We start from the raw sequence: 70,327 nt of genomic DNA on the forward strand, positions 1-70,327 counted from the left end.
AAAATATGCTGTGAACAGCATTCCACTTCACATCTTCATGATTTAGCAGAGATTTCCTAAGATTTGAGACAGTCTCATATCTCTAACACCAGCCTCTTCATCACTTCAAATACGTACACCTAGTTTAGAGAAGTTTTTAGTTGTGTCACTAAAATTCTAAAAGTAAGTAAATAAATAATCCTGTTAGCCTTCAAAATCAAAGAAGATCTTTCAGCGACTAAGTTCTTCATTCTCATAAAATTTCTAGCAAGCCTAGAAGAAATTATGGACATCATAAGTGAAAAATCATAAGATTTGTTCTTCTTTTTTCACCACAGCTGCAGGGAATAACAGGGCAACAGAGAACTCCCCCCAGGTTGTGAGAAGCCCAAGTCACCCTTGATCATCCCACTCCCTTTCTTTTTTCTAGATATTCCTCATAAAGCAATTCAAATGGGCCCAACGGTTCAACAAAAGACCCCTGGGAATGAGGGCCTGAAAGGCGGCTTGAGAGTTGTTAACCTCATATAAACATGAGTAAACAGATCAAATAACAGCTTGAAATATTTAGGTTTACCCTCCTTGAATCATCTGGAAGTGCGAGTCACTTATCTTCCAGTTACCTGCCATCTCCTAGGCACAAAGGTGTCTGTGTCAAACATTCCCCAGTAGAGCAATCCTCCTTTCAATATATCTTGGTGTAGTAAAAAAAAAAAAAAAAAAAAAGCTTGTGTTCCCAGAAGGTTTTTTTTTTTTTTTGAACCACATATGTAATAAAGACAAATCTGTGTTCTTTTCCAATTTTTTATGTCTACTTAATATTCCACTAGAAGAGGAAACTTTTATCATTGAAATCTTAATTAAATGATGCAAAATAGAGATTATAAAATGTGTGCTCATTTTAACCTTCTCATTAATGTTGCTATTAAAGTTTGGGAGGAATTCAAGCATTTAATTTTAGCTATGACTTAGAGGCTGGCAGTCATTTAAGACTCAGCATCTGCTCAATGACACTTAATGAAAAACAGAAGCACCTCCCTTTTGCAATGAATTCAAACAATTTAAAATTATTTCCAGTAATAAGCCTGAAACCCATTATGAAAACTGTGGGTTTTGTGCCCTGGAATTTACAACATTAACAATTCCTTGGAACCAAGAACTTTGGCTGTATCAGCAGACAGGGAAGGAGGTGTCCACAATTCTATTGCATCCAACAAGCCATCCACGTGGGCCCGATCCCTCCAGCCCAACTCAGCAGCTACACTGGTAGGTGTGGGTGGGTTTTCTCCTGTATTTGGCCACACTCCTTCCTGGCATTTAAGTTCAAATTTTATTTCAACATCCAGATGCTACTTTCCCACATCCCTGACTCATAAAAAAAGCATGAATGATAAAAGTACTAGCTAATATTTATGTGTTTTGTTTTGTTTTCTTCCAGTTTACGGGCTCCCTTTGTGTAAACTGTCTTGTTGCATGACATGCAAAAGACATGCAACCAAGTTCTGTGAATCTATTATATCTTCTCGTTTTTCAGTATTTCACAGTGATCTTTCAAAAGACTATGAATAAGTAATAAAGCTATTTGACAGGTAATGAAAGTGGGGCTTAAAGCAATTTCATTACTTTCTGAAGGTCATACAGGAAAATGATACTAGGTCTTATTACATATGTGAGAGAATTGAGACTATTACCAAAATTCTCTGTTAATTTCATGTTTGAGCTGCTGAGTTGTTTAGGTTTGGTTCACGTCAGTTCTTTCTCCGCTTAAGTGGCAAGGCTCTGGGTGTTTCTACCCTTGGTAGCTTCTGTACCCCGGGATAACAACCTGGAAGAGGGGGGCTGGAGGAAATCTATGAGATGCTATTTGCTGTGGTGGTCCAGTCAAATCTCTGCCAGTTGATAAGGCAGACATCAACATCCATCACCATGGGAAGGAGCAAGAGAACCCAGGTGACTCAGGGAGCAGAAGACTGAGGAATGGAAGTCACACTGCTGAGTTTCAAGGCTATCCCAATATCTCTGGTGGAGGATGGAGGCAAAACTCTGGAAAGATGATCATTAGATAGTTGTAGTCAAAGTAGTGAGATTGGTAAGGACCCCTGGAATCATGAAAAGCTTAAGGCACGCAGTTCAGTGTACGATGCCATGTCCCCCTAGATCTTCTCACCAGATAAGAATGCCTCTGTTTTGCTGCTTCCTCTGACTGCCAAATCTTCTGTCCATCCTCACACACTGCACACCAGGACAGGTGACACCGGTAGCAGCAGTGGGGTTCATGGGTTGTGTCAACAGAAATAAAGGGGCTGTATGTCGTACAGGTTTCACTCACACTGACTATGCCATTCATCAGTCCTTATTAACTCAACTTGAATGCAATTTAAAATATAATTAATAGTAAAAGCCAGCATTTTTCTTACCAGGATCTACACTGAGCACTTGCTATGCATTCTCATGTATGCCTCACTCTTTTCCTATTAGACTCGATCCCTTCTTGAAGCTTAAGAGCGCAGTAAACATTGGGGTGGAGCTAACTTCTGCACCAATCTTTCTGATGCCAGATTATAGAACTGTTTACTGTATTATACTGTCTTTATTGAAACAAATTGGCATATCTAAAAGTTAAAATAAATGAGAGTGTAATAGAAAAGAAAGAAATGCATGAGGATATGTTATCCACACTCTTTTGTAAAGGCAAATTCCATTCCCTTGTGAAATATGCAGATTATGCTTCCTGCTGCTCACAGAAATTGTCACAATAAATGACATCAATAAAACATTTTCTACACTACATGCATGTACAGTCGGCCATTGGCTGAATGTGGCATCTAGCTGATTCCACTGCTCCAGATGATCTGTAGGAGGTGAAAAGTCTTTAGAATTTTCCCCTGACTTGATCTCCCTTGGGAAATGGGTATTTGCCTTCCCACTGCAAATTACAATCTCCTAATGCTGCTTGATTTAGTACCAAGAATCAAAATCAGTAACACATAAAGAAAGAATGAAAGATACAGGTAGAAGTTTCTTGGTGGAAATTATAACATATATTATTATCAACATTCCAGAGCTGGGAAGTGATGCTTTTTCGAAGACTATTTATGGGTAAGTCATCCTTGATGAGGATGACTTGAAGTCAGAGAGCATCAAAAGGACTTGTTGCCTTAAAATCAAAGACAATTTATTGAATTCCATGGACAGTATAATCTATGGGGTCACAAAGAGTTGGACACAACTGACAAACTTTCACTTTCTCTGTCTCTAATTTGACCACTATCATTGGGTAGCTAGGGGTTTCTAGATTGGCAGTTATAGCCCATTTAATCAAATGGAAAATTTGGAAGTAAAACATAGACAAGTGGCTAAACTTGTTTGGATTGTTCTATTATAAATCACGAAATGCTAAAGTCTTTAAAACCCGAACTTTGAAGCACCTGATGCCAAAATACTGCAGGCAGCCTTAATAAGAAAGCTATAAAGTTACTAGTTGTTTTTTAAAGTTAATGTTTGCTGACTATTTTGTGACAATTGCAATGTCTATTTCAAAATACTTTACTCAATACACTTACTGGAAGACACTTCTAAAAACTGTAGATCTATATCCTGGAGGAAGGCATGGCAACACACTCCAGTATTCTTGCCTAGAAAATCCCATGGACAGAGGAGCCTGGCAGATTATATAGTCCACAGGGATGCAAAGAGTCAGACAGGACTGAAGTGACTTAGCATGCAGGCATGCACATAGTTCTGCATGTTTAAGAACAAGTCATGAAAACAGTGAAAAAGTACTGAGAGTCTCAATATGAAAACACCTTGAAACCTAGACATTTATCTTTCTCTAGAGTGAGGAGTACCTGGAGAGATTTTAAAAACAAAGCAAAATTTCCCTTCTACATGAAAGTCTTGACTATAACTCCTCTCCTTCCCTTAAAATAATAGAAATAATATTGGTTCTTTTTCTTCTTGCATCTCTATAGATCCATATTAGCCCCCCCACCCAAAATGAAGAGCACTTTATACTTTAAAATTTGCCTAAGTTACAAATTGACTTTTCATATGCAAATTCTATACAAGGAAATGGCTGAGAAGACTGATGGTCAGGAAAAAGGCAGGTAATTCAGTTAAGTCTGAATGTTTATCTCCCATACACACACACATATATACACACACACAAGCACATATACACATTCTCATGCACTGTCTAAGCACTCCTGACTTGTCCATCTCACTATAGAATCAACATATTTTGATGAGATCAAGATAAAAGTTTTCTCTTTTAGAAGAGATGAAACTAATACCAACTACACTACAAGGCATACTTAGAATACGCTAGGACAGAGAAAATTAGGAACAGTTTTGCAATTGAGTCATGTATGTGGAGTTGAGCTATTCTGGTAGATTCTTGTTCAATGATTTAAGGTTTAATTCACAATTTTTATGTTGTAAAACACAAAAGAAATCAGTGAGTAGTCCAAGCACCAATGTTAATTAGATGGAGCCCATTGACTGCCCTTTCCTTTCTCTCACTGTATATTCTACACAAAATCTGGATTCTTTCCTAAAGCAACTCCATTATGTAGGGGAAAGCTTTCTTAAGTTTGTTCCTTTCCATTCCTAAGTTTTTGTTTCTCTTTCTAAAAATGAATAAGAGCATATTTCCCTAGTTTGGAGTAATCCAACTTCTTGCTGCTGCTGCTGCTGCGTCGCTTCAGTCGTGTCCGACTCTGTGCGACCCCATAGACGGCAGCCCACCAGGCTCCCCCGTCCCTGGGATTTTCCAGGCAAGAACACTGGAGTGGGTTGCCATTTCTATCTCCAGTGCATGAAAGTGAAAAGTAGAAGTGAAATTGCTCAGTCATGTCCGACTCTTAGCGACCCCATGGACTGCAGCCTACCAGGCTCCTCCATCCACGGGATTTTCCAGGCAAGAGTACTGGAGTGGGGTGCCATTGCCTTCTCCAAATCTAACCTCATAGCAGAATGTTATTTTTATAAATTATTCATAGCTATCATTTAAAAAAAAATCTCCCCCAAATCCATATCTTAAATATCTTTTAAGGCTATCCATTACAGGGCAAAAGTTAGTGAGACCAGTTCTCTTACATCTGACATGTTCTAAGTACAAAATGATAGAGCCAGTCAGTCATCAAATGTGTAGAATGACATATTCATTAGAATATGGGGCAACATGAGAGTGAGAAGAATAGAGGAAAATATTTTTTAAAGAAAGGAAGAAAAATTCCAAAATTTTAATAGCAACTGCCTCTAAATGTAGGATTTTGAGTTATATTTTCTTCTTTCTCATAACTTTCTACACTTACTAAGCTTTATGATACTTAGGGTGAGTGCAGAAGAGTTATGATTCAAACTTCCAAAGTCAAAAAGGAAGAGGCTCAGATGTTTTCAGTTGAAAGTCATAAGATAAGTTGCTAGCAGACATTGTGTATTTGACATTTCTGTTGGTGTAGGCAGCTTCCATGGAGAATGACAGGCAGTTTTGTCAACATCCATAAAATAATAACTGAATTAAAATACTTGCTAGTGTTTAAACACTAAGATTTCAGAGAAAGTAAAAAATAAAATGTAAGGGCCTTCCCAATATCCCTCCTGTAGTTGATTGTCTGAAAACCTGGACACAGTTTTTAAACTAAAGTAATTGATTCCGTCAGACCAAAGTGTTTCAGTTTCTCAGGGTTTACAAAAATCCCTAAAATAGGTACTATTAATCTAGTTTGTAAAGCACATAGACTGAAGCTTTACACATTTGCATAAATTAAACCTACCATCATTGATCCAGGGGTGACCTTTGTCACTTAGCAGTTATTTTCTGATTCTCTGGACACAAAGGGAGGAGACAGTGTGTTTGAATGGGTCCTTGAGTCTTACATTTTGTGATCCACCAGACGGGTCTTCAGTGCACAATGAGTCATCAGTCCTGGGCTGTATCCTCTGTTTTATGCAGATGGTGACAGAGTAGTCTTGTGGGATTTCACCCTTCATTTTGTCTGCATGCTGTGTAAATTAGGTGCTTTCATGAAGTAAGAAAAATAACTTCCTGACTACATTACAACACAAATATTTTCCCCTGAACTTAAAGTAGTTGAGTCAAAAAGGTGGTTTGTAGCCTGGGTGGTCAGAATACAAAAACATACACAAGAAAGATGAAATTTATTCTGGAAAATATAATTTCCTAATCTGGAAAAGCCCTCAGAAATGTTAAATTATTATGATATGTTGTAAAAATGTTAAATTGTATTCTGCTTGTTCTTTGTCCTTTTTTGCCTTATGGTTATTAAAAATAAATTAGTTCCTTTAAAAACTTTTGAAGATTTTGTTACTTAGAGTTAGGCTTTTGGAACTTACAAAGGTTAGTGTATATGAATATAGGTGAAGGTATTTTCATGACATATTATAGCAAAGTAGAGGATTTTCCTTCAGTAACAACAAAATCTTTAAATTCCTCTTCTCCACACCCATGATGCATCCTGGTATTCTTGTGGAGAAGCTTGGGTTTTCACATCTGATTGAAACAGTAAATACAGAGTGCAGATGCAGATCTCAGACAGAACCTCTTTGCAATTAATCAGTTATTCATCAAGTATTTATGGAGTGATGACCAGGTACCATGCACTGCCCCAGGGTCTGTGAGTACAAAGTTTATTTTCTAGAGGCAAGAGACCCACTAAACAAACATATATTTAAAACATTTAAGACTGCATTGAATGTTCCAAAGATAAGAAAACAGGTAGTATAAGAGAGTATAACTAGAGGGAGAGCCAAGATCAAGAGGAAAAGCTATGTAGGGAGGAAACCTCCACCCTCTTAAGGTCCCTAGTTGGATCTGCAACTTAAACTGATGGGGTCTCAGGAGAAAAGCATTCACATTTATTTTATATGACAAAGGAGCCTGCTGAAGGAAATAGAGACCTGAACACACAGACTTGAGTATTTCGTGCTGTTTGACAAGGAGCAGGCACCAGTGGAAAAATACAATAGGTTTGAGAGTGATGCTGAAAGCTCAGTTTCTCTGTACCCCAGTGTCAAATCAAATCTCAGAGATAGAGTTTTGGGTGAAGTAGTAAAGGACTTACTGGTGGCTCAGATGGTAAAGAATCTGCCTGCAATGAGGGAGACCTGGATTCAGTCCCTGGGTTGGGAAGATCCCCTGGAGAAGGGAATGGCTCCCCACTCCAGTATTCTTGCCTAGGAGAATTCCATGGACAGAGGAGCTTGGCAGTCAACAGTCCACAGAGTCACCAAGAGCTGGACACAACTGAGCAACTTTCACTTTCACTTAGAAAAAGATCGCTTTTTCTAAAGGGGGGGACACACTGGGTTTGTGCCCTCAAAACCATGTGTCCCCACTTGGAGAAGATAGTGACAAGTTTTATAGTAAAAGAGGGCATGATCAGCTCGTGGGCATTCATTCTTCTGAGGGATGGATGGTGAGTAAGTAGGAGTCAACATCATCAACCTTCAGGTTTAACTGGGCTGGGATCTACATGCTTGTGGTCCACATGCCATAACTTCTCTCACCTGGAAGGCGATTTAAGTTCTGCAAAATAGTTTAAGATACTGTTGTATGTATCCTTTGATGGGGAAAAACAACCTTGCCCCAAGTCTGCTCTTGCTGTTCTTTTCTCACATCCTCTTCCATCTCTAATTAACAGCTGCGTGAACCTGCCTATTGGAACTTGGGGAAGGGTGAATGAAGGCAGTTTCCTATAGTCAAAGAAATGGAGGACACAGAAAGTCCTTTTGCCCAGGAGCCTCACAGGGCTTCCACAGTATTTGTCATGTGAGCTCAGTATAATAAACTGGGGGAATTGTCAAGGTCTGTTTTTCAGGATTCTTCCTGATGTTCCTTTGTCTTAGGAGATAAACATGTTCCTTTTCTCCAGATACAGGGAAGACACTTCTTGGATGAGGGTATTATAACCTGTTTCATCGGAGATGGAAAGAGCGAAAGTTGCAGTGAACTTTTTCTTCTATCATCTTTTCAAATTCTTTCAAATTAAAATAGTCCACATGCCAGGTGCCATATTTTGGGGTATTGTGTCCAGAACTCTATCACTAGCCTTGTGAAGATGTGAGGAAGAGAATTCCAAGAAGGGGAAACAACAGGTGAAAGGACCCTGTAGCAGGAGAATGTGTGGATTTTATAACAAACCCAGTAATGAAGAAGAGGAATAGGAAGTAAGGATGGACAAAAGGACACAGGATGTCAAAAGACCTGTTAGATTTTCTTCTGAGAAAAATTTATGCAAATGCCTCTCACCATTTATGACTTTGCTTTTGAGACTCAAAGTGATCTTTGTTCAAGAGGAGGCTCTTTTTAAAAAACATATTCTAGGCTGTCACTTTGGCCATTGATGAAAGAGAAATGAGAGATGGGGAAGTCATCCTTTCATATACCTGACTGAACTTGAATTTTATTCTAACAAGAATAGCCTGTTTGTGGCCTATCAAACATACATTGTACTTCTGCTTTAATTATTAGAGAAAAGGGCATATTGACCAGAAGTAAAGAATGTCTATGTTTAAAAACAAAGGTTAAATGTTTCCCTTCCTGGGACATCAGTGCTAGTTATCCATGATAAGGCTCCCTTTCCAGGTGTCAAGGTCATCCTGACTCCGTGTTTGGACTGATATGGCTTTGTTTGAAAATTTGAAGCCTGTCTTTCAGGTTATAGTCCTCAGTTTGACTTAAAAAAAACCAGAAACAAACAAACAACAACAACAAAAGACCTCTTTACTTTTCCTATTATAGAGTTTTAAAATTTATTTATTGAAGGATAATTGCTTTACAGAATTATTTTGCTCTATTCTGTCAAACCTCAACATGAATCAGCCACAGGTATACATACAGCCCCTACCTCTTGATCTTGCTCCCACCTCCCTCCCCATCCCACTCCTCTAGGTTGATGCAGAGCCCCTGTTTGAGTTTCCTGAGCCAGACAGCAAATTCCCCTTGGCTATCTATTTTACATATGGTAATATAAGTTTCCATGTTACTCTTTCCATACATCTCAGCCTCTCACTCCCCTCTCCCAATGTCCATAAGTCTATTCTCTATGTCTGTTTCTCCATTGTTGTCCTGTAACTAAATTCTTCAGTACCATTTTTTCTAGACTCCATACATATGTGTTAGAATACAGTATATATCTTGCTCTTTCTGACTCACTTCACTCTGTATAATAAAAACAAACTCAAATGCATTGCCTTTTATGGATGAGTAATATTCCACTGTGTATATATACCACACATCTTTATCCATTCATCTGTTGATGCACATCTAGGTTGCTTCCATGTTTTAACTATTGGAAATAGTGCTGCAGTGAACAATGGGATACATGGGTCTCTTTCAATTTTGGGTTCCTCAGTGTATATGCGTAGGATGGGATGGCTGGGTCAAATGGTGGTTTTATTCCTAGTTTTTCAAGGAATCACCATACCATCCTCCATAGTGGCTGTATCAATTTACATTCCCACAAACTGTGCAAGAGTGTTCCATTTTCTCCACAATCTTTCCAGGATTTATTCTTTGTAAACTTCTTGGTGAGGGCCATTCTGACTGGTGTGAGGTGATATCGCATTGTACTTTTGATTTGCATTTCTCTAATAATGAGCGATGTTGAGCATCTTTCATGCGTTTGTTAGCCAAATGCATGTCTTCTTTGGAGAAATGTCTGTTTAAGTCTTTTTCCCACTTTTTGATTGGGTTGTTTGTTTTTCTGGTGTTGAGTTGTATGAGCTGCTTGTATATTTTGGAAATCAGTCCTTCGTCAGTTGTTTCATATGCGATTATTTTCTTCCATTCTGAAGTTGTCTTTTCACCTTGCTTATAGTTTCCTTTGCTGTACAAAAGCTTATATGTTCAATCAGGTCTCACTTGTTTACTTTTGATTTTATTCCATTACTCTAGGAGGTGGGTCATAGAGGATCTTGCTTTGATTTATGTCATCGAGTGTTCTGCCTATATCTTCCTCTCAGAGTTTTATAGTTTCTGGTCTTACACTAAGGTCTTTAATCCATTTTGAGTTTACCTTTGTGTATGGTGTTAGGAAGTTTTCTAATTTCATTCTTTTACATGTAGCTGTCCAGTTTTCCCAGCACCATTTATTGAAGAGACTGTATTTTCTCCATTGTATATTCTGCCTCCTTTGTCAAAAATAAGGTCCCCATAGGTGCATGGGCTTATTTCTGGGCTTTCTACCTTGCTCCATTGCTCTCTATCTCTGTGTTTGTGCCAGCACCATTCTTCCTTGATGGCTGCAGCTCTGTAACATAACCTGAGGTCAGGAAGCTTGATTCCTCCAGCTCCAGTCTTCTTTCTCAAGACTGCTTTGGCTCTTTGGGGTCTTTTGTGTTTCCATATGAATTCTGAAACTTTTTGTTCTAGTTCTGTGAAAAATGCCATTGGTGATTTGATAGGGATTGCATTAAACCTGTAGATTGCATTTGGCAGTATAGTCATTTTCACAATATTGATTCTTCCTACCCAGGAACATGGAATATCTCTCCATCTGTTTATGTCATCTGTTGATTTCCTTCATTAGTGCCTTATAATTTTCTGTGAACAGTTCTTTTGTCTCCTTAGGTAAGCTTATTCCTAGATATTTATTACTTTTTGCTGCAGTGGTGAATGGGATTGATTCCTTAATTGCTCTTTCTGATTTTTCATTGTTTGTATATAGAAATGCAAATGGTTTCTGTGTATTGATTTGGTATCCTGCAACTTTGCTAAGTTCACTGATTAGCTCTAGTAATTTGATGATACTCTCTTTCGGGTTTTCTATGTACAGTATCATGTCATCTGCAAACAGTGAGAACTTTACTTCTTCTTTTCTGATCTGGATTCCTTTTATTTCTTTTTCTTCTCTGATTGCTGTAGCTAGGACTTCCAGAACTGTGTTGAATAATAGTGGTGAAAGTGGACACCCTTGTCTTGTTCCTGATCTTAGAGGAAATGCTTTCAGTTTTTCACCATTGAGAATAATGTTTGCTGTAGGCTTATCACATATGGCTTTTACTATGTTGAGGTAGGTTCCTTTTATGCCCATTTTTTTGAAGAGTTTTATCATAAATAGGTGCTGAACTTTGTCAAAGGCTTTTTCTGCATCTATTGAGATAATCGTGTGGTTTTTATCTTTCAATTTGTTAATGTGGTGTATCACATTGATTGATTTTCATATATTGAAGAATCCTTGCATCCCTAGAATAAACCCAACTTGATCATGATATATGAGCTTTTTGATGTGTTGCTGAATCCTGTTTGCTAAAATTTTGTTTAAGATTTTTGCATCTATGTTCATCAGTGATATTGGCCTGTAGTTTTCTTTCTTGTGTGTTGTCTTTGTCTGGCTTTGGTATCAGAGTGATGGTGGCCTTGTAGAATGAGTTTGAAAGTGTTCCTTCCTCTGCAATTTTTTGAAAGAATTTTAGAAGGATAGGCATTATCTCTTCTCTAAATGTTTGATAGAATTCTCCTGTGAAGCCATCTGGTCCTGGGCTTTTGTTTTGGGGGAGATTTTTTTTAAATCACAGCTTCAATTTCAGTGCTTGTAATTGGGTTGTTCATAATTTCTATTTCTTCCTGGTTCAGTCTTGCAAAACTGAACTTTTCTACAAATCTGTCTATTTCATCAGGTTATCAATTGTATTACCATATGGTTGTTTTTAAAATCCTTTGTATTTCTGCATTGTCTGTTGTAACCTCTCCTTTTTCACTTCTAGTTTTATTGATTTGATTCTTCTCTCTTTTTTTCTTGATGAGTCTGACTGTTTGTCAGTTTTATCTTCTCAAAGAACCAACTTTTAGTTTTATTAATCTTTCCTATTGCTTCTTTTTAATTTATTTCTGCTTAAGATTTCTTTCCTTCTACTAATTCCTGTTTTTTGCTTTGTTTGTTTTCTTCTTTTTTTCAACTTGCTTTAGGTGTGAAGTTAGGTTGTCTTTTCAGTGTTTTTCTTGTTTCTTGAAGTAAGATTGTATTGCTATAAACTTCCCTCTTAGAACTGGTTTTGCTGCATCCAATAGATTTTGAGTTGTCATGTTTTCATTGTCATTTATTTCTAGAATTTTTTTTTATTTCCCTTTTGATTTCTTCAGTAAACTGTTGTTATTTAGAAATGTGTTGTTTAATCTCCATATCTTTGTGTTTCTTACAGTTTTTTTTTTTCCTTTTTTCTTATAATTGATATCTAGTCTCATAGCATTGTGATCAGAGAAGATGCTTGATACAATTTCAATTTTCTTAAATTTACTGAGGCTTGATTTGTGACCCAAGATGTGGTCTATCCTGGAGAATGTTCCATGTGCACTTGAGAAGAAAGTGTATTCTTCTGCATTTGGATGGAATGTCCTAAAGATATCAATGAGATCCATTTCATCTAATATATCATTTAAGATGTATTTCCTTATTAATTTTCTGTTTTGATGATCTGTCCATTGGTGTGAGTACAGTGTTAAAGTCTCCTATTATTATTGTGTTACTGTCAAGTCCTCACTATTTGATACTCCCTAGGGTTAATTCTCTGGTAGTCTAGGGTCTTGGAGTCAGTGCTCCCACTCCAAAGGCTCAGGGTTTGATCTCTGGTCAGGAACAAAGATTCCACAAGTGGTTTGTTATGGCATTAAGGGAAAGTAAAACAAATATCCAAAAACAAGAAACCAGAGATGAAACCCAGACAAATGGCAGTTGCAAAATCAGTCAAATAATAATTAAAATCATGGAATATACACATATACATATACACCCATGAGCAAAGTAAAACAGTCCAACAAAAATAAAGTACAGTAGATTGATCTGGTGAACAAAGGAAATAAAAAATTATATTTACCAGTTAAGAACAAAACTAACTAAAGCACAAACTGGAAAACAAAACTAAAGCAAGGTGCCAAGTGGGGAATAAAGCAATGAAAACAAAACTAACAAATATGTTGAGAGGAAAGGAAAGAAAGAAAGAATAGATATGCAAAGTTAAATAGAGGTAGATGAAGAAGATTTATATACATTAAAGATTAACTGCAAGGAGGAAAAGAACAGTAGGAAAGGCAAATGAAGGAATAAATGTAGAAAAAATGTAATAGTTTTTAAAAAAGTAAAAATTAAAATTATACAAAAGAGAAAAGAGAATAAAATGGAAGAAGAAAGAAAAAAGGGGGGAAAAAAAGAAAACCCCATAGAACTGCAAAAGCCCAATGGAGAGGCAAAGGTTTTTAACAAAAATAAAACGTGTGGCTGAATATACACATATACATATACACCTATAAGCAAAATCAAAACAGTTCAACAAAAATTAAGTACAACAGATTGACCTGGTGAGCAAAGGAAACCAAAAATTATATCTACCATAACACAACTAATTAAAGCACAAAATGGAAAAGAAAACTAAAGCAAGGTGCCAGTTGGTGAATAGAGTAGTGAAAATAAACTAACAAATATGCTGAGAGGAAGGAAACAAAGAAAAGAAAGAATAGATATGCAAAGTTAGAGGTAGATAAAGAAGATTTATATATATTAAAGATTAACTTCAAGGGGAAAAGAACAGTAGGAAAAGCAAACAAAGGAATAAATGTAGAAAAAATAATAATAGATTTAAAAATTAAAAATTAAAATTAAAAGAAAAAAAAAAAAAAAAAAAGGAAAACTCCACAGAACTGCAAAACCCCAACGTAGATGCAGAGGTTTATGACAGCAATAAAAAATGTTACTGAGGAAAAAGAAAAAAAAGAAAAAAAGCTCAAAAGCTTAATTGTATTTCTTAGTGCCATAAAATCTACAAGGGGGTGGGGGGAAGGGGGGGAAAAAAAACTCCAAAAGAATCTACAGAACAAGTCAAAAAATAAGAATAATATGTTTTTCTTGAGTCACTGCTGTCAGAGTCCTTTCCCGCGCTGGGAATCACAGTCCACCTTACCTTCCTAGGATGCCCTCCAACACTGTACTGATCTCTGGACCTGCTGTGGGGGCTGCTCAGATTCTAATCTGGTCCTACTCCTGTGTGTTCTTGCCTCCAATGTCCACAGCTTATCAGAGCTAGTGCATTTTCTTTTGTGGGAGCTCTCAATGGCCTTTTATATATTCCATAGACACAGTCTGCTTAGTTGATCATGTGGATTTAATCTGCAGCTTGTACAGCTGGTGGGAAGGTTTTGGGTCTTCTTCCTTAGCCACACTGCCCCTGGGTTTCAATTGTGGTTTTATTTCCACCTCTACATGTGGGTTGTCCACTGGGGTTTAGCTCCTGAGGCTGCCCTGGAGGGCTTGGGTTTGCTCCTGTGAGGACCAGGTGTGGAAATGGTGCAGCTGCTTGAGTCTCAGGGTTTCTGGCAGCACCAGGTTCTCAGGGGGGTTGGCGGCTAGGGTAGCAGGAAATAGTGCTCCAAATATTGGCCAATACACTCCAGTATTCTTGCCTGGAGAACCCCCTCTCTGACAGAGAAGTCTGACAGGCCACAGTCTACAGGGTTGCAAAGAGTCAGACAGGACGGAAGTGACCCTGTACACATAAACATAGGACTTTTTATTTTATTTATTTATTTATTTATTTATTTATTTTTTGCTGGTGGCAGCTCTGGTCCAACGAGAGTTGAGCGTGAAGGTGGTGCAGCTGCTTGGCTTGCAGGGACCCTGGCGGTGCCAAGTGTTCAGGGACACAGACTGCCTCCATGGCAGGAGTTATGGCCCTATCAGAGTCTTTTTTCGAGCCTCTTGTAGCTGGCGATCAGAAGCCTCTTTGGCCAGTCTTTCTCCATAGCTCCTGCCCATTCAGGCACTTAGAGGGATCCCTTGCCTGGGGTCCTTCTCTGTTGTTCAGCACGTCAGGCACATAGAGGGGCCCCCCTGACTGGGGTCCTACTCTGTAGATCAGCACATCAGGCACTTAAAGGGGCACCCTGGGTGGGGTCCTACTCTGTAGTTCAGTGCATCAGGCATTTGATGGGCCAGCCTCTCTATTGTTCAGCTGCTGATGCTGGCCTGTGGAGAGAAAGAGGCTGTGGTCATGGCTCCACCCTCCATGTAAGACTCAGCAGTTTCGCCTTGCTTCCATGGCTTCCTGACTTTCCTCCACAGGCATTTCCCACCCCAATCTCCTCACTCACATTCCTCTGACCTATCTCTCCACAGTCAACAGCAGCCTTCACACTGGGATTGCTCAACAATCTCTAAGCTCCAGCTCCCAGCCACTGCCACTTCTAGGAAACTCAGGTTCCTGCCAGGCTTATATATGACTGTGGCAAGGACTGTCTGATTCTCACTTCATTTAGGATGCCACAGATCTGCTGTTTCAGCCTTAAATATTTTTTCCTCTGACTCAAACAATTGCCCCACTGTGGAGATCAGACCCCTGCTTCAGCTCCCTCAGTCACCAAGGGCAGGTCCAATCCTACTAACCCTCCTGTTTTTTCCCCTAGTTCCTTTGTCCTACCAAGTGTTGCATGGTTCTATATTCTTTTCCACTGGTTAGGTCCTCCTGTCTGCTCTCAGCTGGTTCTGCATGCACTTCTGTGTCTGAAGGTATATTCCTGATGTATCCATGGAGAGAGATGTATTCCACATCCACCTACTCCTCCACAATCTTATTCTCCCTTACAATGTCTAGATTTTTTATTCACTATATTTGCTGACACCACACTTACTCCCAACAAGTCCCAATATCCACTTGAAGTATTAGTCTATTTTTCAAGTGGTTTTTATTTTCTAGCATTATCTAGCTTAGCTTCTAAACTCTTTAGTGTGAAAAATTTAAACATAGAAGAAGAAAGAATAGTATATAACAGATCTTAGTTTTCAACAATGATCAACTATTTTTTAATGCAAGCAATGCATACTCTCTATAAACAAAACAAAACCCTCGATGATGAAAAGAGCACTTAAAATTGCCCTATACAGAGAGAACCAATGATAACTACACGATAATGTTACTTTTTTTTTTTTTTCACATGCATACATAAGATGGGGATTTTGTGTTTCTTGTCTTTTGTTGTCAAGGTGAGTCTATGCGGTACATGCTATTTTGGAAGCTTAGACAACATTTAGGGGACGGCAATGGCACCCCACTCCAGAACTCTTGTCTGGAAAATCCCATGGACAGAGGAGCCTGGTGGGCTGTAGTCCATGGGGTCACAAAGAGTCGGACACAACTGAGTGACTTCACTTTCACTTTTCACTTTCACGCATTGGAGAAGGAAATGGCAACCCACTCCAGGGTTCTTGCCTGGAGAATCCCAAGGATGGGGGAACCTGGTGGGCTGCCGTCTATGGGGTCGCACAGAGTCGGACACGACTGAAGCAACTTAGCAGCAGCAGCAGCAGCAGCATGACAGACTTAAACTGAAGAAAGTGGGAAAACCATCAGACCATCCAGGCATAACCTAAGTCAAATCCCTTATGATTATACAGTGGAAGTGACAAATAGATTCAAGGGATTAGATCTGATAGACAGAGTGCCTGAAGAACTGTGGATGGAGGTTCATGACATTGTACAGGAGGCAGTGATCAAGACCATTCCCAAGAAAAAGAAATGCAAAAAAGCAAAATGGTTGTCTTCTTTGTAAGAAGCCTGTACAAATAGCTGAGAAAAGAAGTGAAACTAAAGGCAAAGGAGAAAAGGAAAGATATACCCATCTGAAGGTAGAGTTCCAAAGAATAGCAATGAAAGATAAGAAAGCCTTCCTCAGTGATCAATGCAAAGAAATAGAGGAAAACAATAGAATGGGAGAAACTAGAGATATCTTGAAGAAAATTAGAGATATCAAGGGAAGAGTTCATGCAAAGATGGGCATAAAGGACAGAAATAAAGGACAGAAATGGTGTGGACCTAACAAAAGCAAAGATATTAAGAAGAAGTAGCAAAAATACACAGAAGAATTGTACAAAAATGTCTTCATAACTCAGATAACCACGATGGTGTGATCACTCAACTAGAGCCAGGCATCCTGGAATGTGAAGTCAAGTGGGCCTTAGGAAATATCACTATAAACAAAGCTAGTGGAGGTGATGGCATTCCAGTTGAGCTATTTCAAATCCTAAAAGATGAAGCTATGAAAGTGCTACACTCAATATGCCAGCAATATGGACAACTCATCAGTGACCGCAGGACTGGAAAAGGTCAGTTTTAATTCCAATCCCAAAGAAAGGCACTGCCGAAGAATGCTCAAACTACCACACAATTGCACTCATCTCAGATATTAGCAAAATAATGCTCAAAATTCTCCAAGCCAGGCTTCAACAGTATGTGAGTTGTTAACTTCCAGATGTTCAAGCTGGATTTAGAAAAGGCACAGGAACCAGAGATCAAATTGCTAACATCCACTGGATCATTGAAAGTGCAAGAGAGTTCCAGGAAAACATCTATTTCTGCTTTATTGACTATCCAAAGCCTTTGTGTGGATCACAACAAACTGTGGAAAATTCTGAAAGAGATGTGAATACCAGATCATCTGACCTACCTTCTGAGAAATCTGTATGCAGGTCAAGAAACAACAGTTAGAAATGGACATGGAACAACACACTGGTTCCAAATCAGGAGGAAAGGAGTATGTCAAGGCTGTGCATATTGTCATCCTGCTTATTTAACTTATATGCAGACCACATCACGCAAAATGCCAGGATGGATAAAACACAATCAAGATTGCCAGAAGAAATATCAGTAACCTCAAATATGTAGATAATACCACCCTTATGATAGAATGTGAAGAAGAACTAAAGAGCTTCTTTATGAAAGTGAAAGAGGAGTGAAAATGTTGGCTTAAAACTCAACATTCAGAAAACTAGGATCATGGCATCTGGTCCCATCACTGTATTGAAAATAGATGGGGAAACAAGGGAAACAGTGAGAGACTTTATTTTGGGGGGCTCCAAAATCACTATAGATGGTGACTTCAGCCATGAAATTAAAAGACACTAGCTCCTTGGAAGAAAAGTTATGACCGACCTAGACAACATATTAAAGAGCAGAGGCATTACTTTGCCAACAAAGGTCTGGTTAGTCTAAACTGGTTTTTCCAGTCCTCATGCATGCATGTGAGAGTTGGACTATAAAGAGCTGAAGAATTGATGCTTTTGAACTGTGGTGTTGGAGAAGACTCTGTAGACTCCCTTGGACTGCAAGGAGATTCAGCCAGTCCATGCTAAAGGAAATCAGTCCTGAATATTCATTGGAAGGACTGATGTTGAAGCTGAAATCCAATACTTTGGCCCCCTGATGAGGAGAACTGACTCATTGGAAAAGACCCTGATACTGGGAAAGATTGAAGGTGAGAGGGGAAGGGGATGACAGAGGACGAGCTGATTGGATGGTATCACTGATTCAATGGATGTGAGGTTGAGTAAGCTCCGAGAGTTGGTGGTAGAATGGGAAGCCTGGTGTGCTGCAGTCCATGGAGTCATAAAGAGTCAGACACAACTGAGAAACTGAACTGAACTGAACTGAACTGAACACCTAATGATTATCTGTGCCTCATTCCTTGCCTGTAGGTAACACTGAAAAAATTATTAAAAGAAATATGGTCTCCAAAATGGTGAAGGAGAAAGCCATCTCCTTAATAATTCTGCTTTGCAATTTTCCTTCCACCCTATTTCACTGACATCAATGCATTAGATTTTTTCAAAGAATGAGACTAAACAGGAATGAGAGAAACAGAGCAGAAATATAGCAGAAAATTTAAAGTGAGGAAGTTGGTCACATTTTTCAATTTTATTTTTAAGGTGAGATTTTTATGGAAAATAACATTGTTTTGCCCTCTGTTATAATCAGGAGGAACCACTGTTATGTTAAGCAGCCTTTTACCTCTCATGCTGAGATGTGATTAGATGCCTAGGAAACTATTTTGAAAATTTAAAATTGTTTCCATGAGATTGTAATTCTAGCTCTACAACGTCCTTAAATGCATTTAACTCTGTGTGGCTTTAGTGTTATATTTTACCAGGTGCAACCATGTTGTATGGTAATTAAATTTGTGAAACATATTTTCCTTAAAGTAAACAAATAGACTCCATTGAAATTCCTTAATATGCAAGTTCCCTCCCTTTGTCTTTCTCCCTCTCCTTCTTTCTCTTTTCCTGGTTAGGTTTGCCTTTTTACTTGGTACTTTTTTCTTTTCCTTTCAAAATGACTAGGTTACCATAAACACTTTACACACACACACACACACACACACACACACACACACACACCTGCAACACTCATCCAGTTGTGTCTGCTACTAATTGACTTCCTCCAAAAAAGACAAAGCATCAGTTAGAGGAGCCATCCCTCAGTTTGCAGTGGAGATCTGGCAAAACTGCTAAGACTGGTAGAAACAGCTGCCCTTACAACTCTGCAGACAATTAAGTAATTGGATCCATATGTGTTGGCTTACAAAATTTTTAAAAAGAAATTAATGTGAGACTTTGCTTTCAGAAAGCAAAGGGACAGAAGTAAAAAGACACACAGTTATCCCCCTAGTTCTTGATAAGTTAATATTACATCTTCTGCAGAGATTTGTGCTTATATTCCAAGGTAAGTAGTTGTCTTAAAGCAGTTCACAACAAAGTAATATTCTAACTTAAATTATTAAATGTCTCTGATCACATACAATCGTGCATATATGTTCTACTACTATAACCATTGTATTTCTGAAAAATAACATTTGACTGGGAGTTCATCAGTCAGAAATCTAATATGATTTGTTCATTTGAAGACAAAATATGAATAAAACTTAAGATTCAAATAAAGTTTTATTAAAAATATAAAATAGTTTTCACTGTAAATATTAAGGAAGGCCCCACAAAATTAAACACATAAAAGGATTGTTTTATTCCTGCAGCTGTGGCGAGATAGCTAGCAACTCAGAAGAGGGACTCTACTGTCTCACTGTCTGAGTTCAAACATTTTATTGTTTCAATCCTGACCTTTATTTCTCTCCCTAGTAACATCCTGCAAGACATCATTTCTCTTTCCCAGAGAATCCAGTCTGAGTTCTAGTTATGTATGCTTCAAAAACGGTTTCTCTATACCTAATTTATAAAACAGACATAAGTGGGTTGTTGTGAGGATTAAATTAGTTAATTCAAGGAAAATATTCTTACAATAATCTTTGGCACATAGAAGGTGGTAGAGAGAAGCTTAATGGGACAGACACATTAAACTCGTGTCTAGCAAGAACCATCATGGTGCATGTATGTTCTATCATTAACTTGCTTTAACCTTCTGAAAGCCTTTTAATGCCAGTTTTCTCATTTGTATGAAGGAAGAGGTTGAATTTCATTTCTAACATTCCAGTTTAGTTCAGTTGCTCAGTCATGTCTGACTCTTTGTGACCCCATGGACTGCAGCACACCAGGCTTCCCTGTCCATCACCAACTCCCAGAGCTTGCTCAAACTCATGTCCATTGAGTCAGTGATGCCATCCAACCATCTCATCCTCTGTCGTCCCCAATACCCAAATAATATTTATGTATCTAGGATCTTTATTGGACATCAATAGTATATAAACTAGTTTGAACATTTTTGTGTGTGATATGGGATCAACAAATCTGAAACAGTCACAATAATTGAGCAATCACAAACATTTCTAGTTCAGGTGCCAAGTTTGGGGAATGCAGAGGTAGCACCATAATAAATAATAATAAAATTCTCCTTCCAGCTAGGTCAAGAGACATGACAGACAACTGTAAACAGGATCATTGTCAAATAGCTTTTGTGGGTATTCACTGTAGAAAAGAGAGAGTTGAAAATTCTTCTTGATTAGATTTTGGGAAGAGAGTCAGACAAAATGCAGCAATGCTGGAGACCTCATCAACCACCCTGAGATAACATTAAATGGACTGGATTCTCTGGGAAAGAGAAATGAAATTTTGAACTCAGTTCAGTTCAGTTCAGTTGCTCAGTCGTGTCCAACTCATTGTGACCCCATGAACTGCAGCACGCCAGGCCTCCCTGCCCATCACCAACTCCTGGAGTCTACCCAAACTCATGTCCATCGAGTTAGTGATGCCATCCAGCCATCTCATCCTCTGTCATCCCCTTCTCCTCCTGCCCTCAATCCTTCCCATCATCAGGGTCTTTTCCAATGAGTCATTCCTTCGCATCAGGTGGCCAAAGTATTGGAGTTTCAGCTTCAGCATCAGTCCTTCCAATGAATATTCAGGACTGATCTCCTTTAGAATGGACTGGTTGGATCTCCTTGCAGTCCAAGGGACTCTCAAGAATCTTCTCCAACACCACAGTTCAAAAGCATCAATTCTTCTGCACTCAGCTTTCTTAACAGTCCAACTCTCACATCCATACATGACCATTGGAAAAACCGTAGCCTTGACTAGATGGACATTTGTTGGCAAAGTAATGTCTCTGCTTTTTAATATACTATCTAGGTTGGTCATAACTTTCCTTCCATGGAGTAAGCATCTTTTAATTTCATGGCTGCTATCACCTTCTGCAGTGATTTTGGAGTCCAAAAAAATAAAGTCTGACACTGCTTCCACTGTTTCCCCATCTATTTCCCATGAAGTGGTGGGACCAGATACCATGATCTTAGATTTCTGAATGTTGAGCTTTAAGCCAACTTTTTCACTCTCCTCTTTCACTTTCATCAAGAGGCTGTTTAGTTGCTCTTCACTTTCTGCCAGGAGGGTGGTATCATCTGCATACATGAGGTTATTGAAATTTCTCCAGGCAATCTTGATTCCAGCTTGTGCCCAGCGTTTCTCATGACATACTCCACATATAAGTTAAATAAGCAGGGTGACAATATACGACCTTGATGTACTCCTTTTCTTATTTGGAACCAGTATCTTCTTCCATATCCACTTCCAACTGCTGCTTCCTCACCTGCATACAGGTTTCTCAAGAGGCAGGTCAGGTGGTCTGGTATTCCCATCTCTTTCAGAATTTTCCACAGTTTATTGTGCTCCACGCAGTCAAAGGCTTTGGCATAGTCAATAAAGCAGAAAAGGATGTTTTTCTGGAGCTCTCTTGCTTTTTCAATGATCCAGCGGATGTTGGCAAGTTGATCTCCGGTTCCTCTGCCTTTTTGAAAACCAGCTTGAACATCTGGAAGTTCAGGTTCACATATTGCTGAAGCCTGGCTTGGAGAATTTTGAGCATTACTTCACTAGCGTGTGAGATGAGTACAATTGTGTGGTAGTTTGAGCATTCTTTGGCATTGCCTTTCTTTGGGATTGGAATGAAAACTGACCTTTTCCAGTCTTGTGACCACTGCTGAGTTTTCCAGATTTGCTGGCATATTGAGTGCAGCACTTTCACAGCATCATCTTTCAGAATTTGAAATAGCTCAACTGGAATTCCATCACCTCCGCTAGCTTTGTTCATAGTGATGCTTTCTAAGGCCCACTTGACTTCACATTCCAGATGTCTGGCTCTAGGTGAGTGATCACACCATCATGATTATCTGGGTCATGAAGATCTTTTTTGTACCGTTCTTCTATGTATTCTTGCCACCTCTTCTTAATATCTTCTGCTTATGTTAGGTCCATACCATTTCTGTTCTTTATCGAGCCCATCTTTGCATGAAATGTTCCCTTGGTATCTCTAATCTTCTTGACGAGATCTCTAGTCTTTCCCATTCTGTTGTCTTCTTTTATTTCTTTGCATTGATGTTACAAGGGAGCAAAATAAAGGTCAGGATTGAAAGGATGAAATGCTTGGGAATTAATCAACAGTTTTCTGTACTTCGTCAACTACACATCAGTTAGTGTGTAACCTCCGAGAGGTCAATTTAAGACATGGATGCTTTGGGCTTACCTTTTTCTTTCTCATAAAATGCAACAAAATCACTGCATATAACAACCGTTCACTTCATCTTTATTAAATCAGTTAATGAACCCTCTAAAGTTTTCAGCCAAAGGAAATTGAAGTAGAGCCAAACATTAGGGTTTCAGAGAACTTAGAATTTGTAAATTTAAAGACTAAATACTTCATATTTATAAAAAGAACTGATAAAATAACTTGATCAAAGCCATATGACTTAGTGACAGGAGTTAGGACTAAAATTTCAATTATCTTAGCTTGACTCCTAAAATAATCCTATTCCCATCACACCAAATTACTTTCATTTTTGATAATGAACAAAATCATCACAAGCCAAGATTCAAATTTCAAGTTTCTATTCTATCAGTTGAATGTTAAAATCTAGACCATTGGAGCTCTGTGGTTCAAAAGAGATTCAAAATTTCAAGATTCTCTAAGTCTTAAATACACCCTCAAAGAATTCCAACAAAAAGTTTACTAGCAGCTTTATATCATACATAATTCATTCAATTAAAAAAAAAGACTGTTGTCTTGGAGTCATTCGGATTTATTTTGAAAATTCTTGAGACTATTTTTGACTAAAATAAACATATAAACAGGGTTAAAAGAAGAGGTGAGAAGGTAAATCCAAAAATATCTCACTTCTTTCTTTAAAAAAAAAATGATATTACTAATTGGGATTTTTCCTATGCGATTGACTGATTTTTACCTAATTTATTCTTCATTATAAAAACATATAAAGTTCATCTACATACGTTTTTAGCCTGCCACAATGACAAAAGTTTTCTTGATGCCATATGGTCAACAATTTTAACTCAGTAGCTTGAGTTACAATCGCCACATTGTAGTGGTGTCTGAATGTTCCACACGTTGCTACCTCTATTATTTTTGATACTAATAAAAATGAGAGTCTGTGCTGTACTTAGCCGCTCAGTTGTCTGACTCTTCCTGACCCAGGAATGGAACCAGGGTCTCCTGCATTGCAGGCGGATTCTTTACCAGCTGAGCTACCAGGGAAGCCCAATTGAAAGTCTACAGCAAATAACTGTCCCCCACCCCCACCCCACCCCCCGCCGTGGTTTTTCAGGCATATGAGAGCTAGAAAGATATCCATACTCTCAATAGTGTGTGCCTTTTTGGGAGTTGTGGTTTCTTGTGAAAACATGTATTTTGGTTCAGATATTAGGTTGATGCAGCGTTTATGATTGGTGATCTTTTTCCTACTAGCCACATGTAGCCAAGAAGATTCTGGGAAAATTTTTGAGTGAGCATTGTACTGAATACATGCTTTAGCACACGCAATGTTTTAATTTTATACATTTGATATTTCTAACATGTCTAATTCACCATTTCTTCTAAGTAGAAAGAATGCAAATTTTTGTCACACGTTTTCAGAATCAGTTTTTTATTTGCTAGGATTCTGTTTTCTACAATTTCTGTTATTAGTTTTATTCTTCATCATTAATTTGGGCCCCAAGAATAGCAGTAGATAATTAAGGGAGACCTAGGAGAGCTAATACAGGAAATGAAAACTAAAAGGCATGGAGTTAGTATAGACCCAAAAGTGGTCAAAATGGAACTAAGGATCAAAAGCCAGAGGTAGGTCAGTGTACTAATGTGAAGTCCTGAGAGTCAGAAAGCAGAGAAACAGAAGGAAATGAGGCCACAGGCAGTTAAATAAAGTCAGAGCAAGACTGGGAATGGGAAGTAACATCATCCACCTAAGCAATCAGGAATCAAAGAGGAAACACTCTTGGAAAGGGAGACTCTAAATCAAGCAGTATTCTGTCTCCACCAGGATTAGTTTTAAATGTTTCCATCTATGGGCAGGAGGTAATCCCACCACAAAGAGAGACAGATGGTTAACCAGGAATCAAAAGCAGATCCTGTGAAATATTAACATTTACTTTCCTAGGATAGAGTGGAATTTTATTCAACAGTAAGTTAGATAATGAATATATAATAATGAAGATAACAAATAAAATTTCCTGCAAGTTTTGGAGAATAGTTACAGGATATATCTTTCAGATTTTAATGGCAACCTAATTTCTATCTTTGTCTAGGTCAAAATCCATAAATAGCTATCCTAGTATTTGATATAATTCCTGATTTTCTCTGTTTTTCCCCCTATATATCTTGTCTAGAATTTTTTTTCACGCATTAATTTTCTTTATTCCTATAATCATTTCTGTTTCCCTCATAGCTCAGCTGGTAAAGAATCCACCTGCAATGCAGGAGACCCTGGTTTGATTCCTGGGTTGGGAAGTTCCCCTGGAGAAGGGATAGGCTACCCACTCCAGTATTCTTGGGCTTTCCTGGTGGCTCAGATGTTCGGGAATCTACCTGCAATGCCAGAGACCTGGGTTTGATCCTTGGGTTGGGAAGATGCCCTGGAGGAGGACATGGCAATCCACCCAGTATTCTTGCCTGGAGAATCCCCATGGACAGAGGAGCCTGGCAGGCTACAATCCATGGGGTCACAAAGAGTCGGACACAGACATGACTGAGTGACTAAGCACATAATCACTTCTAGAGTCATTCTTGTTTTAAGTTCTCATTCATTTTTTTTTTTTAATGTCTCATGATTTCCAAATTCAAGTCAACATGAATTCAATATTTCTAGGCTCCAGAGAACACATTGAAAAGAGAAAGGGAAAGTCTCTCCACTCAGGGAGTTTTTATCTCTGCAGGAGAACATGTGTCCTCAAGAAACTGTCAGAGCAGGATGAATGTTTGATGGCACACAGTGGAGGCACTAAGTGCTGTGGTTGAGAAAAGGCTCTGGTGACAGAGGACACTGTCCAGATGCCTAGAACAGAGCTGAAATCACGTTTAGTTAGCAAGAATCAGGAGATGTTTACAGAGGAAATCTAGTGAATTTATAAGAAAATTAAATTAGATAAAGTTTAATGAGTAAACACTGAATTCAAGAGTAAGGACCATGTCTGATTCCTCATTTTATCCATACGTAGTACCTGGAACCAGACTCTGGAATATGGCAATAATTTAAGGACACAACAAATATTTATTGAACTTACCTTGAGTGATTTAATTAAACCCTGAACAACTAGTAGGATTTCAGTTAAGAAAAATTGGGATAAACAGAGCAAGTCTTTTCAAAGAGAAGAAACACATGGCATTAGCAAAAATAAGCAAGAGAAAATATGAGCTGTTCAGTTCAGTTCAGTTCAGTCTCTCAGTCATGTCCGACTCTTTGTGACCCCATGAATCACAGCATGCCAGGCCTCCCTGTCCATCACCAACTCCCAGAGTTTACTCAAACTCATGTCCATTGAGTCGGTGATGCCATCCAGCCATCTCGTCCTCTGTCATCCCCTTCTCCACCTGCCCTCAATCCTTCCCAGCATCAGGGTCTTTTCCAATGAGTCAACTTTCCACATCAGGTGGCCAAAGTATTGGAGTTTCAGCTTCAGCACCAGTCCTTACAATGAACACCCAGGACTGATCTCCTTTAGGATGGACTGGTTGGATCTCCTTGCAGTCCCAGGGACTCTCAAGAGTCTTCTCCAACACCACAGTTCAAAAGCATCAATTCTTCTGCACTCACCTTTCTTCACAGTCCAACTCTCACATCCATACATGACCACTGGAAAAACCATAGCCTTGACCAGATGGACCTTTGTTGGCAAAGTAATGTCTCTGCTTTTTAATATGCTATCTATGTTGGTCATAACTTTCCTTCCAGGGAGTAAGCGTCTTTTAATTTCATGGCTGCAATCACCATCTGCAGTGATTTTGGAGCCCAAAAAATAAAGTCTGACAGTGTTTCCACTGAGAGTAGCCTAATCTGGATAGTTAGAAGTGTTTACAGAAAAAGCCTATTTGAGAGTTTAATGTTATTTTATACAAAACACCTTGGTTTCAGGATTCCGGTGAAAGTGAGCCCTGTACTGAGGACCCAGGGGGCATAGAGTAGGACAGCCAGGCAGACCCTGTTTTAAGGTGTCTGACCAAATGATGCTGAATGAGAAGCAGCCCAGGAGAATGGCTGCAAGCTGGAGAGTACACTACCATAGGGAGAGAGCTACAGGAGCAAAAAGGGACGTGTGAGTGGAGACGAAGCTGAGACAGATGGGCAGAACCGCAAGGCAAGCGGGTACAGGACTGAAAACAGGAGGAAAAAGCATGAGCTGGGTGAACACAGGCCTCACCTTGCCTTTGCCATCAACTATTTAATTTCAGCAAGTCACTTCTCTGAGTTTCTTCTCTCATCTGTAAAATGGAGATGAAACTCATCATATTGTCATCTCTAAACATGATAATATGATGAGTTTCATCAATATTTGTGAATTACCTGACATATAGAGCATACCACCATACAAAATAAGTGTGTTTATATAGAATTATATACAGAATATATTTATGTATAGAAAATATGAATATATAAAAGTATATTGATTTCCTAGGGCTGCTGTAACAAAGTACCACAAACTGCTAGTTTAAAACAACAAGTACTGCATTATCTCATCAATCCAGGGGCCAGAAAGCTAAAATCAAGTGTTAGCAGGGTTGATTTTTTCTTAGAGGCTCAGGGAGAACCTTGCCTCTCTCTTAACTTCCGGTGGTTGCTGGCGATCTTGGGTATCTTGTGCTTGTAGCTGCCTAACTCCAGACTCCACCTCTGCTGTCATGCGGCATTCCCCCTGTTTGTCCTTATGTGTCCCCATGTTTCTCCTTTTCTCATAAGGACACCAGTCATTTTGGATTGAGGGCTCAGTCCACCCTACTATGGTTGAGAAGGTCCCCTGGAGGAGGACGTGGGAAAGATAACAAGATGGCACCACTCAGGCTCTCTAGCCCCATGCTCTCACACCCTCTTGCCCCATGTTCTGTAGAAAATGACTTTGCACGGTTATGGAATAGCTGAGATCACTTACAGCACTGTGCAGGCATATCAGGAGGTACTCATTCGGTCATGGGCTACTTTGTGTGGTAGGCCTGTATGAGCTTCACCATGAAAGCCCAGGCTACATTGGAGCAACATCATGGTTATGTTATATGAGGTTAGGTTTTGGCTGTTGTGGCTATGCTATGGTTATGCTATGGCTGCTGCACCAGTCAGGAGAGAATAAATGCATCTGCAGTTCCTACAGCTCCTCACATTTTCTTCCAGCCTCTTAACGTGCATCTTGGCCTACCATGGGTTCAGTGAACAGTGTGCACAGTGAGATACAGCGAGACAATTGGCACTGTGAGCAAGATCAGCAAGAGAGAGGCCATGGCAACCCACCCCAGTATTCTTGTCTAGAAAATTCCCATGGACAGAGAAGTTTGCTGGGCTATAGTCCATAGGGTCACAAAGAATCAGACATGATTGAAGCAACTTAGCATGCACACACTACCCTACTATGACCTCATCTTTTATTACATCTACAAAGACTCCATTTCCAAAAAAGGTCACTTTCTCGGGTTCCAGACTGAAATGAATTTGGGGAGGACACTCTTGAATCCAACATAAAAAGTATATTCTTTAATGTACCCTTATTTTTCCAATAGCTTCAATAAGCTATTATTATAAGAACAAGGATTTGGCTCTTAGAGAGGAAAAGAACCAAATGATTAACAGTCTAGGTCAGGGAATTTGAATTCCACTATTCTTCTTTCTGTTTATGTAGCCTTAGAGGGTGCACTGTCTTTAGTAGTTGCTCTTCTCATCAGATCAACAGAGAGTTGAGTGTTTGGGGAGGATGACAGGGGCTTCCCTGGTGGCTCAGAGGTTAAAGTGTCTGCCTCCAATGCGGGAGACCCGGGTTTGATCCCTGGGTTGGGAAGATCCCCTGGAGAAGGAAGTGGCAACCCACTCCAGTATTCTTGCCTGGAGAATCCCATGGATGGAGGAGCCTGGTAGGCTACAGTCCATGGGGTCACAAAGAGTCGGACACAACCAAGCAACTTCACTTTAACTTCCAGAACAGTTATGTGTACAATGTACTTGCCACAGTACTGGCCCAAAGGGATGGTGCTCACCTCTTCACTCTGAGACCAACTTGTGCTGTGTGTATGTTTGTGGTGGGGATGGTGAGGTGGGCGTGGGGAGGGGTCTGGTCTGCTCAAGTGAATGAGACAACTCACTATTTCATCCAGCCATAGGCTAAATGCACTGCCTGCAGAGCCATTTGCACCTTTACAATTTACCCCTCTGCCACTAAGACTTCCCCAGGCTGACTTGTTCAATACTAATCTGAATGATTTGCACAGCTATTGGCCCATGTCCCACAGAAATGCTGGATCACTTATCACTGTTCCATGTCTACCATTTCAGTTTGTCCATCCGTTTTATTTTTTTTTTATTTTTTTTTTTTTGTCCATCCGTTTTATACTTGATATTGAAGTGAAAGTGAAAGTTGTTCAGTCGTATCCTACTCTTTGTGACCCCATGGACTATACAGTCCATGGAATTCTCCAGGCCAGAATGCTGGAGTGGGTAGCCTTTCCCTTCTCCAGGGGATCTTCCCAACCCAGGGATCGAACCCAGGTCTCCCACATTGCAGGCAGATTCTTTACCAGCTGAGTCACAAGGGAAGCCCAAGAACACTGGAGTGGGTAGCCTATCCTTTCTCCAGCTGATCTTCCCAACCCAGGGATCAAACAAAGGTCTCCTGCACTGCAGGCAAATTCTTTACCAACTGAGCTGTCAGGGAAGCCTATGCATGATATTTCTATACTGTGAAAATCAACTGCTTCATCATCATCATCATCATCATCATCATCATCATGTTCTTCCTAAGTGAGTTTTGTAAAGAATAATTTAAAGTAGGCTTTGTAAATAAGTAATTATCTAAATAAGTAATGCCTTAACTTTCATACATTTGTAACACATTATCTTGCTGCTGCTGCTGCTAAGTAGCTTCAGTCGTGTCCGACTCTGTGCGACCCCATAGATGGCAGCCCACCAGGTTCCCCCATCCCTGGGATTCTCCAGGCAAGAACACTGGAGTGGGTTGCCATTTCCTTCTCCAATGCATGAAAGTGAAAAGTGAAAGTGAAGTCGCTCAGTTGTGTCCAACTCTTAGCGACCCCATGGACTGCAGCCTACCAGGCTCCTCCATCCATGGGATTTTCCAGGCAAGAGTACTGGAGTGGGGTGCCATTGCCTTCTCCACATTATCTTGCTAACGCTTTATAATTTTTTCAGGTGGAAAAAAAGGATTTTTATCTCAATTTTAAAAAATGAGAATTTTGATGTTCAAACTGGTTACATGACTTAAATACAGCAGTTTGCTCTATCCTGACTGGTGGAATATCTTCCGCAGTACTTGTTTACACTCTAGGACTTAACTGTTGGTCACCTGGTAATGAAACATAAAAATTTTAATCAGTATACACAGTTTTTGGTAGTCACTATATAATCCATAAAGAAGGTTGACTACTGTATCTTTTAGTAGACTTAAGACTTGACCTGAAGATATATTGTCAAAATCTATATTGATCTATTGCTCAATATAACACTTAAATTTATATTTGCTCAATTTAGCACTCTGTTTTGCCAGCTTGCAGTTTTCCAGTCTGCTATGCTGAGAAGCTTGGGGGGAAGGGGTGGAGAATCCAAACAATATCTTCGCTATTCATGAGGCAGTTTTATATCCCGAATCCATACTCTTGTATTCAACTGATGTTATAGAGTCAGGTACAAATGCAGCACAGGTACATAGTGCCCTTTAACCCCATACTTTCAGTCTCCAGATGGGCAAATACTCTCAAAATTTTAAGGAAATGATTTTAAGAATTTCTGTGTGCTCTTGCTTGTTGTGGTAAAGAATCTACCTGCCAATGCAGGAGACGCAAGAGACACAGTTTCAATCCCTGGGTTGGGAAGATCTCCTGGAGGAAGAAATGGTGACTCACTCCAGTATTCTTGCCTGGAGAATTCCATGGACAGAGGGAGCCTAGTGGGCTGCAGTCCATGGGATCATGAAGAGTCGAACACGACTGAGTGAGCGCAGACATGCTTGTTGTGAAGTGCTTGCGTAAGCAGGTAGGCAGGAATTCCTACAGACTGATGTTGAAGATAAGCATATTATGCATTAATATCAAACCTCAGGAAGCCCAAGGTGATGTAGCAGATGCCTGGATCTAGAAAAGTGAAATGCAACAAAATTCCTGGCAATTCACAATTTGTTTATGCTTTAAATTTGGTATTTGGGATCTACCTGTATTCAAGTGTATCTTCACTATCATTTAAGTTTGCTTTATTGAAAGTACAGTCATTTTCATTTGTAACAGCTATATACAACAGGCAATAAATAAAACTACAAGCGATCTTGGAGCCTGTGCGAAAAAAATGGCAGGAGATGCTTTTGTCTTGCTCATTCATAATTACTGTGTCTGCAATATATCGGCTACCATATGTAAACCTTAACAGAATCCAGATTTCATGAATTTATGGCTTGCCTGAACTTCCTTTTTTAAAATCCTGAGTGTACTGCAGATGAAAACTATCTACATTACTTTAGAAACTGCACTTTATAAAATAAAAAACAAACAAACAAACATTTTTCTGATTTATTTCAGAACACTCTAAATTCTAGGAATGTTTATTGACGTAAACCCACATAGGTTAAGCTATTTTGAGACTTGGGGCAAACAGTCACCACTTAGCAATAGGTTTGGAAAACACAAAGTATTTCGGCACTTGCTTTGCCACAAAGCATTTGACGGTCTAAATTAGAGCTTCATAATGCCTTCTGAAAAGAAAAACAGACTTCCTGTCATTCCTCTGGGTTTCTGGATGTGGCAACAATGTGCACAACGCAAAGTGTAAACAGATGTAAATGGTGAGGGAGGAGGCCAAGTCAAGTGTGTGCTATTGCACACAACTTCCCACAGCCTGATCAGACTCAAGCAGCCTCTCCCAGGGGCTGGCAGCTGACACTTCTACCCGAATCTTGGACTCTTGGCGTCACCAATATTTACTTATGGAAATAAAGGGGCGTGGCCTTGGCGGGAGAGGCGGGTGGAGGAGGGGTCTGGGGCCTAGGGGCTCTGACCGCCTCACAGCACCAGAAACCTTGTCTGCTGTGATCATTAACCTTTCTGGAAAACGCAGCTAGCTGTGCTCTGAGGTCTGTCTTTAGAATGTGAGGAGAGCCACACAGATACCGCATAGACTATTCAAAGAGGGGTTACCTTGTGAGCTTTAGCTCCACTGTAGAGTGGCAGAAAAATGAGATTTCACCAGTTCTTTCTTCTATTTGTTATTTTTATGATGAGTCTTCTACTTATCCACGGACAAAGACAAGGTAGGACTTTGACACATTTGTAACGGAGTAACTTGATTTCATATCTGTTTGTGTGAATGGGCTTCTGATCCTGACTGTGTTTCTAGATGTTTCTTAGATGTTTTTAGACTGTGTTTTTAGACTGTGTTTCTTAGATGTGTGCTTGTTGGGGCAGGGGTTGCAGTGGGGATGAGGTGGGTGGTTAACGAGGGTTGGGAGTGAGTGTGTAGGAGTTCAGGAGTGTGTTTTCTATCCTGTTAGGTCTGTTATCTGGCTATTTTAAAAAATAGCTGGCTTTTAAACTGATGATAAATATTCTACCACTGTTTTTCTAAATTCAAAGAAAATGGATCCCAAAACTATCATAGTTACATTGTCCTTATAAGTAAAAAGAGTTGTTATTTCTATATATCTAGTTAGATGTGTCACTTTAAAAAGTGCCATTTGTAAGGTTTTTTTTTTTGGGGGGGGTGTTATAGAGCAAAAAAAAATGTCAAAACTGTGTATGGTTAGGATAATATTAAATTACTTGACACATTTTTCAAGGATCATATCTGTTATGTTGTTCTTAATAGAAACTTAGTAAACAAAGTTATTTTAAAGTGTTTTTACTTCAAAACTAAACATCTAGGATTTCAAAGCACTGGCAGGTGAAAAAAAAAAAAAAGAAAAGAAAATTTTCTAAGGAAAAAAGCCAACCCTAATTTAGAGAGATGATAACATTTCTATCCAAATATGTTAGATTATTTCCTTGATAATATACTTCTCCATTTACAACAGAAAATGGTGCCAACTGATTAAACATTCAGTTTCTGCCTTATAGTTAACCAGAAGTTTGATCACTGAGATTAGTTCAAATGAGGTCTCCTGATCTGCCCTTTTTACATAAATAAGAAAAAAGTTTCAAATCAGCAACTATGAAAGCAGATAACTCCTTCTTATTGTTTACAGGAATTGAATTGCTATTCAAACTGTTTCTCCTCTAAAATTACAGAGCAACTTGGAAAATATTCTTGTGGAATATTTGTGCTTAATTCTTGACATAAACTAAAAGGTCTAGGAGTATCTAGAAAGATGTCATGTAGGAGGAGAATTTTACTATTAGACTCCAGCATCAACATGAACTGTTAGGAATACTTGCCATGAATTTACATCCATTAATTTTTTATATTACAATCACATCTGAACAGATAGCAGATAATCACAGTATAATTTGGATCCAGAATATTCCCTCACAATCTTCAGATTAAACAGCAACGAATTTTCTGTAAATGCTCTAATATTTTCCTTCCCCTCCCCCACCCTCAGCTAATTTGGCAATGAGAAGAAAATTGCACAGACACAACTGCCTTCAGAGGAGATGTATGCCTCTCCATTCACGAGTGCCCTTCCCCTGAGGTATTTCTGATGGAAAATGGTTTTGGCAATGTTTACATTTTGGCAATGTCCCAGATCAGCTATACCTGAGAATGTTTGTTCATATTTTGAATATGTGATAATGACTTTACTGTGACGCCCCTTGAAAGAATGCATACTATGGTTTGCATACTAACAGAAAAAATGAAATGATATTTGGGAACTGCTCTAATAATTTGATGGGATAGATGAGGAAAATGTAGGAAAATCTTGATAACTGTTGAAAATGAGTGATAGTTATATGGGGATTAATACTATTTTGTGTGTTTGAAAATTTTCATAATTAAAAATCAGGTACCAGGAGAATTTAATTAATAATAGAACTAGTGTTTTGAAAAAATCTGAATATCTCCCTATGTTACTCAGAACAAGCACATTTCCCATGAGCACCATTCTAGGCTTGAAAACATTCAGACAAATGTTCCCAGCTCCACCAAGTGGATGATGTATTAACCTCAATATTTAGTAGTATATTCTTCCTGAAAATATTTTCATATATAAAATCAACCTAATGACATAGCAGTTTTCCAGCTTCACTAGTAGAATTAATATTGATGGTTGCATCTTTAAGGATGTACTCTGAAGAGAATTTTGTTCCTGATTTTACACCACCACCATCACCAGTAGTGTTGCTTGAATTAATTAACTTCAAACATCACCCAAGTTTAAACTTCATACAAAAATAAGAAATTGACATTCCATTGTAATTATTTTAAGCTCTTCAATTCTAATGAAGTATATCTTCCTTTAAAAAATAGTCATAGAAATATCCCTTAGCCTGGTTAACATAACACAGGCAATTGCTAAATTAGTCTATTCATTTGGCCTGTGGACTGAAGCATTTATGGCACTATTAATTCAGGGGAATAATGGTTGCTGTTCAGTTCAGTTGCTCAGTCGTGTCCGACTCTTTGCAACCCCATGGACTGCAGCATGCCAGGCCTCCCTGTCCATCACTAACTCCCGAGCTCACTCAAACTCATGTCCATTGAGTGGGTGATGCCATCCAACCCTCTCATTCTCTGTCATCCCCATCTCCCTCCTTCAATCTTTCCTAGCATTAGACTCTTTTCAAATGAGTCAGCTCTTCACATCAGGTGGCCAAAATATTGGAGTTGTCAGCTTCAACATCAGTCCTTCCAATGAATATTCAGGACTGATCTCCTTTAGGATGGACTGGTTGGATCTCCTTGCAGTCCAAGGGATTCTCAAGAGTCTTCTCCAACACCACAGTTCAAAAGCATCAATTCTTTGGCTCTCAGCTTTCTTTATAGTCCAACTCTCACATCCATACGTGACTACTGAAAAAAACCATAGCCTTGACTAGACGGACCTTTGTTGGCAAAGTAATGTCTCTGCTTTTTAATATGCTGTCTAGGTTGGTCATAACTTTCCTTCCAAGCAGTAAGCACCTTTTATTTTCATGGCTGCCATCACCATCTGCAGTGATTTTGGAGCCATAAATAAATAAATAAATAAATAAATGGTTGCTGTAGCTGATGTTTAATACATGCTTTTCAAACCAGTGAAGACTGCCGTAGAGCATTACATAAAGGAAGAGCAATTCAGTAATAAGCATTTATGAAGAGGGCTGAGATAAAAAGCCAAATTCTCTACACCTGCATCTGTAACAAGTTACTCTTTACTATCAAAATATTAAAAATAAATTTGGTGGAGAAATTCATAAAAATACAAGAGGAAGTTCTTGATCAGCCAATTATTAGAGACTAAAACATGCTTTAAAAGTTTTTTATATATTAAAAAATCCTTTGGTGTGTGTCAATAATGAACTTCAGTCTCAAATAAGTAATGGTAAAATCTGTGCTTAGAAGGAAGTTCAAGATTTTTCCAGGACTCTTCGAAAGTAACAAGAGGCATCTCACAGTAGCCAGGAAATTCCTGCATGTTCAGGAAAAGATGCCTCACAAATGCAAACAAAAGCCCTTTAGTCAGTCACAGGCTGTATTGGCTTTCTCCACAAACCACCTGCCCTAAAAACTAGGGCTGTAAGTAAACAAGATAGAGTAGTGAAATTTGAATGGTTAAAGTTAAGGAAGATTTTGACCTGCAAACCAAATTTGTAAACCAAAGGGAAATCTAAGTCAAAAGCCATATAAAACATTTAATAATGGCAATACTTTAGAAAAGGTAGGTAATCCTTTTAAAGAACTGCTCAGGTTACAGCATCCATTTTCTCAGTGTTTAGGCTAGTCCTGCATTCCAGCAATAGGTCTTTGAAGAATGTGTAAAAGTCACATTTTGGAATCCAGTGATAGCATAAGAGCCAATGAAAGAGAAACATTAAGATAATTTCCCCTTGGGAAACTATAGTCAACACCCAGTGAACCATAATGGAAAATAATGTGAAAAGGAATATATACATTCCATATATATATATACACACACTCATATATCCTGAGTCACTTTGCTGTACAGCAGAAATTAAAACATTATAAATCAACTATACTTCAATAATTTTTTTGTAAAAAAGGAAAAAAGATACTTTCCCAAGATCTTGCCAAACCAGAGCTCTAAGTGTTGTCTTCTGGTTTTGTAACCTGATTCTCACTATCCTAAATATTTGCATATTTTTCATACATCTTGCAACAAAGATACTTTGACAACTGGATAAAAATGCTATAAATGTTGATTGTGGAATTCTGAGGCTGAACCTTCCTTCATTTGTCCTCTTTGTTTTCTACATGCTTTAGATAAAATCACCTGTTGTGACTTGATTTGGTTAGGGTCAAGGAAGATTCAGTTAGGGTCAAGGAAGATTATAAAAGAACAGGTCAAGTAAACAGTTGACTTTGAATTTTTACAAATTAACCCTTTAGAGTGGTTTAGACTTCAGCTCACTTAATGGAAAAGCCATGTTATTTTCACTCTATTTTTCCTTCTCCCAGTCTTTTTCAAAGATCACCAGTGATATTTACTAATAGTTGAGTTAATTATATAAAAAATAATTAAGATAGTTAATTAAATGTGAATAAATAGTCAATTAAAAGTTAATTAAATATAAAATTTATTTTCTTGATACTCTTTTTTCTCAAAAATACTTTGGCAACACTTTCAGCCGTAAATGAATTAGAGTGAAAGAAAGCAAAAGAAAGATGTCAGGAAATCCAAATTCGAAGGTTGAAGTGAGAGCTACAAAGTGGAAATGAGATAGGGGCTTTGGACTCTCTTGATATCTACTTCCAACAGTGTCATCTTGCTATAGGCCTGATTTTATTGTTAGTATGTGCTAAGGTAACTACACATCCTGTTAACACATACTTTTTCTATCTTTTTAATAATAGTTATAATACATGTTCATGGTATAATATTTTTTTCTAACAGTCTGGAAGAATATCAAGTCAAAAGTAAAATTCTTTCACACTCCCCTGTTGTCCATGCTCTTTTCTCAGAGGTAATGGCTATGAAAATAGTTTTGGTAAAGTTAAATTAACACATTAAAGGTAAATTAACACATTACTTTAAACTGAGACCCTTGATTGCCATCCAAATACAAGTGTTTCTAGTTCTGTATTTTCTGCTTTTTAATAAAACAATTTTATTGAATTATACTTGATTTACAATATTAACTATAATATATATAATATATAAAGTTGTTATATTATATAATATATATTATTATATAATCTAATCTAATATATAATATATATATTATGTATATAGTTTGTTTCAGGTATATAGCCAAGTGATTCAGTTATAAATTTTTTTCAGATTCTTTTCCATTATAGATTATTACAAGATACTGAATATAGTTCCTTGTTGCTTATGTATTTTATTTATAGTCATTATTTCTGTTAATCCTCATTCTCCTCATTTTGTCCCTCATTTGTAACCATAAATTTGTTTTCTCTGTCTGTGAGGCTGTTTTATATATATATAGGTTCATTTGTATTATTTCTTTCCACTCCCACAGTGGGGCTTTGTATGCTTTCTCCACACCCAAATACTCGTGTGTGATCAACTTTGGTTCTGTCTGCCTTATTCTTAATCACTTAAAGTCATGGGCTTCTGATCCCCCATCCACCTCTACCAAATCTCTGCGCTGCCTCGAAACTCTTTCTGTCTTATTGTGGCCCACAAAAGCCAACTTCTGCCTTCAGCGCAGAATCTCCACTTTAGTGGAGCATTTCATCTCCCACATTAGCAGGGATGTCTGGAAATAACTCTTCTTACTTTTGGGTATCTCTCTTTGGGTATCTGAATGGGAATTCAGTTATATTTCAAACCTTTAATGACTTCTAGTTCCCTTAAAGTTTTTGACATCCTTATCCAACTCACAGCAAGAGATAATGCCTCTTCCCAGAGAAAATGAAGATAATCAAGGTTCAAAACTGTACCCTGCCCTCAAACTACATGCATCTACATCTGAGTAATGTCCTCTGTTTTCCCTTCCTGGTCTTTCATTAAGAGATATCTCTCTTGGTTATGGTTAATCTCTCCACATCTCAGGAACCTTGATGCAACAATTACTCCCTTTCTTCCCCAGCATATTCAACATGTTAAGACTGATCTATTTCATCTTTAAAAAAAAAAGAAAAGAAAAGAAAGAAAAAAAGGTGTGCCATTTATCCAATGGTGCTCTTTAGTGACCAAACCAGGATCTTTTCTGCGCAGTCAGATTTCCTGAAAAAGTGGTACTTCCTTTCTTCGCATTTAGTTTCAATGCACTGCTCCTGTAGCATTCTGGGAAAGGTCTCTAGTGACGTCCTTCTTCTTGAATCCAATGAATACATCAGCTGTCTCTGTGGGTCAAATAGTAGGATGAACTTTCCTTGGTTTCAGTGATACCATGCTCCTTTTTGACCATCTCTGGAATAAATCACTATTCTTTTCAGGACCTGTACAGGGTATCCAACTGCCTACCTGGAGTCACCTCAGCTGCCCTGCAGAAACTTGAAGCCAATGGCCATAGAAGATACACAGATATAAGTCATGGCTTCTACACAGCTATTCCTATAACTCAGTTCTCCGTTCCAATACCCTTCATGTCATCAGGAAGGATTTCTCTGATGATCTTTTATCTAAAAAAGAAGTACCAAAATAAAATCTTAAAACAGTTCTTCACCCTACCCAAGATACTTCTGTTTTCCTTTTGTTGGATTGTTTTTCTCCATAAAACCTAATGCCCTGTGACATGCATAACATATGTTTACTGTTTTGTTTGATTAGTTTCTTCCTCCCTTGTTGGAATGCAAGTTTCATGGCAAAAGGAATTTGCTCTGGTCATAGCTATATACCTGGTAATTGTCAGCAACTCTTCAGAAATATTTGATGAGTTATTGAATGAATAGCTAAAAATATTCTCACTCAAATATTTCTCCTGTGTTCTCCAAATTACCATGTGTTAGGCACTGTGCTGTGAGATGTACATATAACTGCCCCAGCCTAAACTTCTGAGCACAGTGCCCCAGTGTTCTGTTGTATGTGATTGCTCAGCCTTTCATTTCTGCTTGACAACCTGCTTCCTCCTTTCATCTCTATGACTATCTCAGTGCCTCTTATAGCTCTCCAGCATGATCTCCACACCTTAACTCCTCACTCCAGCCTCCAGGTCTCTTTCTGGAAAGTCCATTTTTTGTTTTATCATATGGTCTTTTTATTATTTTTTATTTTTTTCATTTATTTTTATTAGTTGGAGGCTAATTACTCTACAATATTGTAATGGTTTTTGCCATACATTGACATGAATCAGCCATGGATTTACATGTGTTCCCCATCCCGATCCCCTCTCCCGCCTCCCTCCCCATCCCATCCCTCTGGGTCTTCCCAGTGCACCAGCCCTGAGCACTTGTCTCATGCATCCAACCTGGGCTGGTGGTCTGTTTCACCCTTGATAGTATACTTGTTTCAATGCTATTCTCTCAGAACATCCCACCCTCACCTTCTCCCACAGAGTCCCAAAGTCTGTTCTGTACATCTGTGTCTCTTTTTCTGTTTTGCATATTGGGTTATTGTTACCATCTTTTTAAATTCCATATATATGCGTTAGTATACTGTATTGGTCTTTATCTTTCTGGCTTACTTCACTCTGTATAATGGGCTCCAGTTTCATCCATCTCATTAGAACTGATTCAAATGAATTCTTTTTAATGGCTGAGTAATATTCCACTGTGTATATGTACCATAGCTTCCTTATCCATTTGTCTGCTGATGGGCATCTAGGTTGCTTCCATGTCCCGGCTATTATAAACAGTGCTGCAATGAACATCGGGGTGCACGTGTCTCTTTCAGATCTGGTTTCCTCGGTGTATATGCCCAGCAGTGGGATTGCTGGGTCATATGGCAGTTCTATTTCCAGTTTTTTAAGGAATCTCCACACTGTTTTCCATAGCGGCTGTACTAGTTTGCATTCCCACCAACAGTGTAAGAGGGTTCCCTTTTCTCCACACCCTCTCCAGCATTTATTGCTTGTAGACTTTTGGATAGCAGCCATCCTGACTGGCGTGTAATGTTACCTCATTGTGGTTTTGATTTGCATTTCTCTGATAATGAGTGATGTTGAGCATCTTTTCATGTGTTTGTTAGCCATCTGTATGTCTTCTTTGGAGAAATGTCTGTTTAGTTCTTTGGCCCATTTTTTGATTGGGTCATTAATTTTTCTGGAATTGAGCTGCAGGAGCTGCTTGTATATTTTTGAGATTAATCCTTTGTCTGTTGCTTCGTTTGCTATTATTTTCTCCCATTCTGAGGGCTGTCTTTTCACCTTGCTTATAGTTTCCTTTGTTGTGCAAAAGCTTTTAAGTTTCATTAGGTCCCATTTGTCTATTTTTGCTTTTATTTCCAATATTCTGGGATGTGGGTCATAGAGGATCCTGCTGTGATTTAAGTAGGAGAGTGTTTTGCCTATGTTCTCCTCTAGGAGTTTTATAGTTTCTGGTCTTACATTTAGATCTTTAATCTATTTTGAGTTGGCACAAAGACAGAAATATAGATCAATGGAACAGAATTGAAAGCCCAGAGATAAATCCACGAACCTATGGACACCTTATCCTCGACAAAGGAGGCAAGGATATACAATAGAAAAAAGACAACCTCTTTAACAAGTGGTGCTGGGAAAACTGGTCAACCACTTGTAAAAGAATGAAACTAGAACATATGGTCTTTTTAAACTGTAATGTCACACCTTGATTAAAGGGGCTTGATTAAAGTGTCATACCTTGATTAAAATCCTTAACTGTCTGTAGCCTTCAGGATAGTGAGAACTTCCATAATTTAGCAAGCATCACTTTACAAAAGGTACCTCTCCAGGAGCACCTCTTCTCCCTTGTCCTCTCTCAGAGTGGGTAAGAGTTAAGAAGGGACTGCCTGAATTCTAGCTCTGGCCATGCAGCTCATCCCTCATGAGCCTCCCTTCACTTTCAGGCCTGTAAAATTGAGCTAATAATGGAATGAACCTTATCATAACCATACCTACTACATAGTAAGTGTTAAACAGATAGTATCTAGAATTATTACCATTACTTTAAAGTCAGCCCATTCTTCACATCTTGCTTATAGCTATACTTCTGCTCATTTATTCTTTTCCATACTATCAAATCATCCTTTGAGACACCTTCCCTGGTTTTGATACCTCCTACTGATTTTATTAAGGGCCCATTTTTTGCTCTCAACACCATTTGTATACTTTTGTCAAAGTACTGAACTCACTGCATTGTAATAATGTGTTAACTGACTGGACTCCTCTCCTCCCCCCACCCCATGGTGGAAATGCTCTGAAGGCAGAGTGTGGGTGTTCTGACTTTGTTAAATTAACATCTGTTAAGTGGGGCACAGTACAGAATACTGAGCCTTATTTAAACAGCTGACCACAGATATGTTGAAATAGAGAAGTTTATTACTCACAAGTTTGAAGGTAGCACCCAGCAGGCCTCAAGGGGCCACATGGGAAGGTAATTGGCAGAGTGCAGACAGAGAGAAGGGCTATCATGAGTGCATGTGGTGGTTTGCTTTGGATTCCTAGGCAACCGGTCAAATTGACTGATCAATTCAGAACAAGAGTGGGGTTTTGGTCGGCCACAGGGAATCTTATCTAAGAGGCACATAGGTAAACAGATCCTAGGGGCAGGGAGGGTGTTGGTCAAAAGGGCTATTGGGTCTCTGTTTTTTAATATGCTGTCTAGGTTTGTCATAGTTTTTCTTCCAAGGAGCAAGTGTCTTTTAATTTCATGGCTGCAGTCACCATCTGCAGTGATTTTGGAGCCCAAGAAAATAAAGTCTGTCACTGTTTCCATTGTTTCCCCATCTATTTGCCATGAAGTGATGGGACCAGATGCTGTGATCTTAGTTTTCTGAATGTTGAGTTTTAAGCCAACTTTTTCACTCTCCTCTTTCACTTTCATCAAGAGGCTTTTTAGTTCTTCTTCACTTTCTGCCATAAGGGTGGTGTCATCTGCATATCTGAGGTTATTGATATTTCTCCCGGCAATCTTGATTCCAGCCTGTGCTTCATCCCACTTGGCCTTTCTCATGATGCACTCTGCATATAAGTTAAATAAGCAGGGTGACAATATACAGCCTTGACGTATTCCTTTCCCTATTTGGAACCAATCTGTTATTCCATGTCCAGTTCTAACTGTTGCTTCTTGACCTGCATACAGATTTCTCAGGAGGCAGGTTAGGTGGTCTGGTATTCCCATCTCTTTTAGAATTTTCCACAGTTTGTTGTGGTCCACACAGTCAAAGGCTTTGGCATAGTCAATAAAGCAGAAGTAGACATTTTTCTGGAATTCTCTTGCTTTTTCTATGATCCAACAGATGTTGGCAATTTGATCTCTGGTTCCTCTGCCTTTTCTAAAACCAGCTTGAACATCTGGAAGTTCACGGTTCACATACTATTGAAGCCTGGCTTGGAGAATTTTGAGCATTACTTTGCTAGCATATGAGATGAGTGCAATTGTGCAGTAGTTTGAGCATTCTTTGGCATTGCCTTTCTTTGGGATTGGAATGAAAACTGACATTTTCCAGTCCTCTGGCCACTGTGGAGTTTTCCAAATTTGCTGGCATATTGAGTGCAGTTACTTTAACAGCATCATCTTTTAGGATTGGGGATAGCTCAACTGGAATTCCGTCACCTCCACTAGCTTTGTTTGTAGCAATGCTTCCTAAGGCCCACTTGACTTCACATTCCAGGATGTCTGGCTCTAGGTGTGATCACACCATTGTGATTATCTGGGCCATGAAGATCTTTTTTTATTTATAGTCCTTTTGTGTTTCTTGATACTTCTTCTTAGGATCTTCTGCTTCTGTTAATTCCATACTGTTTCTGTCCTTTATTGTTCCCATCTTTGCATGAAATGCCAAGCTGAACTTTTGCTTCCCTACATCTATGTTGGAAGTGTCTGCACTTCCAGGTATTGCTGCCTCATCTTACCAGGTTCAAACTCTGCCTCTCGCCCGCAGGATTCTCTTCCAACTCTACTTTCTGTATGAGGCCCACCCTGATCCAAATAGTTTGAAATAATTTTCCACTCTCAACAATCACTATATTTTTACCAGTAGTTATTTAAAGGAATTTATCATATTCTACTTTATTTCATCAAATCATTAATATCAGAATATAAGCTCCTTGACGATAAGACTTGGGCCCTAACGTTTAGACTGCAAACTTCTATAGTGTGGGAATAGCCTGAAAGTAGCTTTAAGTATAGGGCATTCTTGCATGAAGTATAATATCTGTAGAATGTCTTTCTCAAAACTAAATATTATATAGAAAATTACTGTTTTCTTAATCATAGCCCAGTTGAAACTGTTTACCTCAGATTGGGGCTTGAACCCATGTGCTGGGACTCGAATCCAGCCAAAGCCCAGCTTGGGACTCGAACCCATGTGGCCATGACTTGAACTTAGCCAAAACCCACAGTACCTGGTTTCCTTTATTAGGAAGCTCAAGTTCTTGATGTCTTATCACAGAAAGAATTCAGTGAGAGAAAAAGTGATACAGAAGAAGATTTATTCAGATTCAGATAGAAGCAAACTCCACAGACCTCTGTGCCATTGTAGAGGGTAAGTGCAGCTGCAAAACGTGGCATGGTTAGTTTGTATGGGCTGAATAATTTAATATGCTAATGAACACGAGGATTAGTCCAACTGTTTTGGGGAAGAGGTGGAGATTTCCAGAAATTGGGCCATCACCCATTCCTTGGTCTTTTGACAGTGCCTTGGATCTGTCATGGTACCTCTGGATGTGTCATTTAGCTTGCTGATTGGGGATCAAAGTCTAGTCAAAGTCGAATTGTCTGCCATCTTGGACTCCTTGATTCTAATCTCTTTGTGTTGTGTCCTAGGACTATGTCATTCTTCCAAAACTTGGGCCTGTCCCTTTCCCTCCTGTTGCACGGTGTCCAAAGACCATGTCAGAGAAAGTCTTTAAAGTTCCTAATGTACTGATGGTATCAAGCTCTTTTACAAAGACCCTGATGCCTTAATGATAATGCATACAATGTATTTAACTTGTAAATACATAAAATATAGTAGTTATATATATATATCTATTATTGTAATAAATGTTTCTTCCCCTATATGAAATATATATATATCATATATATGTATATGATATACACACATATATATATATGATATATATGATTTATATATATGATATACATATATATATGTATATATGATAGACTAAAGCCTAATTTCAGAATTTTCTTCACTTTGGAAACTGATTCCTCATTAATGTGTAATACATCTTTTTGCAGATATTTAGTTAAAGTAGCTATTCTAGGGACTTCCGTAGTGGTTAAGACTGCACTTTTAATGGAGAGGGTGAGGGTTGCATCCCTGGTCAAGGAACAAGGGTTCCACATGTCTCATGGTGCATCCAAAAAATTAAAATGAAAATAAATAAATAAATAAATAGAGTACCTGTTCTCTATCATGTTCAGGAATCTAAAATATCTTTGTAGCATAAATTTTTTGTTCTGTTATTCAATAAGTGAATTAGTGATATCAGTTAAACTTAATTATTACATAGCAGTAATATATTTGAAAAATATGTTGTTCTTAATAGCAAAAGAATATTTAAGTGACTTGAGAAAAACAAAATCACTTTTTATTAACTTCTTCAACATACTTCACTCTTGGATGTATTTTTTTTCTTTTTAGTAGTGATGTATGGTATTAAATGACACAGTTCTCTTCACATTATCATTAATATCAAAATGTTAGATGAATTCTAAACTTTCCTGATCTCAAAATTATAAGCGGTTATCAACAGAAACTGCAGACTGGCTTGCTGCAGTCCTTGGGATTGCAAAGAGTCGGACATGACTGAGCGACTGAACTGACTGACAGGTCAAAAGAAATATTCAAAATCTTGTCAGTGTATCTACAGTTCCTCAGAATATTGCTAATTTATAATTAAAATCCCTGATAAGATTTTAATTATAAATTAAATCTTGTTACCACTCAAAACAAAGTAACAATGCAAACCACATATCTTCTGCTTTGCTTTGTTAAAATTCTACTAGAGAAGAAAAATAAGCAGAATATACAGTCTTTCCCAAGGGTTCCTCTAACTGATTTCAGCCCTGGACACACCTGTTGTCATATCCAGAACTAGGTCAGACACTGCCACTATTCCACCCTCATTCCAATGAAGCATTGACCACTGACTGGTCCCTTTCTTTGGCGAAGATTGTATAATTCATTATTTCCATAATTGCTGCCAGTATTACAGATTTTCCTGATACTCTGTCTTCATCTCATGGTTTTGGAAGAATTCTGAAATCTTCAGACAGGCATATTATTGCTGTTGGAGAATACACAAGCAGTCAGATTGGAAATGCTTCAAATTCTTCATCCAGTCCCAAATTGTCTGGAAAAACCTGCATTTCATGGTCAACTTGCTGCCGTGCACTCCACAATAACTGTTTCTAACTTTTCCTACTCACTTTAAGTTTTAGACCTGTTGTTTTAAAGAAGATGGCCTTGTCTCACATCATAGAGAAAAGAGAAGTTAGCACATGGTATACCCCTCAGCTTCCAAGTATAAAGCAAGACTCCCACCTAATCCAGTTCCCACTGTACCCACACCAACCTTCCTTTTCCTCTATATGTCATGGAAGGTATGACCTCCACCTATGCATGGATCCCTTTCCTTCTGACTTTCTCAGGAACCTCAAACTGCCAGATCATCTCAATGAGAACAAGCAAAGTTTATAGAACTTGCTATAGCAAGGGAGTCAGCTACTGTCACTTTTTGTCTATTATGAATAATTCTGTTCTGGATGTTCGTGTACAAGTTTCTGTTTGTACATGTGTTTTCAGGTCTTTGGGGTATATATCCAAGAGTGAAATTGTTGGATTATATAGTTTTTCTATGTTTAACTTATAGAGGAACTGCCACAATGGTTGCAGCAAGTTATATTCCCAACAGCATTATATAAGGGTTCCAATTTTTCTACATTCTTGCCAATACTTGCTATTATAGCCATAGTAGTGGATGTTAAATTGTATCTTACAGTGATTTTGATTACATTTCTCTAATGATTAACCATGCTGAGCATCTTTTCATGTACTCATTGACCATGTGTGTATCTTCTTTAGAGAACTGTCTATCCAAATTCTTTGCACATTTTTTTTTTCAATTAACTTACTTGTCTTTTAATAGTTCAGATGTACAGTTCAGTTCAGTTCAGTTGCTCAGTTGTGTCCAACTCTTTGCAACCCCATGGACTGCAGCATGCCAGGCCTCCCTGTCCATCACCATCTCCTGGAGCTTGCTCAAACTCATGTCCATCGAGTCAGTGATGCTATCCAACCATCTCATCCTCTGTCGTCCCCTTCTCCTCCTGCCTTCAATCTTTCCCAGCATCAGGGTCTTTTCCAATGAGTCAGTTCTTCGCATCAGGTGGCCAAAGTAGCTTCAGCATCAGTCCTTCCAATGAATATTCAGGACTGATTTCCTTTAGGATTGAATGGCTTGATCTCCTTACAGTCCAACAGACTCTCAAGAGTCTTCTCCAATACCACAGTTCAAAAGCATCAATTCTTTGGCACACAGCTTTCTTTATGGTCCAGCTCTCACATCCATACTTTTATATATTTGAATACATAGCCCTCATTACATATATGATTTGAAAATTAGTTTCTTCCATCCTATTAGTTGTCCTTTCATTTTCTCAGTGTTGTCTTTCGAGCACAAAAGTTTTTAGTTTTGGTAAAATTCAATTTGTCTGTTTTTTTCCTTTGGTTGCTTGTGCTTTATATGTTGCATTAAAATACCATTGACTAATCCAAGGTCACAAATACTTACTTTATATTTACATTTATATTTCCTTCCAAAAGTTTTATAGTTTTGTCTTTTATATTTATGCCTGTAATATTTAGAGTTAAATTTTGTGTATGGTGTGAGGAAGGGGTTCAACTTTTGCATGAGGCTATCCAAATTCTCTAACACCATTTGTTGAAATTATTATTTTTCACCCACTGAATTACCTTAGCACTACTGGCACTACTGTCAAAAACTAGACCACAAATATAAGAATTTATTTCTGGACTTCCAGTTCTGTTTCATTGATCTGTATGTCACTCCTTGAATTCATCCTATAATAGTCCTATTGATTATTGTAGTATTGTAGCATGTTTTTAAATCAGAATGTGTGAGTCCTCCAATTTTGTAGTTCTTCAAGGTTGTTCTGGTTATTCTAGTTCCCTTGAATTCCCATACAGATTTTAACATTAGCTTGTCAGTTTCTGCAGAAAGTCAGCTGTGACTTGGATAGCAGTATGTTTAATCTAGAAATCAATGTGAAAAGTGTTGCCTTTTTTTTTTTAATTAATGAATTAGTTTTTGGACTGCATTGGATCTTTGTTGCTTCAGATGAGTTTTCTCTAGCTGTGGTGAGTGAACTTCTCATTGCAGTGGCTTCTCTTGTGGAGCATGAATTCTAGGTACACAGGCTTCAGTAGATATGGCTTGCAGGCTCAGTTGTGGCACAGGGCTTTTTGTATCTGTCATACGCTAAGTCGCACACAAAAAAATCAATAATTTAAAAGGACTGAAATCATCAAGCAACTTTTCCAGCCACAATGGAATGAGATAAGAAATAAACTACAAGAAGGAAAAAAAAATGCAAGAAACCATAAGCATAAGTAGGCTAAACAATATATGACTAAGCAACCACTGTTTAGTCACTGTTGAAATCAAAGAGGAAATTTAAAAATACCTTGAGAAAGAAAAGATGGAAATGTAATTATCCAAAATCTGTGGGACATAGCAAAAGCAGTTCAAAGAGGGAAGTTTATAGTGATACAAGCCTACTTCAGAACAAGAAAAATCTGAAGTAAACAATCTAACATTACACCTGAAGGAATTAGAAGAAAATCAAAACCCAAAATTAGTTGAAGAAAAATGAAGAACAAAAATAAAATAAAGATTGGGGCAGAAATAAATGAAATAGAGACAAAAATTTTTAAATAAAAAAGATAAGAGAAACAGATTTTTTTAAAAAATTAATAAACATTTAGCCAGACTCATGAAGGAAAAAGAAAAAATTAAAGAGGGCCCAAATAAATAAAATTTGAAATGAAAAGGGAGCAGATACAACCAACACCACAGACAGAAATACAAAGACTCATAAGAAATTACTATGTCCAATGATACTCCAATAAAATGGACAACGTAGAAGAAATGTATAAATACCTAGAAATGCACAGTCTCCTAAGGCTAACTAAATAAAGAAAAATAGAAAATATGAACAAACTAATTACCAGTAGTCAAATTTATCAGTAATCAAAAAAACTCCTAACAAACAAAAGTCTAGGACCAGAGGCCTTCAGAGGTGAATTCTACCCAACAGTTGAAGAAGAGTTAACACCTTTCTTCTCATAGTAATCTAAAACTCTGAAGAAGGAACACTGAAAATCCTTCTATTAAGCCATAGTATCATACCCTGGTACTAAAATCAGAAAAAGACACCAAAAATAAAATAATTATAGGCCATATCACTGATAAACATAGATGCAAAAATTCTCAACAAAATATTAGCAAACCAAATCCAACAATCTATTAAAAGGATCACACATCATGATCAAGCAGGATTTATCACAGAGATGGTTCCATATCCACAAATAAATCAATATGATAAAACTGCATTAACATGTTGAATAAAAATTGTATGCTCTTCTCAATAGGTGGAGCAAGAGTTTTTGACAAAGTGCAGTGTCTATTTTTTTTTTAAAGTTCCAAAAGAGTGGGAATAGGGAGAATATACCTAAGCATAATAAAGATCATGTATGACAAAAGTAGAGCCAACATCATCCTTAACAGTGAAAAGATGAAAGCATTTTTTCTAAGATCAGGAACAAGAAAAAATTGCCCACTCTTGCTAATGTAATTCAACATAGTATTAAAAGTCCTTGCCATAACACTCAGGCAAGAAAAGGAAATAAAAGGATTCTAATTTGGAAAGAAAGAAATCAAACAGTTACTTCTTGTGGATGAGATGATGCTATATATCAGTAGTCCCCAGCCATTGTGGCACATGGGATGGGTTTTGTGGAAGACAATTTTTCCATGGTCTTGGGTGGGAGGTTTCAAAATGATTCAAGTGCATTACATTTATTGTGTGCTTTATTTCTATTATTATCATGTATAAAAATAAAGTTCCACCTCAGATCATTAGGAATTAGGTCCCAGAGGTTGGGGACCCATGCTATATGCAGAATTCTAAGGATATCATAAAAGCTACTAGAACTCATCAATGAATTCTATAAAGTAGCAAGATACAAATTACACAGAAATCTATTGCATTTATATGGGCTAATAGAAAGAGAAATTAAGGATACAATCCTATTTACAATTCCATCAAGAATAAAATACCTAGGAATAAATGCAAGTAAGGAGGTAAAATCTATATTCAGAAAACTACAAGACATTGATTAAAAAAGTAAAGATTAATACAAATTATAGATATACTATGTTCATGAACTGGAAGAATTAACATTGTTAAAGTTACCACATTACCCAAGGGAATCTACAGAGTAAATGCAATTCCCGTCAAAATACCAATGGCATTTTTCTCACAAATAATTCTAAAAGTTCTGTGGAAACGTAAGAAACCCTAAATAGCCAAAACAATCTTGAGAAAGAAGAAAAAACTTGCAGTATCATGGTCCCTGATTTCAAACTATATTATAAAGCTACAGTAATCAAAACAGTATAGTACTGGCACAAAAACAGACACATAGACCAGTGGAACTAAATAGTGAGGCCAGAAATAAACTGACGCACCTATGACCAGTTAATCTACAACAAAGGAGGCAAGGGTTTACAATGGGGTAAAGAGAGTCGCTTCAACAGTTTAGGAGAACTGGACAGCTATATGGAAAAGAATATACTACTTTTTAAATATACTACAGTCAAAAAAAGAGAATATACTACTCTCAAAAAAAAAAAAAACCTACTTTCAACATATATAAAAAATTAACTCAAATGCATTAAAAACTTAAATGTAAAGCCTGAAACCATAAAACTCCTAGAAGAAAAAATAGTGGTATGCTCTTTGACATCAGTCTTAGCAATATTTTTTTGGATCTGTCTCCTCAGGCAAATGCAACAAAATGAAAAATAAACAAATGAGACCATATCAAACTAAAAAGATTTTGCACATTGTAGGAAACTATCAACAAACCAAAAATATAGCTTAGTCAATGGGAGAAGATATTTTTCAAAGGATAATGCAATAAGTGGTAATATCCAAAATATACAAAGAAGTCATACAACTCACAACAGACTGGTTCCAAATAGGAAAAGGAGTATGTCAAGGCTGTATATTGTCATCCTGCTTATTTAACTTATATGCAGAGTACATCATGAGAAACGCTGGGCTGGAGGAAACACAAGTTGGAATCAAGATTGCCAGGAGAAATATCAATAACCTCAGATATGCAGATGACACCACCCTTATGGCAGAAAGTGAAGAAGAGCTAAAGAGCCTCTTGATGAAAGTGAAAAAGAAGAGTGAAAAAGTTGGCTTAAAGCTCAACATTCAGAAAATTAAGATCATGGCATTTGGTCCCATCACTTCATGGCAAATAGATGGTGAAACAGTGGAAACAGTGGCTGACTTTATTTTGGGGGGTTCCAAAATCACTGCGGATGGTGATTGCAGCCATGAAATTAAAAGATGCTTACTCCTTGGAAGGAAAGTTATGACCAACCTAGACAGCATATTAAAAAGCAGAAACATTACTTTGCCAACAAAGGTCTATCTAATCAAGGCTATGGTTTTTCCAGTAGTCATGTATGGATATGAGAGTTGGACTGTGAAGAAAGCTGAGCACCGAAGAATTGATGCTTTTGAACTGTGGTGTTGGAGAAGACTCTTGAGAGTCCCTTGGACTGCAAGGAGATCCAACCAGTCCATCCTAAAGGAAATCAGTCCTGGGTGTTCATTGGAAGGACTGATGTTGAAGCTGAAACTCCAATACTTTGGCCACCTGATGCGAAGAGCTGACTCATTTGAAAAGACCCTGATGTTGGGAAAGATTGAAGGCAGGAGGAGAAGGGGACGACAGAGGATGAGATGGTTAAATGGCATCACCGACTCAATGGACATGAGTTGGGTAAACTCTGGGAGTTGGTGATTGACAAGGAGGCCTCACGTGCTGCAGTTCATGGGGTAGCAAAGAATCAGACATGGCTGAGCGACTGAATTGAACTGAACTGAACATACAATTCAACATTAAAAACAAAGAAAAACAAATAACCTGATTAAAAAAATAGGCAGAGGACCCGAATACACATTTTTCAAAAGACATACATTTAGCCACATACATATGAAATTATTCTCAACAATCTCCAATCATCAGGGAAATGCAAATCCAAACCAAAATGAAATTTGATTAAGTGAAAATCAGTTATATTTTGCCCTACTATATATTTAAAATGCATTGCTTTTGTTGTTGTCATTCAGTCACTCAGTTGTGTCTGACTCTTTGTGACCCAATGGACTGTAGAACTCCAGGCTGCTATCTCCTGGCATTATCTCCAGGCAAACTATCTCCTGGCTACTATCTCCTGGCAAATTCATTGAGTCGATGATGCCATCAAATCATCTCATCCTCTATTGCCCCTTCTCCTCCTGCCCTCAATCTTTCCTGGCATCTGGGTATTTTCAAATGAGTCAGCTTTTTGCATCATATAGCCAAAGCATTGAAGCTTCAGCCTCAGCATCAGTTGTGCCAATGAATATTCAGGGTTGATTTCCTTTAGGGTTGACTGGTTTGATCTCCTTGCTGTCCAAGGGACTCTGAAGAGTCTTCTCCAGAACCACAGTTCAAAACCATCAATTATTTGGCCCTCAGCCTTTTTTTATTGTCCAGCTCTCATATCTGTTGGGTTCAGTCTCTGGGTTGGGAAGATCCCCTGGAGAAGGGAACGGCTATCCACTCCAGTACTCTGGCTTGGAGAATTCCATGGACTGTCTAGACCCTGGGGTCACAAAGAGTCAGACACAACTGAGCGCCTTTCACTTCTACATCTGTACATGACTACTGAAAAAAACATAGCTTTGACTATATGGACTTTGTAGACAAAGTAATTTCTCTCCTTTTCAACACACCATCTAGATTTGTCATTGCTTTTCTTCCAAGGAACAAGCATCTTTTAATTTCCTGGCTGCAAACACCATCCACAGTTATTTTGGAGGGCAAGAAAATAAAATCTGTCACAGTTTTCATTGTTTTCGCATCTATTTGCATGAAGTGATAGGACTGGATACCATGAATGTCAAGTTTTAAGCCAGCTTTTTCACTCTCCTCTTTCACCTCATCAAGATGCTCTTTAGTTCTTCTTCATGTTCTGCCATTAAGAGTGGTGTCATCTGGGTATCCGAGGTTACTGGTATTTCTCCTGGCAATCTTGATTCCAGCTTGTGCTTCATCCAGTTTGACTCTTCTCATAATGTACTCTGCATGTAAGTTTAATAAACAGGGTGACAATATACAGTCTTGATATACTTCTTTCCCAATTTGGAACCAGTTCATTGTTCAATGTCCATTTGTAACTGCTGCTTCTTGACCTGCATACAGATTTCTCAGGAGGCAGGTAAGATCATCTGGTATTCCCATCTCTTGAAGAATTTTCCACAGTTTGTTGTGGTCTACATGGTCAAAGGCTTTAGCGTACTCAATGAAGCAGAAGTAGATGTTTTGTTTTGTTTTGTTTTTGTCCTGGTATTCTCTAGCTTTCTCTATGATCCAACAGATGTTGCCAATTTGATTTCTGATTCCTCTGCCTTTTCTAAATCTAGCTTGTCCATCTGGAAGTTCTCAATTCACATAGTGTTGAAACCTGGCTTGAAGGATTTTGAGCATGGCTAGCATGTGAAATGAGTGCAACTGTACAGTAGTTTGAACATTCTTTGGCATTGCCCTTCTTTGAATTGGAATGAAAACTGACCTTTTCCAGTCCTGTGGCCATTGCTGAGTTTTCCAAATTTGCTGGCATATTGAGTGCAGCACTTTAACAGCATCATCTTTTAGGATTTGAAATCGCTTCTTGACCTGCATATAGGTTTCCTAGGAGGCAGGTAAGGTGGCCTGGTATTCCCACCTCTTTAAGAATTTTTCATAGTTTGTTGTGATCCACAAAATCAAAGTCTTTTTTATATAGTCAGTGAAGCAGAAGTGGATGTTTTTCTGAAAATCTCTTGCTTTTTCTATGATCCAATGGATGTTGGCAATTTGATCTCTGGTTCCTCTGCCTTTTCTAAATCCATTGCATTCTAAATCTAATGCATTGCTAAGTACTCAGCAATACTCTAATAGTACAAAGATTAGTACTATTCTAGTACTAAATTGTCTTATGGTACTAAGATTCCTCAGGACCATTTTTAAAAATTGAACATAAAAATAGAAAGCCCAGAGATAAATCCACGCACCTATGGACACCTTATCTTTGACAAAGGAGGCAAGAATATACAATGGAGAAAAGACAATCTCTTTAATGAGTGGTGCTGGGGAAACTGGCCAACCACTTGTAAAAGAATGAAACTAGAACACTTTCTAACACCATACACAAAAATAAATTCAAAATGGATTAAAGATCTAAATGTAAGAACAGAAACTATAAAACTCCTAGAGGAAAACATAGGGCAAAATACTCTCTGACATAAATCATAGCAGGATCCTCGATGACCCACCTCCCAGAGTAATGGAAATAAAAGCAAAAATAAACAAACGGGACCTACTTAAACTTAAAAGCTTTTGCACAATGAAGGAAACTATAAGCAAGGTGAAAAGACAGCCTTTCAGAATGGGAGAAAATAATAGCCAATGAATCAACTGACAAAGAATTAATCTCAAAAATATACAAGCAGCTCCTGCAGCTCAATTCTGGAAAAATAAATGACCCAATCAAAAAATGGGCCAAAGAACTAAACAGACATTTCTCCAAAGAAGACATACAGATGGCTAACAAACACATGAAAAGATGCTCAACATCACTCGTTATCAGAGAAATGCAAATCAAAACCACAATGAGGTACCATCTCACGCTGGTCAGGATGGCTGCTATCCAGAAGTCTACAAGCAATAAATGCTGGAGAGGGTGTGGAGAGAAGGGAACCCTCTTACACTGTTGGTGGGAATGCAAACCTAGTACAATCACTATGGAGAACAGTGTGGAGATTCCTTAAAAAACTGGAAATAGAACTGCCATATGACCCAGCAATCCTACTGCTGGGCATACACACTGAGGAAACCAGAATTGAAAGAGACATGTGTACCCCAATGTTCATCGCAGCACTGTTTACAATAGCCAGGACATGGAAGCAACCTAGATGTCCATCGGCAGACAAATGGATGAGAAATATACACAATGAAATATTTCTCAGCTATTAAAAAGAATGCATTTGAATCAGTTCTAATGAGGTGGATGAAACTGGAGCCTGTTATTCAGAGCGAAGTAAGTCAGAAAGAAAAACACCAATACAGTATATTAACGCATATATATGGAATTTAGAAAGATGGTAACAATGACCCTATATTCGAGACAGCAAGAGACACAGATGTAAAGAAGACTTTTGGAGTCTGTGCGAGAAGGAGAGGGTGGAATGATTTGAGAGAATAGCATTGAAACATGTATATTATCATATCCATGAAATAAATCACCAGTCCGGGTTCGATGCATGAGACAGGGTGCTCAGGGCTGGTGCACTGGCAGGATCCGGAGGGATGGGATGGAGAGGGAGATGGAAGGGAGGTTCAGGATGGGGAACACATGTACACCCATGGCTGATTCATGTGAATGTATGGCAAAAACCACCACAATATTGTAAAGTAATTAGCCTCCAATTAAAATAAATAAATAAAAATACAATAAAATTAAAAAAAATTAAATTATAGTTAATGTATGTTAGTTACAGGTATACAATATACTGATTCACAATTTTGGGATTTTGTGCCCCATGTATAGTTATTATAAATATTAGCTATATTTTTCTGTGTTGTACCATATGTCTTTGTAGTTTGTTTTATACATGATAGTTTGTACCTCTTGACTCCTTATCCCTACCTTGCCCTTCTCTGCTTCCCTGTCCTCAGTGGTAATCACTGGTTTGGTCTCTTTATCCATGAGTTTGTTTTGTTGTTGTTGTTATATTCACTAGTTTGTTGTATTTTTTAGATTCCACATATAAGTGATATCATACAAAGAAAAGACAAAGTGTCTGTCTTTCTCTGGGACAATTTTATTAGTTAGATAAAATACACCAAATTAAGATTTGGGTCCTGATATCTTTGATTTGATCCCAGTAACTTTCTTAGTGGGTGTAAGTATCAGGATCAATATCCAATTTTTTTTTAAATAATTAAGACTATCAGTGTGGGTCACTGAGTAAAGAAAGTTTATTAGATGAAAAATAGTTTAACATAAAACCCTCTTTAATAGCATAAATTCAGACTTTTAAAGAAATACAGCACTGAATTTATATTGAAGGGTAAGTAAAGATGAAGTTACTTTCAGCACTGAAAAACCCTAGTAACTTTTCATAATTAATTGGCTATAAGAAGAAATTAAGAATGAGTAAATTGGTTTGCTGGATAACATTTCTTATTATATGCTTCTTTCTCCTTTGCTTCCAAGTATAGATCTTCTCTATGTAACTTCACTGAGTCTGTCAGAAGAAGACTGAAGGAAAAGATACCCACCCACATAATACTGTGATTGTTTAGAAGGTCCTGTATGTAAAGGAGTTGTATGAAAGCAGCTGGCATAGTTTATTAGTTTCACCTGGATTCTCTTCTGCCTGGTTCTCTTGTAGGGAGAAAATAGCAAATTCAAATGCAATTCCAGTCTGAAGTATAATTACTTGCTTGCATAGCAAAATTTTTTATCTTTTTCTGCACATTGTTATTCTTACTTGGTTTAAGAAGAAAAACCATTTAATGTTTTAGAACTTTATAATAGTAAAATATACACAAGTTAAAAATTGTTCTTTCCTATTCTTATAATTTTCCAAAGGTATTAAAATTACTTTGTATATGTATGAATGTGTTTTTTTTTTAAATCCTAAATTTGAGATCAATTGCATCTGGTTTTGCAAAATAATGAGAAAATAATTAGTTCACTATTTATATAGAAACACTAAGAAATAAACTTAATTGCTGCCAGTTTTATATAATAGGCTTTAATGTTTATGAATGTATTTTTTTACTTTGAATATAATATCCACTTAAACTTGTAAAAGAAAGTCTAAAATATTAATTGTAATTCATTTCATATTACAACCAAAGTGTTCATTTCTGAACCTGCTCTTCAACATGTCATCATAAGAAGCCAGTGTTTGATTTCTTTTGAAATTCTGTATAATGCCCTTTTTCTTCATTTGTATAGATAGCTTCTTAGAAAGGCCAACTTAGATGTAACATTTAAAATACACTTATGCCAGTGAAGTCTCAAGCAGAGCAATGTTTATGAGTGCACATCACTCTGCTGGGCTTTACATTGATATTATTCAACTTGTAGTGGTGAGACATGTAAATAAAATATCAGAAGGAATTCAATAATATGATATCCCAAGAAAGGCACTATCCTAGGTCTGAATTGTATTGATAATTAGTTGTTCTCAAGTTGTTAAGTATGCTTTTAATTTGTATTTATTCAAAGACTGTTAGCTCAGTGACATATTTTACAATAAGTTAATTCCAGGTATGAAGCTTACCTATTCATGTCTTGACTATAAATTTTACTTTGTAAACATTCTAGAATGGGAGAATCCATTAACCCTTAACTCCTATTTTTTCCAAAATAGAAGATTGGAATTTATATATGAAGATTTTGAAATAGAAATTCTGATATGAAAATCTGTCTCCCTTTCATAGCTTATTCATAGTGTTTTGGGGGGTAGAAGGTGCTTATTGATATTACTGTTATTAAATTTACACACAAAAGATTTTTTTATGAAATGTATTTCATTATTTAAATTGTATATTTGAGGGAAACTCTAAATGATTTTCCAATGAATTATAATTCCTTCACACAAGTTCATTTAAGTAGAAACATAAGCTATTAACCATGATATTTATGTTTAAAACATAATGTACTTGTTTATGTCATTTGTACAGAGAAAAGAAAAGATTCATACAGTTCAGATATATATCATGGAATATAAGCCACACTTCTGCAAGTACAAATTCTCACATTCACAGAAAAAGTTGAAAACCAGCCATAATTAAATGGTTATAGATTTCTACATACACAACTTCAGTAATTGTTTAATAAAACACTCAGTGATTTGAGTGTCTAGTTGTCCTTACTTGTATAAGTTCCAAGTGTTGAACATAGCATGGTAGAAAGGTTCTTGATACTTGTCTCTTTTTTCATTGTTCCTTTTCACTGGGACATTTTTGACTGATCATACCCTGCCAATGGAGATCTTTTACTTAATTCAAGATTATCAGAGGAAAGGCAAAGTTCCTCTCAAAATTTATAAAAATCTCAACTAGTGGTATTTATGTTGAAGGTGGCATACTAGAACAAGTCCGTGACAATAGAGCCATATATTTTATTCTTTACTGGCAAGCTGAAGGGGGAACCATAGGAGTGTCAAATACATGTACTTTAAACTCTACCTTCCCTGTGATTTGGTGTTTGTTTTATTTTTCTCTTGAAAGTTCTTTGCAATTTCTAACATTTTCAGAAGGCAAAAAGAAAATTTCTACAATTTAATTAAGATGGCTAAGGAGATCAGAGGTAACTGTGCCACCTCAATTTAGGGTCATGGGTGAGTCAGTGAGGTGGAGCAGATAGAGAGTACTATATGAAAGAAGAGTTGTAAATGTTAATCTCTTCTTTCTTGGTTCAGTCCTCTCTAAACTCTGTGAAATCAGTGAAGGTTTTGGTCACTTCATCATTTTCATTCTCCTTCACAGAGCCAGTGATCACATGTCATATGTCCACAGTGTCCAGGGTGACCCCACCTCCGAGACCCAGTACCTGGGCTCACACATCAAGTCTCCAGGGTTACCCCCTCCCAGACCTTGCACCTAGGGTCACGTGTCCACAGTCTCCAGGGTGTCACCCCACCCCAGACCCTGTACATTGGTCACATGGCCACATTCTGCATGGTGACACCCCACCCAGACACTGTACTGGATTCTAATGTCTGCAATATCCAGAGTGATCCCCAAGACCATATACATGGGATCACACATCCACAGTCTCCAGGGCCAGCCTCTTCCCAGACACTGCACTTTGCATCACAAGTCCATAGTCCCCAGGGTGACTGCCCCCTCCCAAAACCTGTACCTGGGGATATGAGTACACTCTCCAGGGAGACCACACCTCCCAGACACTGCACCTGGGGTCACACGTCCAAAATCTCCAGGCTGTCCCACATTCCAGGCCATGGCCTTGGGGTCATTTGTCCAGGTTCCAAGGTGAACCCAACTCCCAACCCCGTACCTGTGGTCAAACATCCATACTCCCTAAGGTGACCGCAGCTCTCAGACACTGCACCTGGGTTCTCACATCCAGTCTGCAAGGTGACTCCTCTTCCCAAACCCTACACCTGGGGACACAGGTCCACAGACCCCAGGCTGAAGCTCTCCCAAACCCTGTACCTGTGATTACAAGTCCACAGTCTCCATGGTGACCCCCTCCCAGACACTGTACCTGGGGTCACACATCCATGTCTCCAGGGTAAGGACCTGGGTTTACATATCCAACGTTTCCTATGTGACCCACATCCAGTCCAGTACATAGGGTCACACGTTCACAGTCTCCAGGATGATGCCCCTTTCCTGTCCCTGCACCTGGGCTCACATGTCCACAGTTGGCAGGGTACCCCATATCACCAAACTGTGCACCTGGAGTCACATGTCAATAGTCTTCAGGGTGAACCCTCTCCCTAGACCCTGAACCTGGTGTCACACATCCACAGTCTCCGTGGAGAGCCCTCTCCCCAGATCCTGTCCACAGTCTCCAAGGTGACACCCCTCCCAGGCCTTACACCTGGGATCACATTTCCACAGGCTCCAGGATGAACTCCTCCCAGACCTTTCCCGAGGTCACATGTCCACAGTATCCTAGGTGGCACCCCTCACAGAAAATGTTTCCGGGGTCACATGTCCACAGTTTCCAGAATAACCCCCCTCTCCCACCCTAGACCTGGGGTCACATGTCCATAGGCTCTAGGTTGAGTCCACCTCACCAGACCTTTAATGGTGTCCATTTTCCAGGGTGACCACCCCTCCTGGACCCTGAACCTGGGGTCCCGTCCAGAATCTCAAGTGTGACACCCCCCCAAGATCCTGTATCTGGGGTCACATATCCACCATCTCCAGGGTGACATCTTCCCAGACCATGTTCTGAGGTAACATGTTTACAGTCCCCAGTGTGACCTCTCCCAGGCACCGTACCTGGTGTCACACATCCTCTGTTCTCAGGGTGACCACCCCCTCACAGAGCCTTCACCTGGGGTTTCATCTTCAAAGTCTCCAGGGTAACTAACGTCCCAGACACTGCACCTGGTCTCACATGTCCGCAGTGTCCAGTGCCCACCTCACAAGAACTTGTACCTGGTGTCACTGGTCCACAACGTCTAGGTTACCACACCTCACTAGACCTTTTAAATGTGGTCACACGTCCATAGTCTCCAGGGTGCCCACTACTCCCAGGCCCTGAATCTGGGGTCACAGGTCCACAGTTTCCAGGGTGACACTCCCAGACCCTGTAAATGGGGTCACACATCTACAATCTTCACGGTGACCCCACCAAACCAGACCCTGCAACTGGAGTCACAAGTCCACAATGTCCATGTTGACACCCTCCCAGACCCTCTACCTACAGTCACATGTCTAGAGTCCCCAGAGTGACCTCTCCCAGGCACTGCATCTGGGGTCACAGTACCACAATATGCAGGGTGACCCCCACCAGACCCTGCACTTGGGGTCACATTTCCACAGTACCCTGGGTGACACCTCTCCCCAGACCCTTTACCTGGGGTCACACATGCACAGTCTTCACAGTGACCACCCACAAACCCTGTACCTGGAGTTAAAGATCTGCAGTATGCACAGTGACCTCCTCCCAGACCATATATGTGAGGTCACATGTCCACAGGTTCCAGGGTCAGCCTCTACCCCAGGCACTGCACTTTGAGTCACCTGTCCACTTTCTCGAGGGAGATGCCCCCTGAACCTGCACCTGTGGTCACATTTCTACAGTGTATAGAGTGGCTCTGTCCCCCTTGACCATGTACCTGGAATCATAGGTACAGAATCTCCAGGGAGATGCCCCCGAACCTGCACCTGCGGTCACATTTCCACAGTGTATAGAGTGGCTCAGTCCCCCTTGACTGTGTACCTGGAACCACAGGTACAGAATCTCCAGGGTGACGCCCTGGTGTCACATGTCCACAGTCGTCAATGTAACCTCCTTCACAGACCCTGAATGTGGGGTAACATATCCATTCTCCAAGTGACCCTACCTCCCAGATGAGGTACCTGGGGTCAGATGTCACAGTCTCCAGGATGACCTCACCTCGCAGACCATGTATCTGGGGTCACATTTCCAGTTTCCAGAGTAACCCCCCTCCCAGATCCTACACCTGGGGTCACATGTCCAGTATCCATGGTGAACCCCTCCCAGAACCTACACCTGGGGATACATGTCCAAAATCTCCAGGGTGACCCACCTCCCAGACTCTGCATGTGGGGCCATGTGTCCATAGTCTCCACAGTGAACCTCTCCCAACTCTGTACTTGGGGTTGGATGTCCACTAGCTCCAGGGTGACAGCATCCCAGACCCTGGCTGGAGGCCACATGTCTACAGGCTGAAGGGCAACCCCATCTCCCAGACCCTGCACCTGGGGTCACACTCAAGCAGTTTTCAGGGTGACCCCCTCCTGACCCTGCACTTGGTGTCACATTTCTACAGTCCTCTGGGTGACACCTCTTCATCGTCCTGTACCTGGGGACATATGTGCATAGTCCTCATGGTGATCCTCCTCCCAGATCCTGTACCTAGGGTTACATGACCACTCTCTGCAGGGTGACCCCCTCCCAGACCCTGCACCTTGGTATCATGTTCAGTGTCTACAGGGTGACAAACCTTCCCAGGCACTTTACTTGGGGTCACATGTCCACAGTCTCCTGGATGAGCCCACCTCCAGACAATGTAACTGGGGTCACGTGACCACAGCGTATAGGCTGACACCACCTCCCAGACCCTGCATCTAGGGTCGCACATCCACACACTCCAAGGTGTCTCTTTGCCAGACCATGCACCTGTGGTAACCTGTCAACAATCCCAAGAGTGACCCCACTTCCAATACCCTGCACCAGCAGTCACATGTCCACAGTCTCCATGGTGACCCCCTCCCAGACCATATACATTGGGACACACATTCACACTTTGCAGGGTCAGCCTCTTCTCCAGACACTGCATTTTGTGCCTCATGCCCAAAGTCCCCAGGGTGATCCATATTCCAGAAACTGTACCTGTACTGTAGGCCCTGTGTACACAGTCTCCAGGGAGACCCCATCTCACAGACCCTACATCTGGGGTTTCACAGCCAAAGTCTCCAGGGTGAACCCACCTTGTGGACCCTGCACCTGGGTCACAGTATCCAGAGCGAACCCCTCTCAACCCTGGACCTGGGGTCACATTTCCACAGTGTCCTGGGTGACACCCCTCTGCAGACACTATACATGGCGTCACACATCCACAGTCTCCAGGGTGATTTGACCCCCCAGACCGAGCAACTAGGATCACATGTCCACAATCTAGGGTAACTCCACCTCCCAGACGCTATACTTGGAGTCGCATGTCCACAGTCTCCTTGGTGATCCCTTCCCTGACTAGTCACCTGGGATCACGCCACCACTGTCTCCAAGAAGAGCCCTCTCCCCAAACCCTGCACTTTTATTAAACACCCACAGTCCCAGAGTGACCCCACCTCACAGACACTGTACCTGGGGTCACATGTCCACAGTCTTTCTTGTGAGCACCCTCCCCAGTTTCTGCACAGAGTGTCACACATCCACAGTCTTCAGCGAGAAACCTCTGCCCAGACCCTGTACCTGGGGTCACACGACCACAGTCTCCAGGGTGACCCCACCCAAACCTGCACCTGGGGTCACATGTCCAGTCTCCTTGGTGACAACCTTCCCAGATCTTGTACCTAGGGTCACATTTTGAGTTTCCTTGGTAGCCTATCCTCCCAGACCCTATACCTAGGGTTACTTGTCCATAGTCTCCATGGTAACAAACATCCCAGACCCTGCACCTGGCATGACACGTCAATAGTCACCAGGGTGACCACCATTGCTAGACCCTGTACCTGTGGTCACAAGTCCACAATATCCAGGGTAACCTCACTTTTCAGATCCTACACAGGAAGTCACATGTCCACACCTTACAGGGTGACACCCTCCTAGACTCTGTACCTGAGGTCACATGTCTTCAGCTCCCAGGGTGACCTCTCTCAGGCACTGTATTTGGGGTCACATACCCACAGTCTCTGCTGTGATCATCTTCCCAGACCATTACCTGTGGTCACATGGCCATAGTTTCCAGGGTGACACCCTTTCCAAGACCCTTTACCTGGGTCACATGTCCACTGACTTCAGGGTGAGCCCCCACCCAGACCTTGTACCTGTGGTTAAATGTATTCAGTCTTCAGAGTGACACACTCCCAGACCATGTACTTGGAGGCACAGTTCTACAATATCCAGGTTGATTCACCTGCCCAGATCCTCCACCTGGTGTCACATATCCATAGTGTTCAGCGTGACTTACCTCCCAGACCCAGGGCCTGGGGTCACACTTCCCCAGTGTCTAGAGAGACACCCCTCTGCAAACACTGTACATGTGGTCACATGTACACAGTTTCCAGGGTGACCCCATCCACCAGACTGAACAACTAGGATCACATGTCCACAGTCTCCAGGGTAACTCCACCTCCCAGACCCTATAACTGGAGTTGCACACCCATAGCCTCCATGGTGAACCCCTCCCAGACCATGCATCTGGGATCACTGACCACTCTCCCCAGGGTTCCTCCTCCTGACCGTTCACCTGGGGTCACATCTTCACAGTCTGTGGGGTAACCCCACACCCCAGACCCTGCACCTGGGGTCACATGTCCACAATTAGCAGGGTAACCCCAAGTCCTACACACTATATCTGCATTCACAGGTCCACAGTCTCTATGGTGACCCCCTCCCATACCAAGGCCCTTGGATCACACATCCACAGTCTGCAGGGAGAGCCCCCTCCCCAAACCCTGTACTTTGAATCACTCATCCACAGTCCTCAGTGTGACCCCATCTCTCAGACCCTGTACCTGGTGTCACATGTCCACAGTCTCCAGGGTGATCCTGCCTCCAAGACCCAGTACTTGGGGTCACATGTCCACAGTTTTGAGGGTAACTCCCCCCAAACCTTGCATGTAGGGTCACACGTCCAGTCTCCTCTTAACCACTCCAACATCCTACATCTGGTGTCACATGTCCACAGTCTCCAGGATGACAATTATCTCCAGATCCTGTACTTGGAGTCCACATTCTCCAGTATGAGCCAACTTCCCTGACAAAGTACTGGGGTATCACAACCACAGTCTCCAGGGTCACCAAACTTCCCAACCCTGCACCTGGGTTCTCACATCCACGGTCTCCAGGGTGAAACCCTCCCATGACCTGCACCTGAGGGAACATGTCCACAATCTCCAGGGTGACCCTACCTCCCAGTCATGTACCTGGGGTCATTTGTCCACATTCTCCCGAGTGAGAACCCTCCCCAGAATCTGCACATGAGGTCACATGTCCACAGTCCCCGAGTGACCCCAACTCCCAGACCCTGTACCTGGGATCACATGTCCACAGTCTCAGGGTGACCCCACCTCCGACACCCTACACCTGGGGTCCATAGTCCCCAGGTTTACCCCTCCCAGACCCTGTACCTGGGATCACACGTCCACAGTCTCAGGGTGACCCCACCTCCGACACCCTACACCTGGGGTCCATAGTCCCCAGGTTTACCCCTCCCAGACCCTGTACCTGGGATCACACGTCCACAGTCTCAGGGTGACCCCACCTCTGACACCCTACACCTGGGGTCCATAGCCCCCAGGTTTACCCCTCCCAGACCCTGTACCTGGGATCACATGTCCACAGTCTCAGGGTGACCCCACCTCCGACACTCTACACCTGGGGTCCATAGTCCCAGGTTTACCCATCCCAGTCCCTGTACCTGGGATCACATGTCCACAGTCTCAGGGTGACCCCACCTCCGACACCCTACACCTGGGGTCCATAGTCCCAGGTTTACCCATCCCAGTCCCTGTACCTGGGATCACACGTCCACAGTCTCAGGGTGACCCCACGTCTGAAACCCTACACCTGGGGTCCATAGTCCCCAGGTTTACCCCTCCCAGACCCTGTACCTGGGATCACATGTCCACAGTCTCAGGGTGACCCCACCTCCGACACCCTACACCTGGGGTCCATAGTCCCAGGTTTACCCCTCCCAGTCCCTGTATTTGGGCTTGTACATGCCATAGTCTCCATGGTGACTGTCGAGTCCAGCTCAACAGCACAGGTTCCTGAAAGCACAGCATGGCAAAAGAATGAGAAACATTCAAGAAAGTTACAGAGGGATCAGGGGACCAACACCACCATGAGGTGAAGGTGCCCAAACTGATCTCATGTCTGCTTTATTATACTTTTTGAGACTTGCTTGTACGTGCTTACAGGAGCATAGCAGGCCAGATGGCCTTCAATGATAATCCTGTGCAGTTAATATTTAGCATTTTTGTATCCCTGTTTTTCTGCCTCAAGGACAAAGACCTAGTTAATCTTTATGTGCCTCCCAGGCGACAAAGATAGGAACAGTCTGTTGATGGCTTTCCATCCCCAGGCGTACATCCTGCTTTCAAGATGTTTTTTGTTCCTTCTTGGATTCCTTCAGGAGTGACATGCTGAGTCATGTCCTCTCAGCAAGATTGCTTAACTCTTTTGCCAGGCCTGTAAGTAGTCCTGTCTCCTACAGGTGATCCCCTCCCATGTCCTGCACATTGATTACATGTCCAGAGTCTACAGGGGTACAAACCACCTCAGACACTTTACCTGGGGTCACAGGTCCCAGTCTCCTGGATGAGCCCATGTCCAGGCACTGTACCTTGGGTCACATGACCCTAGTGTGTGAGATGACAGCACCTCCCACACCCTGCACCAGGGTCACATGTCCACAGTCTCCACGGTGACCCCTTCCCAGACCACATGCACTGGGACACACGTCCACATTTCCAGGGTCAGCCTCTTCCCCAGACACTGCACTTTGTGTCTCAGGTGCACAGTCCCCAGGATGACCCCACATCTCAGAACCTGTACTGGGGGACAAGCATGCACAGTCTCCAGAGACATCCCACCTCACGGACCCTGCACTCTGGGGGTGCACATCCAAAGACACCAGGGTGACCTCACCTTAGAAGGACCCTGCACCTGGGTTCTTATGTCCACTATATCCAGGGTGACTTTCTCTTGACCCTGGACCTGGGGACACATTTCCACAGTGTCCTGGGTGACACCCCTCCACAGACACTGTACATGGGGTCACACGTCCACAGTCTCTAAGGTGATCCTGACCCCCAGACCAAACAACTAGGATCACATGTCCCATAGTCTAGGGTAACTCCATCTCCCAGACTGTACCTGGCGTCACACGTCTGCAGTCTCCATGGTGACCCCTTCCCAGACCATTCACCTGGGATTATACAGTCATTTTATCCAGGGAGAGCCCTATTCCCAAACCCTGCACTTTTACTCACATGTCCAGAGTCCCCAGGGTGACCTCACCTCTAAGACCTAGTAATTGGGGTCACACGTCCACAGTTGCCAGGGTGACCCCACCTCCCAGACCCTGCACCTGGAGTCACATGTATAGTCTCCTGGGTTACCCCCTCCCAGACCATATATATATTGTCATAAGTCCACAGTCTCCAGGGTCAGCCTCTTCCCCAGACACTGCACTTTGGGTCACATGTCCACAGTCCCCAAAATGAACCCACCTCCCAGAACCTGTAATGGGGCACATGTGTACTCAGTCTCTAGGGAGACCCCACCTCACAGACCCAGCACCTGGGGTCCCACACCCAAAGTCTCCAGGGTGATGGCACCTCCTTCCACATTACAGGGTTACCCCACCTCCCAGAGCCTAAACCTGGAGTCGCACATCCACAGTCTCCATGGTGACTCCGTCAAGACCTGCACCTGGTCACAACCACGTCTCCAGGTGACCCACCCACCCTGCACCTGGGTCACATTTCAAAAGCTGTAGGGTGACACTTCGTCCCAGATCCTGTACCTAGCTCCCTGCCAATCTCCAAGTGACCCAACATCCCAGCCCTGCACCTGGGGTCACATCCACAATGCAGTGAACCCCAATCCTACACACTATATTCGGATTTGCAGGTCCACAGTCTATGGTGACCCATCCCATACCATGCACCTTGGTCCACGTCACAGTCTGCAGGAGAGCCCCTCTCTAAACCGTACACTTTGAATCACACACACATCCTCAGGGGACCACACCTCCAGACCCTTTACTAAGTCACATGTCAGTCTCAGGGGACACCACCTCACAGAACCTACACTTGGGGTCACATGTCCAGTGTCCAGTGTAAACCCCAACCCTGCACCTGGGGTCACATGTCCACAGTATCCAGGGTGACCTCCTTTCGACCCTGGACCCGGGGTCACATTTCCATAGTGCCTAGGTGACACCCCTCTGCAGACACTGTACATGGGGTCACACGTCCACAGTCTCCAGGGTGATCCCACCCGCTAGCCAGAGCAACGAGGATGACATATCCACATTACAGGGTTACCCCACCTCCCAGAGCCTAAACCTGGAGTCGCACATCCACAGTCTCCATGGTGACTCCGTCATAGACCATGCACCTGGGATCATACAACCACTGTCTCCACAGTGACTCCCACCCAACCCTGCACCTGAGGTCACATTTCCAAAAGCTGTAGGGTGACACTTCGTCCCAGATCCTGTACCTAGGCTCACCCCTGCACAATCTCCAGAGTGACCCAACATCCCAGACCCTGCACCTGGGGTCACAAGTCCACAATCGGCAGTGTAACCCCAAGTCCTACACACTATATTCGGATTTGCAGGTCCACAGTCTCTATGGTGACCCCATCCCATACCATGCACCTTGGATCACACGTCCACAGTCTCCAGGGAGAGCACCCCTCCCTAAACCTGCACTTTGAATCACACATCCACAGTCCTCAGGGGGACCACACCTCCCAGACCCTTTACCTAATGTCACATGTACAGTCTCCAGGGGGACACCACCTCACAGAACCTACACTTGGGGTCACATGTCCAGTGTCCAGTGTAAACCCCCCTCCCAGGCCCTGTTCCTGTGACACATGTCCACAGCCTCTAGGGTGACCCCCATCCCAGACCCTGCACCTGGGGTCACATGTCCACAGTGTCCAGTGTGAACCCCCATCCCAGACCCTGTACCTGGCTCACATGTTCGCAGTCTCTAGGGTGACCCACCCCCCAGACCCTGTACCTGGGTCACATGCCCACAGTCTTTAGGGTGACCCTCCTCCCAGACCCTGTACCTGGGGAGAAATATCTTCCATCTCCCAAGTGACACCCTCCCAGACCCTGTACCTGGGGTCACACTTCCACAATGTCCTATGTGACAGCCCAGCCCAGATCCTGAACCTGGTGTCACATGTCCAGAGTCTCCAGCATGACTTCCATCTCAGACCCTGTACCTGGGGTTACATGTCCACAGTCTTCAGGGTGACAATACTCCCCATATTTTGTACATGGTGTCACATCCACATTCTCCAGGGTAACCCAACCTCCCTGTCCCTGTACTGGGGTCTTACAACCACAGTCTACAGGGAACCTCCCTTCCCAGACCATATACCTGGAGTCACATGTCCATTATCTCCAGGATGACCCCACATCCCAGACCATGTACCTGGGGCCATATGTCTAATAGTCTCCCAGGTGAGCTCCCTCCCCAGAACCTGCACCCAGGGTCACATGTCGACAGTCTCCAAGGTGACCCGTCTCCATATACCCAGCACCTGGAGTCAAGCCTGCACACTCTCCAGGGTGACAACCCTTCCAGACCTTGCTCCTGGGGTTATACGTCCACAGTCTCCATTGTGACACCCACTTACTTACCAGACTCTGCACCTGTGGTCACCTAATCACAGTCTACAGGGTGACAATACCCCCCAGATTGTGTACATGGGGTCACACGTCCACATTCTCCAGGGTGACCCAACCTCTCTGACTCTGTACTAGGGTATCACAACCACAGTCTTCAGGATGACCATCCTCCCAGACCCTGCACCTGGCTTCTCACGTCCACGGTCTCCAGGGTAAACCCTTCCCAGACCCTTCACCTGGGGTCACACATCCACGGGCTCCAGGTTGAACCTTCAGAAGTACCTGCACCTGGGGTCACATGTCCACAGTCTCCTTGATGACATCCCTCCCAGACCCTGTACCTGGGATCACATTTCCAGTTTCCAGGGTAACCTCCCCTCCCAGAACCTACATGTTGGGTCACATGTACACAGTCTCCAGGGTGACCCCACCTCACCAGAATTTTTACTTTGGGTCACATAATCACAGTCTATAGGGTGACCCCACCTCATCAGAACTTTTAGTTCTGGTCACATGTCCACAGTCTCCAGGGTGACACCTCCCCAGACCCTGCACCTGTGGCCACACATCCACAGTCTTTAGGTTGACTCACCACACTTGTTTGAGCACCTGGGGTCACCTGTCCACAGTCTTCAGGGTAACCTCCCCTCACAAACCCTACACCTGATGTCACATGCCCACAGTTTCCAGGGTGACAACTTCTCAGACCCTGTACCTGAGGTCACATGTCTTCAGTCCCCAAGGTGACCCTCCCAAGCACTGTCTTTGGGTTCACAGGTCCACAGTCTCTTCTGTGACCTTCCTCTCATATGCTGTACCTGGGGTCACATGTCCACAGTCTCTAGGGTGATACCCTTTCCCAGACACTGTACCTGGGTTACACGTCCACAGTCTCCAGGGTGACAACACTCCCAGACCTGTTTTCATACTTCCGCAATATCCAGGGTGATTTCCTACCCAGATACTGCACCTGATGTCACATGTCCACAGTCTCCAGCATGACCTGCCTCACAGACCCTGCACCTAGTGTAACGTGTACACCATCTCCAGGTGACCTCACTTTCCAGATGATGTACCTGGGGTCAGATGTCACTGACTCCAGGGTGAGTAACCTCTCAAGTCCCTGCACCTGGGGTTACACTTCCACACTCCTCAGAGTGACCCCACCTCCCAGACCCTACACCTGGGTTCAAACATCCACAGTCTCCAGGGTGACCCCACCTCCAAGACCCTGACCTTGGTGTCACTCACCCACTGTCTCCAGGGTGAATCCACCTCCCAGATCATATACTTGGGATCAATATCCACAGTCTCCACGATGAAACCCTCCCAACCCTGCACCTGGGTCGCACGTCCACAAACTTCAGGGTGACATCCTCCCAGACCCTGGACTGGGGTCACATGTCTACAGTCTGAAGGGTAACCCCACCTTCCAGACCCTGCACCTGTCTCACACTTAAATAGTCTCCAGCGTGACTGCTCCTGATCCTGCACCTGGAGTCACATTTGTACAGTCCCCTGGATGACACCTCTCTCAGGTCCTATACCTGGGGTCACATGTGCATAGTCTCCATGGTGACCCCCCCAGACCCTGTCCCTGGGGTCAAATATCTGCAGTATCCAGTAGATACTCCCCCCAGACCATAAACTTGGGGTCACACCTCCACAGTTTCCAGGATGAGCCCACCTCCAGACCCTCTACCAGGGGTCACATGTCCACAGTCTGCAGGGTAACCCCAACTCCTAGGCCCTATATCTGAAGTCACAAGTCCACAGTCTCCATGGTGGCCCCCTTTCAGACTATGCATCTTGGATCACACATCAGAGTCTCCAAGTAGAGCCCCCTCACCAAATTTGGCACTTTTAGTCACATGTTCACAATGACTCCACCTCACAGACTGTTCCTGGGGTCACATGTCCCCAGGTACTACTGTGTGACCCCACCTCTAATACCCAATACCAGGGGTGACACATCGACTCTTAAGTCCCTGCACATGTCCACACTCCACAGAGTGATTCCACCTCCCAGAACCCACATCTGGGGTCAAAGGTCCACAGTCTCCAGGGTGATCCCACCTGCAAGACCCTGACCCTGGCATCACTGGTCCACAGTCTCCAGGGTGAACCCACCTCCCAGACCATGCACCTGGCATTACATTTCCAGTTTCCAGAGTAAACCCGCCTCCCAGATCCTACACCTGGGGTCACATGTCCATAGTTTTCGTGGTGAACCCCTCCCAGAACCTACCCTGGGGT

The 70,327-nt window shown here is 40.8% G+C and overlaps 1 protein-coding gene across 3 annotated transcripts; it reads left to right on the forward strand.

The window, feature by feature from the left end:
• The first annotated feature begins 31,733 nt into the window (after positions 1–31,733).
• Positions 31,734–57,152, forward strand: APELA (apelin receptor early endogenous ligand). 3 transcript variants are annotated; one of them, XM_020871933.2, is made up of 3 exons: positions 31,734–31,991; positions 33,279–33,368; positions 55,498–57,152. In XM_020871933.2, the coding sequence occupies exons 1-2, from the start codon at positions 31,916–31,918 to the stop codon at positions 33,365–33,367; spliced, it is 165 nt and encodes a 54-aa protein (XP_020727592.1). In that variant the 5' UTR covers positions 31,734–31,915; the 3' UTR covers position 33,368; positions 55,498–57,152. The 3 variants fall into 3 exon arrangements, with proteins under 3 accessions (XP_020727592.1, XP_020727591.1, XP_070320161.1); XM_020871932.2 differs by having other exon boundaries at positions 55,503–57,152; XM_070464060.1 differs by lacking the exon at positions 55,498–57,152 and adding an exon at positions 43,314–43,480.
• The last annotated feature ends 13,175 nt before the right edge of the window (positions 57,153–70,327 follow it).

The sequence above is a fragment of the Odocoileus virginianus genome, unplaced genomic scaffold (genome assembly GCF_023699985.2).
Source record: "Odocoileus virginianus isolate 20LAN1187 ecotype Illinois unplaced genomic scaffold, Ovbor_1.2 Unplaced_Contig_13, whole genome shotgun sequence".
Lineage (NCBI taxonomy): Eukaryota > Metazoa > Chordata > Mammalia > Artiodactyla > Cervidae > Odocoileus > Odocoileus virginianus.

Bases quoted from the DNA above. Each gene is read 5' to 3' on its own strand.
- APELA (XM_020871933.2), top strand. From the start codon at position 31,916: ATGAGATTTCACCAGTTCTTTCTTCTATTTGTTATTTTTATGATGAGT. The intron at 31,992-33,278 runs GTAGGACTTTGA...CCCCACCCTCAG, and splicing joins TATCCACGGACAAAGACAAG to CTAATTTGGCAATGAGAAGA.